The 72,089-nt window shown below is 36.5% G+C and overlaps 1 long non-coding RNA gene and 1 pseudogene across 1 annotated transcript in view; both read left to right on the top strand.

Annotated features, from left to right (window-relative positions):
- Window positions 1–29,476: 29,476 nt before the first annotated feature.
- Window positions 29,477–38,257, top strand: LOC105466764 (E3 ubiquitin-protein ligase TRIM38-like; annotated as a pseudogene).
- A 22,127-nt stretch (window positions 38,258–60,384) lies between these two features.
- Window positions 60,385–72,089, top strand: part of LOC105466718 (uncharacterized) — a 12,579-nt gene continuing 874 nt past the window's right edge. Inside the window, exons 1-3 of the long non-coding RNA XR_978431.3 lie at window positions 60,385–60,488; window positions 65,105–65,274; window positions 71,620–72,089. The exon at window positions 71,620–72,089 is cut by the window's right edge and continues 874 nt beyond it. This is a non-coding gene — a long non-coding RNA (uncharacterized lncRNA). The remainder of the gene's footprint in view (window positions 60,489–65,104; window positions 65,275–71,619) is intronic.

Raw genomic sequence — 72,089 nt, 5'->3', positions numbered from 1 at the left:
TGTAGGTGTGTTTCTTGTTTTCGTAAAACTGGTTTGAGCATAGGAAACTGATGAAACTTAAGAGAACCTACAGGGGAGAACACTCATATTGAGAACTCACTTTAAATTCACCCACGTTAACTGGCACTTAGAAACCATGGACAAATTAAACTGTGGATAAACTAAAGAATGTTTGTGATGTTTATAAGGAACTTCCGATGGCCGAGGATTTGTACAGGCTGTTTTCTATGTACAGAATACTTGTCCATACAACCTCAATCGCCTAACCCTTGGTTATTGTTCAGATGTTGCTATAGATATTTTCCCTAGAAAGCCTTCTACGACTCCAAGACTAGATTAGGTGTCCTGTGCTCCTGTATAGGGATGGTTATTGTATTTATAAGTCTTCTTACTTTCCTGAAGGCAAGAATGGTGTGTGGTCAAGTGCTGTAATCTTACACTTAGCACAACTCTTCCTAATATGAAAGAGCTTCAGGTTTGCTGGAGCCAGAAGTCAAGGGGAGGAATTGGGAAAGAATTAAAGCTGTAAGAAGGGGTCATATTATGAAAGATCTTAAACACCACATTAAGGAGTTTGGTTATAGTTCAAACCTCTACTCAGTATAAAGTAGAGCTCATAAACATCCTAAAATGCAGTAATTATTTACATTGCTAACCTGTCACAGAAGAAGGAAAATCAAGTGATTAAGATATATTTTATACTAGGTGTCAGGAACCCATGGGGTGCCGTTTAATTCTGCTGATATTTCATCTTTCCAGGCACATACTTTGACATATTACAGGACGGGAACCAACTATTGTTCTTATAAAATGGATCCTTAGATGCTGGGAGATATGAGTGTAGTGAGGAAGAGAGCACTCGTTCTGCATGGCGTCGTTCTCCATGTCGTTTTTGTTCTGCACTGCATGTTCCAGGAGCCGAAGGCAGGGGCTGCTTTTTTTTGTTTTTGTTTTTTGTTTTTTTTTTTAAATGTTTCCTTAGCCTTGCCTTTGTCAACACATTAATTTGATCTCATCCACCTGAACTCAGAGGCTCACTGATAAGAAACCCTACTCCTGTGGAATGAGGATGACACTCTCTGTCCTCATGAGATTGAAGAAAATATTACTGAGAAGTTCCCTGTTTTAGACCCTCATGTGAGACTAACGATATGAGTGCCTTCTCAAAACTTAAGACATGTCTCCATTTTAAAGAACAAAGCATTTGTTTGACTTCAAGTATTCTAATACATGATTGGCAAGGAGTATCACTTTGATTTTATTTTAATAGGACCTGTAATTTGGCCTGGTAGCTTTTGTAGGCAGCAATTTATAACCAGCCCTATTTTTTTTTTTTTGAGATGGAGCCTCACTCTGTCACCTAGGCTGGAGTGCAGTGGTGCAATCTTGGCTCACTGCAACCTCTGCCTCCCGGGTTGAAGGGATTCTCCTGCCTCAATCTCCTGAGTAGCTGGGATTAGAGGTGCACACCACCATGCCAGGTTAATTTTTGTATTTTTATTAGAGATGGGGTTTCCCCATGTTGGTCAGTCTGGTCTTGAACTCCTGACCTTGTGATCTGCCCGCCTTGGCCTCCGAAAGTGTTGGGATTACAGGCGTGAGCCACCGTGCCTGGCCAACCAGACCTATGATTTTTAAAGACATATTCTCTTAAAGGCTCCTGCAATTGCGGCTTAGAACCATTGAATTAGCTGTAAGTCTCACATGCCCTTTAAGTGAGAACCTAAAAGAATAATACAGTTGGTAGGAACAAGATCCCATAAAGGGTAAGTGATACTGAACTCCTGCAGGCCTTGACACTCTGACAGGCAAGAGACCTAGAGGAAGCCCAGATGGAAAGCCAGATTTTACCGGTTCCTGGGCAAGAAACAAACGCTGGAATGGCAAAGCCTGAATGAGTCATTTTATACACCACAGGAAATATTAGGGAGGATTAAATAAAGTCCCCCTTAGGTACAGCCTGTAAAGTGACAGTTGAGATCACCTTGCCTATGGCAAGTGTAGAGCTTGCTCTTTATTCTTTGATAGTTTTCAAGAGATGAAATATCATTTACATAAAAAAACAATTTGATTACTGCATCTTGTAAAATGTAAAGACTAAGTTGAGATTAACAAACATAGTATATTGAAAAATATTAATTCATTAAGTCTGCCACTTTAAAATTAACTTTAAAAGTATTTAAAGAGGAGGAAACATGAAGAATACCAGTAAGTAACGAGATCTATGATATATCTTATTAGTAAACTAACTTTTCCTCAAATTAAGGACCTTTGGAAAAAGAATTGATTCTTGAGCACCATTGTTACACATTATTTACAACCAATTCAGTAATGTGTTAAATTGAGATCTAATAGTAAAGGGAACAGATTTGTCTGCTTACAAGCGAAACTTACATCAAAGAAAGACTTCGACACTGGAATGGATTATGCCCATTGCATTCATTTCCTATGGCTACCATAACAAATTGGGATAACCATGGCTTAAAACAACAGGAACTTATTCTCTCACAGTTCTGGAAGCCAGAAAGCCACTTATCCTTTGAAAGCTGTAGGGAAGAGTCCTTCTTTGCCTCTTTCAGCTCTTGATGGCTACTAATGTTCTTTGGCTTGTGGCAGCATAACTCCAATCTCTTCCTCCCTCTTCATATGGCCTTCTCGCTCTGTCTGTGTGTCCTTTTTCTGTTTCTCAGAAAGACACTTCATTGGATTTGGGACCCACTCTAATTTAGTATAATCTCATGTCAATCCTTAACTAATTACATCTGCAAAGACCCTATTTCCAAATAAGCTTACTTTCTGAAGTTCTCAATAGACAAGAAGTTTTGGGGAGACATTATTCAACCCACCACAGTAATTATAAATTAAATCAATCAAAAGATAACTGAGAATCTTTTGGAGTGCTCTAGGCTTTTAGTACTCTAGGTCTCTGCTAAATAAACATTTACCCTATCATACTTAAAGGATCCTAGTGATTGGGGGAAAATATTTCATAGTGTAAAAATTAAAAACAAACATTCCCTAAAGTAATACACTCCCCATCTAAAATTAGATGGGAATTTGTTTCTAAAGAAATCACATATACATATTTTCCTTTCTTCCACTTTTTGCTGAATCTTCACATAAATTTTTAATTTTAGGGAGAATTAGAAGCAGGCATTTGTCGCCTTTTCCTGTATTAAAATAAATACAATAAAAGAGTTACCCAGTGGGAATTTTAGCTGCTTCTTATATCTATGTCGGACTACCTGAATGTTTTCAACACAATTATCAAAGTAGACAAGACTATTTGTACGTTTCATATATACTATGTTTTATTCATTACTACAGTCTGATATCATGTCAACATTTCCTTATGTTGATGTTTGAAAAAATATTTAGAATTCTTTATTGTTAATGTGGTGCACAGTGTTCAAAGCCATAGGTTTAGTTTTCAAGGAGGACTGTTGGTAATTTCAGCATTGTCATTTGTCAATGCCAGTCTGTCCCTGCCATTTGAACCTTTGGGATGCCTGATCTAAGGGTTTGCTTTTTCATTCATGTATAATTTTTATCTCTTCACTTACCTATTGCTCACACTTGTTTTCATTGAACTAGTACTGACCCACATGAATGGTCTTAAAAAATTGATAATTACTCAATTTAAAAAAAAAGCCAAAAAATTAAAAATTCTATTTTGATGGATATTGATAGATTTTTTTTTGTTTGGTAAGAATGTGCATAAGGATGGATCATTATATTGTGTTTCTCAGATTGTCAGAATATTTCTCTTAGATCAGAATTCAGTACATTAATTATTCTTAAGTATTGACTTCCTCAGGCCTCTACCTAAAACAAATTTGTATAAACCCTTCAAACTGCTTTGCTAACTATTCTTATATATATGACAAAAGGAGATGGTAAGCTCTCTGTCTTGCCTAGATTCTGGTGTCTGCACAGAGCCTAGCATCAGCAGAAATTTGTGCCAGGTGCGCATTCTTTTAGTACGTGATGAATGAATGATTCCAGGACTACTGATTAGACATAGTATTTTAGACAGACACTTCAAGATCTCTGATAGCAGCATCCAGATTCCCATCATCAGGGAGAAATCACCACTTGTGGGGGATGTGCATCAGCTGCCTCTAAGGCATCTCAGGCATCAAAGGGCAGTGACAATTTTCAAATCTCTGAGACAGGAAGCCTCTCAGTCAGTTTCCTAAATTGAAGCAGTGAGGAAAAAGCCAATTGCCTGGTCAGAGCCCTGTTTTAGTGGTATGGTTGTTATTAGGATCTACGTCTAGCTTGAGGACAATATTTTGGACTTTCACAAAAAGCACCTAATAATCTGGGTTGGGCGATTTCTGGCCACAGATGAACTTTCTCTTGACATTCTCTCTGCGGGGAGAGACCACTTTGAGGGACATGCAGCCCACTCCTGCTATTGAGGCTTGTCAGGACAGCCCTCTTGTACTCACCAAAAACCTGAACATGACACACAGTCCTTGGTATTTCTAGAGTGTAGCAGATCATGCTATTCCCTGGGTGCAGCCAAAACTTTTTACACATACTGGGGAAAGTGATGATGACTCTTAGATGCTAGCTATGTTCCTAGGAAATGGCATAAAGGTTGGGGCCTTGCTCATCAGGGTATTGTTTGGCGGTAGACGCGTGAGTGTGGGCGTGGCATGATGGGAACCAGGGGCCAGGCAACTTGTCCCACAGCCATTACCAGAGGGGCTCAAGGAAGGTATATTTACAAGGTAAGGCACACTCTTAAAAGCCCTGACCAGGGTATTGGAAGACCTATGACGGCTACTGTTCTGATCCTTCTATTTAGTAGCTGTGATTTTTGACAAGTTATGCTTAAACATTCTGGGTTTCAGGTTTCTGCTCTGAAAGTCAAGTATTTCTGCCCTGGGTTTCTTCTAGGCTTAAGAGATGGGTTCTGCATGTCTGAGATTCTACATTTAGAATATTAAAGCACCTATGTCGCCTCAAAAGAGACGGATTTGCCCACCTGGCAAGAAATAGGTAATTATTTCTTAATGACAGGCTCTCTTGTGTAATAAAAATAGAAACAGGCCTTGTTCAAATTACATTCTCTTGGCAAGAGATTTGCTTGCCTGATCTCTGATAGCAGACTCCAGATCCTAATCAACAGAGACAATTCACCACTTGAAAAGGATCTGTTTCAGCCGCCTTTTTTGCACCACTTGGCGTCCTTTGACCTTCTCCGTCTCTGGAGCCTGTGACTGGTAGTTTTGTTCTAGCCACGACCATGGCAACCAGCTCTGTGTGGGCTTGTAGGACTTCGTGCAACCCAGTTAATATCATCCTCTTGCTGCCTGCTGAGGTTCAGCTGTTGCAGACCCATGGATGTATGGGACTAGTTTATATCCATTCGAGCACAGCATATTAAAGGATTATAAGTAGCAATGACAAAGCTGAATTCTCTAGACATCATGATCTTAAGCCATGGAGAAACAAAGATTCTAACCTCACCATTTCTAATAGCGTAGTATTTTAGCTTTATTTAGTAACATGTTCCCTTGATTACAGCATTTATTTATATATACTTAGAATAATGGCAGGGTCAGCAACCTGATTCCACTTTAAGTTTGTGTACTTGAGGTTAATATTGTTATCTGTTATGTTATTAAAATTAATATGATAATTTTATTTAACTAGTTGTGTTCGTAAATGGTTCCTTTGGGCTTTGTATGCAGTTGGAGGAAGTTGAAATAGCTGAAGACAAGGCTTGGTAGTGACTCTTGAAGCAGGTTGGTGAACACAGTCATCACTGCCACAAGAGACAGCATCAACATGTCGATAAAGAACAAATACAAATCTAGAGAGAGAGAGAAATGATGATAGCAAGGGGACAGATATTTATGAAGAGACAGAAACGAAAATAATGTATTATATTGAAATAAACTTGTGCTTAACATCAAAAAATTAAAAATGATATGACAATTTTTTTTTCTTTAATCTATACTATATGCTGTCTTAGGACAAGGATTATTACTAAACTCATAAAACAGAGTAAATAAAAAATACCTAAAGACTTAGAAAAGACTAGGTGAGGCTCTCTGAGACCAGGTCCCTACCCACTCATGATTCAGCATAATTCAAGAAATACTTAATGAGCTTCTACTTTATGCTACATTATGTTATCTTAGGTAAAAAGAGAATGCAGATTAAAGAAATAATTTCACACCACGAAGAATTTACATGCTGAAGATAAGACAAGCACAAAAATATTTTAAATAGTAAGTCAAGTATGATAAGTGTCAAAAGAGGTACAAATAAAATTCTATTTAACTTCCAAGTAAATTAAATCATTTTTGGTTGGGGATCAAAAAAGACTTCATGATAGACAATTCACACACACACACACACACACACACACACACAAACACACACACATACACATAAATGATAATGGCCAATAAATATGTGGAAACATATTTAGCCTCAATAATAATTGAAAGAATTTGAATTAAAATAAATGCATCAGGAAGAAGCAATAATTCTGTCTATGTCAGTGTTCTATCTCTTTATAACTCCTTCTTAGCTCTTTTTTCTTAAAAGAAAAAAGTGGCTAAACTTATTGGTCAAATCCAAACAAACTGATTAGAATATATTGACAAGTAGGAAGAACGACTATAAAATGGCGTATGATCTGCCAGCTCCTGTAAAATTGTAATATTCTGCTCAGGAAGGTTTTCCTTTATCGCACCACCTAAGAAAGCTTTTCATATCACTTTCGATTATTTTACTTTGAATTACTTTGCTTAAAACCTTGAGATGGTAGGAAATTGCATTTTATATGAGGAGGCTTCAAAAAATTCATGGAAAATTGAATTAAAAAATTAAATTAAATTAAATTAAAATTAAAATATGTATTTTATTTCTCAGCATAAGCTTCATCAAGTTAAAGAGCCATTTACTCCATCCCTAAATAACTGAGTCTTGGGAATTTAACCATGTCAATGTACTCATACACACACACACACACACACACACACACACACACACATATATACATGAATGACTTCTACCTTTGTTTGTATGTATATATAAAAGACTACAGCTCTGACTTCAGAGCTCAAAGACAAGCCTTTCTAAAAACCCAACATTTAGGTTCAGAACTCAAAGAGCAAGCTTTCTAAATAACACAATATATTATTATTATATATTGGCACCTTTTACAGATGTTTTAAAATTAAGAAAGAAAACAAAGGTAGAAACAGCCAAATCAGAATTGTAAGGTGGATGCTTAATGATTTCTTGTCAGAACTCTCATAGAAACAGATAGCATAAATAAAAAATAATCACAACTCCTGGAAATGAAGAAATGCAAAATACACTGGGAAGTCTTAGCAAAAGAATCGAACAGGTAGAAGAAAGAACTTCAGAGCTCAAAGACAAGGCTTTCTAATCCCAAATTATTTATGTATTTATATATACACACACACATATATGTATATGTGTGTATATATACACAAATACATATATATACACATACTGTATATATATGTGTATATACATACATATACATATATATACACATACTGTTAACTAAAAAAAATGGGCACCTTTTACAGATGTTTTAAAATTAGGAAAGAAAACAAAGGTAGAAGGAGCCAAGCCAAATCAGGATTGTAAGGTGGATGCTTAATGATTTCTCATCAGAACTCTCATAACATTGTCCTGGCATGATGAGGGAATGAGCAGGAACACTGTCATGGTGGAGAAAGACTCCTGGTGAAGTTTTCTGGGGTTTTTTTTGGCTAAAACGTTGACTAATTTTCTAAAAACACTTTCATAATAAGCAAATGTTGTTGTCCTTTGGCTCTCTGGAAAGTCAATAAGCAAAATACCTCAAGTATCTGAAAAGCTGTTGCCATTATCTTTGCTCCTGACTGATCTGCTTTTGGTTGGACAGGACTATTTTCATCTCTTTGTAGCCATTGCTTTGATTGTGCTTTGTCTTCAGGATCATACTGGTAAAACCATGTTGCAATTCTTCATCTCCTGTTACAATTATTTGAGGAAATGCTTTAGTATCTTGATCCCACTTGTTTAAAATTTCCATTGCAATGGCAGCTATTGTTGGCAGTTGATCTGGGTGCAATGGTTTTGGCACCTGTTGAGTGGAAAGCTTGTTCAAATTTAATTTTTAGTCAGAATTGTGTAAGCTGAACAATTGAGATGTCTGTAGTGTTGGCTATTGTTTGTGCTGTTAATTGTTGGTCTTCTTCAATTAGCGGACAAATAAGACTAACTTTTTCCTCCCAAATTTAATGTGGATGGTCTAGTGCTGCAGGCTTCATTTTCAACAACATCTTGTTCTATCTTAAAATGGGTCAATTAGTTGGAAAGACCACTGGTAGATGAGAACTTCCAGCTGAACTTTGTAACAGTTTTTACCATACATGAAGTTTCCTGGACAGAATCCAGGAGAGGCGGCAAACAGGGAATGCAGATATAAGCACAGAAGCTGTGGCAGATGGGGAGGTACGAAACTTGAAAGCCCTCCTTGCTTTCTCAGTGGGGAGGCTGGTAGCCTGGGGCAAGTTCTCAACCCTGTTCACTGACTGCCTGGAAATAAACTTGGTGCTGTTATGGGGGCATGGCGGGAGTGAGACTGGCCTTTCTGGCTGTGTGGAAGCTGGGTGAGGCCTGTCACTGGTGGCTTTCCCCAACTTCCCTGGAGCCATGTACAACACAACAAAGGCAGCCATAATCCCCCTGGGAATATAACTCCATTGGCCTGAGAGCCACACCCTAATCTCCCACAGCAGCTGCAGCAAGCCCTGCACAAGGAGAGTCTGAGCTCAGACATGCCTAACCCTCCCCCACCTTATGGTTTTTCTCTACCTACCCTGGCAGCCAAAGACAAAGGACATAATCTCTTGGGAGTTCCATGGCACTGCCCACCATCTGAGAAACCCTAATACTTATCCAGGTAACCCTAGGGCAAGCTTACATCCACCCTATACTATGGCAGCTGATGCTCTCTTGAAAGCCTCACCTCCTGGCTGGAGGTCAACAAACAAAAAACTAGCACACTAAATAAAACTACAACCAATGACCCTCACAGAGTCTACTTCACTCCCCTGCTACCTCCAATGGAGCAGGAGCTAGTATCCATGGCTGAGAGACCTGATTGTATCACAGGACTCTTTGCAGACATTCCCCAGTACCAGACTGGAGCCCCGTAGCTCTTCTGTATGGCTAGATCCAGAAGAGTGATAACAATCACTGCAGCTCAGTTCTCAGGAGGCCCTATCCCTAGGGGAACGGGGAGGACACCACATAAAGGCAGCATCATGTGGAACAAAAGAATCCGAGCAGCAGTCCTTCAGTCCAGGATCTTCCCTCTGGCATAGCCTACTCAAATGAGAAGGAACCAGAAAAACAATTCTGGTGATATGACAAAACAAGGTTCTTTAATGTCCCCCAAAAGATCACACTAGCTCACCACCAATGGATCCAAACCAAGATGAAATCTCTGAAATGCCAGAAAAAGAATTCAGAAAGTCAATTATTAAGCTATTCAAGGAGGCACCAGAGAAAGGTGAATACCAACTTAAAGAAATAAAAAAAAAATTATACAGAATACGCCTGGGAAAATCTCCAGAAAAATAGATAGCATAAATAAAAATAATCACAACTTCTGGAAATGAAGGACACATTTAGAGAAATGCAAAACACACTGGCAATTCTCAGCAAAAGAAACAAACACGTAGAAGAAAGAACTTCAGAGCTCAAAGACAAGGCTGTCTAAATAACCCAATCCAACAAAGACAAAGAAAAAAGAATTAAAAAATGAACAAAGCATCCAGGAAATTTGGGAATACATTAAACGACCAAACCTAAGAATAATTGGCATTCCCAAGGAAGAAGAGAAATCTAAAAGTTTGGAAAACATATTTGAAGAAAACTTCCCTGGTCTCGCTGGAGATCTAGACATCCAAATACAAGAAGCTCAAAGAAAACCTGGGAAATTCATCACAAAAAGACATAGGTAGGCACATAGTCATCAGGTTATCTAAAGTCCAGATGAAGGAAAGACTGTTAAGAGCTATGAGGGAAAGGCATCAGGTAACCTATAAAGGAAAACTTATCAGACTAATGGTAGATTTCTCAGCAGAAACTCTACGAAGTAGAAGGGATTGGGGTCCTGTCTTTAGTCTCCTTAAACCAAACAATTATCAGCCAACAGTTTTGTATCAAGCCAAACTAACTTTCGTAAATGAAGGAAAGATACAGTTTTTTCAGACAAACAGCCACTGAGAGAATTTGCCACTACCAAGCCAACACTGCAAGAACCGCAAAAGTTAGCTCTTGAAACAAATCCTCAGAATACACCAAAATAGAACCTCCTTAAAGCATAAATCTCACAGGACCTATAAAACAATAACACAATAATAAAAAAAACCCACAAGGTATTCAGGCAACAAATAGCATGATGAGTAGAATAGTACCTCACATCTCAATACTAACTTTGAATGTAAATGGCCTAAATGATCCACTTAAAAGATACAGAATTGCAGAATGAGTAAGAATTCACCAACCACATATCTGCTGTCTTCAAGAGACTCACCTGACACATAAGGACTCATATAAACTTAAGGTAAAGGGGTAGAAAAAAATATTCCATGCAAAGGGATACCAAAAGCAAGCAGGAATAGCTATTCTTATATCAGACAAAACAGACTTTAGAGCATCAAAGTTAAAAAAGACAAAGAGGGACATTACATAATGATAAAAGGACTAGCTTAACAGGAAAACATCACAGCTCTAAACATACATGCACCTAACACTGGAGCTTTCAAATGTATAAAACAATTGCTACCAGACCTAAGAAATGAGATAGATAGCAACAAAATAATAATGAGGGACTTAAATATTGCACTGGCGGCACTAGAGAGGTCATCAAGACAGAAAGTTAACAAAGAAAAAATGAGCTTTAAACTATACCCTCGAACAAACGGACTTCACAGATATTTACAGAACATCCTACCCAACGACTGCAGAATATACATTCTATTCATCAGCACATGGAACATTCTCCAAGAAGAACATGTCATAGGCCATGAAACAAGTCTCAGTAAGTTTACCAAAATCGAAATTATAACAAGTACTCTCTCAAACCACAGTAGAATAAAATTGGGAATCAACTCCAAAAGGAATCCTCAAAACCATGCAAATACATGAAAATTAAATAATCTGCTTCCTCTTTTTTTTTTTTTTTTTTTTTTTGAGATGGAGTCTTGCTCTCTCTCCCAGGCTAGAGTGCAGTGGCATGATCTCAGCTCACTGGAACTTCTGCCTCCTGGGTTCAAGCGATTCTCGTGTCTCAGTACTCTGAATAGCTGAGGTTACAGGTGTGCACCACCACTCCTGGCTAATTTTTGTATTTCCTTTAGTAAAGACAGGGTTTCACCATGTTGGCCCGGCTTGTCTTAAACTCCTGACCTCAGGTGATCTGCCCGCCCAGCCTCCCAAAGTGCTGGGATTATAGGCATGAGCCACTGTGCCTGGTCTCAATAACCTGCTTCTGAATGATCATTGTGTCAACAATGAAATCAAGATAGAAACTAAAAAGTTCTTTGAACTGAATGATAATAGTGATACAACCTATCAAAACTGCGGGGATGCAGCAAAAGCAGTGCTAAGAGGAAAGTTCATATCATCAAATGCCTACATCAAACAATCTGAAAGAGCACAGATAGACAATCTAAGGTCACACCTCAAGGAACTAGAGAAACAAGAATAAACCAAACCCAAACCCAGCAGAAGAAAAGAAATAACCAAGATCAGAGCAGAACTAAATGAAATGGAAACAACAGCAAAAAAATAGAGAATGTAAATGAAACAAAATGCTGATTCTTTGAAAAGATAAATAAAATTGATAGAATATTAGTGAGATTAACCAAGAAAAGAAGAGAGAAGACCCAAATAAATTCAATTAGAAATGAAATGAGAGATATTACAACTGACACCACAGAAATGCAAAAGATTATTCAAGGCTACTGTGAACACCTTTACATGCACAAACTAGAAAACCTAGAGGTGATGAATAAATTCCTGGAAATATACTACCCTCCTAGATTAAACCAGGAAGAAATAGACACTCTCAACAGACCAATAACAAGCAGTGAGATTGAAACGGTAGTAAAAAAAACTGCCAACAAAAAATGTTCAGGACCAGACAGATTCACAGCTGAATTCTATCAGACATTCAAAGAAGAATTTGCACCAATCCTACTGACACTGTTCCACAAGATATAGAGAGAATCCTCCCAAAGTCTTTCTATGAACCCTGTATCATCCTAATACCAAAACCAGGAAAGGATATAGTCAAAAAAGAAAACTACAGACCAATATCCCTTATGAACATAGATGCAAAAGTCCTCCAGAAAATACTAGATAACCCAATCCAACAGAATATCAAAAAGATAATGTACCATTATCAAATGGGTTTCATATCAGGGATGCAGGGATAGTTTAACTTATGCAAGTCAAAAAATGTGACACACCACATAAACAGAATTAAAAACAAAAATCACATGATCATCTTAATAGACACAGAAAAAGCATTTGACAAAATCCAGCATCACTTTATGATTAAAACCCTCAGCAAAATAGACATAGAAGTGACATACCTTAAGATAATAAAAGCCATCTATGACAAACTCACAGCCAACATAATACTGAACAGGGAAAAGCTGAGAGCATTCCTGCCGAGGACTGAAACAAGACAAGGATGCTCACTTTCATCACTTTTATTCAACATAGTACTGGAAGTACTAGCCAGAGCAATCGGACAAGGGAAAGAAAGAGCATCCAAATCAGTAAATAGGAAGCCAAATAGTTGCTGTTCACCAATGATGTGACTGTATACCTAGAAATCCCTAAAGACTCATTCAAAAAGCTCCTAGAATTGATAAATGAATTCAGTGAAGTTTCAGGATACAAATTCAGTGTTCACAAATCAGTAGCACTGCTATACACCAACAGCAACCAAGCTGAGAATCAAATCAAAACACAACCCCTTTTACAATAGCTGCAACAGAGAAAAACATATTTAGGAATATATATATAACCAAGGAGATAAAAGTCCTCCACAAAACACTGTTGAAAGAAATCATAGATGACACAAACAAATGGAAGCACATCCCATGGATGGGTAGAATCAGTATTGCAAAAATGACCATGCTGCCAAAAGCAATCTATAAATTCAATGCCGTTCCCATCAAAATACCATCATTCTTCACAGAGTTAGAAAAAACAATCTTAAAATTCATATGGAATGAGAAAATTGTCTGCATAGCGAAAGCAAGACTAAGTAAAAAAAAAAAAAAAAAAATCTGGAGGCATCACATTACCCAACTTCAAACTATATATACCATAAGGCTGTAGTCACCAAAACAGCATGATACTGGTATAGAAATAGGCACATAGCCCAATGAAACAGAATAGAGATCCCAGAATAAAGCTAAATACTTACAGCCAACTGATTTTTGACAAAGCAAACAAAAACACGAAGTAGGGAAAGGACACCCTATTCCACAAATGGTGCTGGGATAATTGGCAAACCACATGCAGAAGAATGAAACTGGATCTTCATCTCTCACCTCATATAAAAATCAACTCGAGGTGGATCAAATACTTAAATCTAAGACCTGAAAGCATAAAAATTCTAGAAGATAACATTGGAGAAACCCTTCTAGACATTGGCTTAGACAAAGTCTTCATGACCAAAAACCCAAAAGCAAATGCAACAAAAACCAAGATAAAGATATGGGACTTATTTAAACTAAAAAGCTTCTGCATAGCAAAAGAAATAATGAGCAGAGTAAACAGACAACTCACAGAGCGGGAGAAAATCTTTGCAAACTATGCATCCAATAAAGGACTAATATCCAGAATCTACAAGAAACTCCAACAAATAGCAAGAAGAAAACAAACAACACCATCAAAAAGTGGGTCAAGGACATGAATAAACAATCCACAAAAGGAGATATACAAATGGCCAATAAATATATGAAAAACTGCTCAACATCACTGATTATCAAGGAAATGCAAATCAAAACCACAGTGCGATACCACCTTACCCCTGCAAGAATGGCCATAATAAAAAAATCCAAAACAATAAGTGTTGGCGTGAATATGGTGAAAAGGGAACAGTTTTACACTGCTGGTAGGGAGTAAACTATTACAACCACTACGGAAAACGGCGTTGAGATTCCTTAAAGAACTAAAAGTATATCTACAATTTGATACAGCAATCCCACTACTGGGTATCTACCTAGAGAAAGGCATTATACAAAAAAGATACTTGCACACACATGTTTGTAGCAGCACAATTTGCAATTGCAAAAATATGGAACAAATACAGAATGAGTGGATAAAGGAAATGTAATATATATATATATATATATATATATATATATATATGTACACACACACACACACACACACACACACCATGGAATACTACTCAGCTATAAAAGGAACAAATTAATGGCATTTGCAGCAACGTTGATGGAACTGAAGACTATTATTCTAAGTGAAGTAACTCAGGAATGGAAAACCAAACATTGTATATTCTCACGCGTAAGAGGGAGCTAAGGTATGGGAACGTAAAGGCATAAGAATGATACAGTGGACTTTGGGGATTCCGGGGGAAAAGGTGGGAGGGAGGTGAGGGATAAAAGACTACACATTAGGTAGAGTGTATACTGCTTGGGTGAAGAGTGCACCACAATCTCAGAAATCACCACAAAATAACTTACTCATGTAAGCAAACACCACCTTTCTCCCAAAACCTATTGAAATAATTTTTTTTTTTTTTTTTAAAGAACAGTGACCTTGAAAAACATTAGTCCATTTGTAAACTGCTGATTTCTTTGGCGACATTGTCCCCATGAATTTTTCATAAAGCATCAATAATTTCACGATTTTCCACCCAAGCTTCATCATAAATTTGGTGTTTGTTCCTGCTTCAATTTTAGCAGAATTCATACTGTTTTGATTGGGACTCTTTTCAAAGTGGTGCCTTTTCCTTATTAGTGCCTCAAGTAGATCTTGTTCAGAGATCTTGTAACAAGTTAGCATGAACATATCTCGGTGCAAAAATTTTTAAATCCATGTATAGTTTTTATATTTATGTTCCCTGAACTTTATATTTTCTAAAGTTTATATAATAAGTATTTATTAGGTTCTTGTTTTTCTTTGAGACGGAGTCCTGCTCTGTCGCCCAGGCTGGAGTGCAGTGGCGCAATCTCAGCTCACGAAACCTCTGCTTCCTGGGTTCAAGTGGTTCTCCTGCCTCAGCCTCCTGAGTAGCTGGGATTACAGGCACCCACCAACACGCCCAACTAATTTTTGTAATTAGTAATTTAGTAGAGACGGAGTTTCACCATGTTGGCCAGGCTGGTCTCAAACTCCTGACTGTAGGTGATCTGCCTGCCTCGGTCTCCCAAAGTGCTGGGATTACAGGCATGAGCCACTGCGCCCGGCCTATGTTAGTTTTAATAAAAGAAAAAAATATTTTTAATAGATCAAAATAATAGGAAAGCTCTTATAAAGGAGGTGGTGTGAAGATCAGTCTTCAGGGACTAAAGAGAGTGAAAATGGAAAATGCAGAGAATTCCAGGTACACCTGGTTTCTCAGAGGAGCCCTGCGTTAATAAGGGTGTTAGTAGAGGAAAAGTGGCCTTGAGTTTCTTAATCAAGTTTATGCATAAGCATTTAAGTTAGCAAATGTTTTCAAAGAGAAGAATAACCTGGTCTGATGTTAATCTGACATAAGTCAGAGAAAGATGACTTTAATTTTGCCTATGTAGAGTTTACATGGTATTTAGAAGTAGAGAGACAATTACTTTTGAGAAAAATTAAGTTATTGTGAAAATATAGTGAGTGCAACCTCTGTGATTGAGAAAAAAAAAATCAGTCTTAGGGAAAAAAATCAGCATTTAAGGAGAAGTTAAAAAAATGATTTGGAGAAGGAAACACAAAAGCATCTCTTTTAAGTACAAGGAATATATTGCATTCCAGAAAATAAAAGAAAACTTAACATGTTGCTGAGAGGTCAAGGCAGATGAATAGTGAGAAAAACTATATTGGATTTGGTGTTTAGGATTTATCCATGATTTTACTAAGTTGGCAGCAGAAGCCAGTTGTAAACTGTTAATACTGTGTAGATGTGAATCAAGGTTAAGAGAGAACTACCTTTTAAGACATTTGATCATCCAGAAGTGTCAGTTTTAAGATAAAGGGACAAGAGCATTAGGTATAAGGAAATAAATCAGTATCAAGGAACATACTGAAGTTGTAAGGAAGAGAAAGGAAAAAACTGGAAAAAAAAAAATCCCAAAGGGGTGTTAGTAGTGAATGGGATTAAAAATGAGTGGAGTGGATTAGTTTTGGCAAAGAAAAAAGTCTTTTCCCCCTCAGCATAGAAAAGTATCCAGTGAAATTTTATAGACATAGTAAAGGATAGCAAAGTTGAGGGATTTTATTACATATGATCCAAATTTGCTTGGTCAGATGGGAAATGAGGACATCTGCTTAGAATAAAGATATTGAGTGAGGTTGGGTATGTAAGGAAAGTGAAAAGGATTTGTAACAACCATTGTGGAAAGATGATGTAGAGCATTATACAAATATGGATGAAATAGTTTCCAAGTAGCAGTGTTACCCATCTGATCTTGAAGAACATGGTTTTGCAGTTCAGGATTGGCAGCTTCTCCAGCAGCACTTGGGATTCTGGGAGCATGATCAAGAAATAAAATGAATAGGTGGCGTGTATGTGGTAATCTATAGTTTATAATATACAGTTACATATTGGGATAAACTGGCAGTTGGAATTAACTAGAATTAGAAATGAACTGAGTGGCAATTATGCTGTACCTTTAGTGGGTACCATCTTAAAATTATTGCCTCAAATGCACAGAGAGGCCAATGACACCATGCCAAGGGTGTGGGATGAGGAGCTTCAGGGTCATAATGAAGGTCAAGGGCACATTCTGCAGCAAGACTGTGAAGCGTGTATGAAGTTAGGATTTTGTGGTCAAAGAGAAGAATCACACTTTGTTTTACCACATATGCTATGGGAAAAAAAAATCCCCAAAACTTTTATTGGGTTATCTCAATTCTTGAAAAAAAAGTAAGATTTATTTTTACCGTTTATTTCTGCAAATATTTTATCATATATTAAATTATTATATTTAGTTAGGTTTATTGATAGTCTTTGAAATGTTAAATAGTTTACATTAATCACCTGATATTTCTGACTTCTCTTTGATCAAATAATTATATCTATAGTTATATCTTTGTCCATGTCCATAGTTATCCTGGCAACTATATCTATTTATCTATTTTTGATTGGTCTTGCACTAAATCTGTACCATTCGTTTACCATAATTGATTTGATTACATATAGAATTCATATTGGAAATATAGTACGCATTCTTTGTTTCGCTAAATAAAAATGCAAAATTCCTTAACATTTTAGGCTGTATTAATCATGCTTGATATGTGTATGTTTATTTTATTTTGGACTTTATTAAATTAAAAAATAACTCTAATGGTTTGTCTTAATTGATTTTTTTATTTTATAGGTAGAAGTCATAGTAAAAATGATGGTTTTTCTCTCTTCTTTTCCAATATTATTTTATTTCTTTTATAACCAATACTTTCGTCATTTATTGTAGATGCAGAATTTTCAAAACAAACGAATAATTTTGAGTTTATGCTTTTATTTAAAGGAAATGTCTTTAAAATGCTGATTCTGTATTTAGAATAGGTGTTCTTTATCTTATCAAATTAAAGAATTTTACAAAGGATGTATTGGGGTTTATTAGGTAACTCTTCCAGCCTAATTCAGCCATTTTGGGAATCCACTCCTTACCACGACCAGAAGGAAGGAGCACGTTATAGACCCAGGCCTGTGTTTACAGATCAAGTTCCTAACTTTCAGTTTGCCCACGCTTGCTTCGGTTTTGTCCATATCATAAATAGCAATCCCTATCTTCTGGTTCCTTTTGGTACCCAGTCCCTTTAGCACAATCTATGGTTGGCTGTTCTCCCTGCTCTGACCAGCTGCCTTTATTTGCTGACTCTGGCAAGTGCCTCTCTTTGGTTGCATGCATTCAAAACTAAACAGAGCTCAGCATCCTCTTTATAATGGCCCTAGGAACCCTCCTTTCAGTTTATGGCTCTCTAGGGCTTCTGGATGGGGCATAGTCGAGTCTCACAATCTGTTCCTAAATCTTTTCAGCATCTGCTATGATTATTACATTTTTTGTTACTTAACTAAAATGTTATTTAAAATGACCTCTTTATATTGGAAAATTTTTGCATTTCTTAGATGACCCAAGCTTAGTTGCAGTGGGTTATTTTATCAAGTATTAATTCTATATATTTTTTAAAAAATATTTTCATACCTATATTCATATATTCATAAGTAAGATAGAGTGTTTTTGCATGACATAACCAGATTTGGGTGGAAAAAACACGTTTGACTCATGATATAATTTCGTAATTTTTTTTCTAGTCTTTGAAATATGTATTACAAGGAAATCATCAATTTGAATGCTTGAAGGGTTTCTTTAAATGGCTCGTCATATTTAATTGACCTCCCCTCCCCAACTGTGTTTGACAGCAGTTCTTGGATGATTTTCACATGGTCACATGAATAGTTCTCTGGTTTTCTAGTTTACTTTTGTCATTTCATATTAAAATTGATCAGAAGCATCACATTTATTTTGATTTTCAAATTTATTGAATTTATGTGTGGTATTGTTTAAATTTTAAATCAGAAAATTTTCTTATTACTCCAGCCAATTTTACTTGTGTTGGTTGATTAAATAATAAAAGAATGTACATTTAAAAAATTTTTAGTAAAAATACTTTAGCTGTACCCTATTATAATTATATTCAGTATTTTCAACTTTTTCTAAATATTTTTTAGAAATATTTTTCTAAATATTTTTTCAATTCAGTTACTTTATTAGGAAATATTTCTTTTTTTGCTAAAAAATAAATATACAATAATTTTATAATTCATTTAATAGCAACTGGTACTATAAAATTTCTCTACTTTGGTTATCTGTTCTTTAGACAATAGTCTGCAAATTAGCACTGTATTTTTTGCAAAAGTTATCACATTAGCTGTACTGTCAATTTTTCTTAAGGTTGACCAAAGATAACCTAGAATCACAGCCTTTTTATGATCACACAAAATGATATTAGGAAATATTTCAAAACATTTACAAGTGTTTTAATTTATAAATAAGTATAAATGAATATATTGTTATCAGAACACTAAAAGTAGAAATTAATATGTCCATATATGGTATTTTGTGTGGCTTAGTAAATGATCATTTCACTAATATTGCCACTGAAAATTATATATATTTCTTGTTTGAAGTTGAAATGTAATACACAGCAATTTTTTATTTTATTAATTATAGTTTCAATTTTTTTTTTTTCTGTTTGTAAGGTTGTCAGTTATGGACAAAACTATAATTACATTTCTGTATATTTCTCCTCTTATTGCTAAAAGATTTTAGTTAATAAATTTTCTGCACTATTTGCCATATATTATTTTCATGTATTTGCCTTACTATTTATCATACTTCTACAATTATACCCTGATTCTATCTTCCATAAGACTTTTGGTCCTATTATTATTGTTGTTGTTGCCAGTTCTGCTTTCCTCTTATTCAAGACCAATTTAGCTTCACATCAACTCTTGTTTGTAGCTTTTGCCTTATCAGAATATTGTTGGATTTGGTTTTTTTAGCCTCCGTGAAATCATGGGACTTTCAGTGTTAGAATTTATAAATGTATAGTCATAACCATTATGTGCTGCCTAATGTGTGACATTTTGCAATAGGTGAGCTCCAAGTGTATGAAAGAAAAAGTGTAATTTATGAGGCAGAAGCGAGTCTGTGGAATCTTCCAAACATGACATGAATTGTCAATGGAAAAATAGGGTCTCACTGATGTCTAAGAAAAATTAAATGTAAATTGTAATAAGGTGTATTTTTATAAGTATGTATGGTATACTTTTAATAAAGTATAAAATAGTAAAGTAGTATTAATTAAAAATACTACATATTTTCTTCTTTGATGGGAATTATCCAAAAATTGTGTAAAATGTTTCAGAATTCCTGGGTTGTAGAACAAAAACCTGTAGCTATACTACAAACAGTGAATATGTCAGTATGTGAAGGTTCGTGTTTTATGCATCACAACTATCACTAATAAAATAAAAGTTTTTTTTTCATCATCTGTGCTGGAGGAAATACTGAATAATCTTTTTCTTCTCTCTGTAGAAAATGATAGTTAAAAAACATTGTTATACCAGAAGAATTCTATATCTACTGAAGAAATTGAATTCATAGTTAACCATCTCCAACAAAGAAAGCTTCAGACCTAGATAGCCTCAACAGCAAATTTTATCAAACAATTTAAAAAGAAATAATGTCAATCATATACACCACCACTTCTAGAAAACATAAAAGAACCAACTCATTTTATGAGGCCAGTATTATCCTGGTTATAAAACCTTACAAAGACATTATAAGAAAAACACAACTACAGACCAGTGTCTTTCATAATCACAGAAACAAAAATCTTCAGCAAAATATTAGCAAATCAAATTTAACAGTATAAAATAATGATAATACAGTATGGCCAATAGGTTTATGTTGAGATACAGGATTGTTTAAACATTTGAAAAATCCATCAATAAAATGTATATCAAAAAAAGAAAAAAGAAAAAATCATAAGATCTTTTTTTAAATGCAGGAAAATATTTGACAAAAGTTAACAACTATTTATGAGAAACCTCCCAGAAAACTAGAAATAGAAACTTACTTCATCTGATAAAAGGCATTTACAAAACACCTACAACTAATAGCATACTTAAAGGTGAGAGATGGATTTCTGTCTTACTAAGATTGGGAACAAGGTAAAGACTCTCACTATTCCTATTTAATATCACAGTAAGTCCTGGGCAGTGCAACAATACAAGAAAAAGAAATAGGTAGCATACAAATTGGAAAGGGAGAAGTAGCATTATCTCTATTTACATATGCTGTGTAATTATCTATGTAATTGTAAGAAATCTACCAAAAAAACCAAAAAAAAACTCCTGTAAGTAGTAAGTGAGTTTGGGAAGGTTGCAGGATGCATGGTCAATATACAAAAATAATTATGTTTCACTATAATGGCAATGAATAATTAAGACTTGAAATAAAAAATACCATTTGCAATAACACCAAGAATACTTAGGTATAAATTTATCAAAATATATACAGATTCTATATGCTCTGGGCTGGGGCAGAGTACATCTGTCAGTGTCTCAGTGAACACATATTACTTAATGGTCTGTCGATCATGAAACAAAGATTTATCATGATAAACTGAAAATTGAAAGGAACTATGAATATGTAACAGGCTGGTTACAAAGATTTGAGAAAAAACATAGCAATAAATTTTTAAAAATTTGTGGTGATAAAGCATCTGCTGATCATGAAGCAACAGAGAAATTCATTGATGAGTTCACTAAGATGATCACTGATGAAAATCTGGCACCAGAACAAGTCTATGATGCTGATAAAACATTACTATTTTGGTGTTATCACTCCAGAAAGACAATAACTACAGCTGATGAGACAGCTCCTATAGGAATTAAGGATTCCAAGGACAGAATAACGCTGCTGGGATGTGCTAATGCAACAGGCATGCCTAAGTGTAAACTTGTTGTGATAGGCAAAAGTTTGTATCTTCGCTGTTCTCAAGAAGTGAATTTTTTACCAGTTCATTATTATGCTAATAAAAAGGTATAGATCACCAGAGATACCTTTTCTGATTGGTTTCATAAACATTTTGTACCAGTGGTGCATGCTCACTGCAGGGAAGTTGGACTAGATGCCAACTGCAAGATTCTGTTAATCCTTAACAAATGTTCTGCTCATCTTTCAGCTGAAACATCATAAAAAATAATGTTTATGCCATGTACTTTCCACCAAATGTGACTTCATTAATTCAGCCCTGTGACCAGAGTATTCTTAGAATAATAAAAGGTAAATATAAAACACTTTCTTGACCAGCATGGTAGCAGCAGTGAACAGAGGCCTGGGTGTGTAAGGTTTTCAAGAGAAGTTTAGCATGAAGGATGCCACACATGCTTTTGCCAATGCTTGGCACAGAGTGATTGTAACTGTATTCGGAAATGATGGGGCACAAGGTAATGACTTTGAAGAATTCCTTAAGTCAAGTGAGAAGAAAAAGTCTTACCTCCTTACATGTGCAAAAAATCTCCCTTCAAAGTCTGTCAGTAAATGGAAAGAAATGAGGTTCTAGTTATTCATTCATTGACGGATGGTCAAGTAGCCAAAATGGCTCTGAATCAAGGTAATCATATTAATGAAGACAAAGAAGATGTTGCTAACACTGCAGAAAAAGTACCTACGTATGGCATGGTGAAAATGGGCTTATTGAAGGACTAGAGCAGCATGCATGTATAACAGAGATCACGTCAGTTTATAAAATCAAAGAGAGGCTTCTAGGACAAAAACTGTTGTTAATGAGACAGAAGACTCTGAAGGAAATGTTTTAAAAAGCCATCCAGCTGAATACCTCCTCATCCCTAGAGGACTCACTTCCTGGTTCCGGATCCTGATATTTCTTCTCACCTAAAAAAATAAAATACAGTGTACAGTAACCTTTTAATCAAAATACGGCATTGTAGGTGGAGACTGGAAGCCTGCCCTTGTTTGTTTTTGCATCACATATTTTATTATTCTTATTGATTAATAGCCAACAGGCATTCTGGTGATAATACTGTGCCGTTTAGTTAACCTGAGCACATTATTTTTTCTCTGAATTAATAGTATGTCAATTTTTTTTGACTGTTAAATGCTTATGTGTGAATATGCACATAAAATGCTTGCTTTTTTACATACATAAAAATAGCATACAAAAAACATACATATAAATAGCATATAAAAATTCAGATTCAGGAATGATGATGATGCCAAACAACCACTGATTGTCCACATGGGTGGCTGAGGTAGATACATGTTTGCTTTCCGATAGTTTGATGTACACAAACTATGTCTCATGCATAAGATTATTTTTAAGTATTGTATAAAATTATTTTCAGGCTATAAGTATAAGATATGTGTGAAACAAATGAATTTAGTGTTTAGACTTGGGCCCCTTCACCAAGATTTCACATTATCTATATGTAAATATTTCAAAATCTGAACAAATTTCAAAATCTGAAACACTTCTGATCCTAAGCATTTTGGATAAGGAATACCCACCCTCTACAGAAAATAAGAAATTATGTATTTTATTTGGCTTTTTCTCTTTTTATCTATTTATTTTATCCCTGACTCTTCTTCTTGTATATATAAATGTAATTTAATATTCTGCAGCTGTTCTTTTATGACTTCATTTTAGCAAAAAACTTTGATAATCGCATTTATTAACAATGATATTTTCCTCTTGATGTCTGTTTTCTCATCTCTGCAAAGGCACGATATCAATTCAACGATCATTATACATCTTTTCAATAGTACTATCTTCATGTCTTTTTTTTTCTTAAATTCAATTGTTAATTCTCTTGAGTTCATATTCAAAATTTTTGTACAAGTTACTTGTTTAATACATTTTTCAAAGCTTTGGTGAAACCTAAGAATGTCTTTCTGTTGTGCAATCAGATGAATAATAAACTTGTTCATATTCAGTCAATAGGAATAATACATTATTCACAGACATTTCTAGGAACAACCTAGTCAAATCTATTACAATAATGCCTAAAATATGAGTTCTGAGAAGAACTTGAAGGCCTGCTCTAAAAAGGGTGTATGTCACTTTTAGCAAATTGATATTGTGATACTTGGTGCTTTTGTTTAGGGAAATTTTTGGTTATTTTCCTATTGTTTGTTACGTCTTAGGTGATTGAGATATCCAGATAAGTGTAGTTTTACTGTAATATTTTCCAAATGTATCCTCTTAGGCCTATACATGACTACTTTGTTGATTTCACTGCATAAAAAGTGGAATCTTTGGCATAGAAACTGAACCTTCTTTCTCACCTCTCTAAAGTTGAAGAGATAATGAATATAGCATTTAATGCTAATTCATTCTGACAGTCTTGGTGAAATCTTGAAGATGAATGTTTCTCAGGGAGCAAGGGTTCTGAGCCCCATGAAACATGCTGGGGCTTCTAGAAGTTCAAATGATATCTCAACATGGCTCAACTAACTGTTCACAAAAAATATTGTTCATCTTCTGGATAAAAATCATGAGTCTCACATTTAAAGTGGAAAAAATTTTATGTAAGGCTCAAAAAAAAAAAAAAAAGAATAACTATCATGAGACAGTTTTACATGGAAAAAGAAAATAGTGAAACTCAAGGTCACTTAGAAAAGATTCTAGTGCCAAGGCAAAGAACGTCACAGACGGTTTCTCCTAAGGGAGTGCCTTCCTATGGAGGCACTTTTTTTCCCTGGGCTATGTTTAGCATATAAAAAAGTTCTAGTTGAATAAAAAGCTGCAGCTGTTCCAGTAACTACTAGTTAATGAGGTCATTAAAGATCAGTGATGTAGTTTGTCTAAGACAAAAATAAATGAAAAATATTAGTGAATAAGGAAAAATAGAGAATAGTTGCATACTGTATAACTTATCAGTTTAACTGATTTTACCTACTGTCATTAATATAAAAAAATTGAAGGCACAAAAGGTAGATAAAGGAAAAAAGGGTAACAAGATCCTGAGCCAGCTCAAGAATTTGGGATGGTGGGAAACATGAATAAAGGTGAGAGCATAGCCTCCCAGGGCTTGTCAAGGAACCCATGTATAGAAATCAAGGAAGATGAAAACATTTTAACTGTATGTATCAATGTATCACTAACCACTCATTTAGCATGATATTTTAATGGGTGTTGGAGTCAGACAAAGCAATATTTGAATCACAGCTCTACAACTTACAATTTCGTATGCTAGGGGTATTGGGAAGAGTAAAACGGAGTCTTTTTCTGTATCAGTCAAGTTTTTTAAATGAATATATTATGAAAATTCAGCCATGAGTGCCTGAAACATCAAGGAAACTCTTACATAACAAGAATATTGGACATAGGGTCATTCCAGAGTTGATTAATTCAGCGACTTCACTGTGCCATCAAATCCTCTGCTTCTTTCCATCTTTCTCCTCTGCCATTCTCATTGTTTGGCTTTTTTTTTCCTTCAAAAACTGACTGTCACCAAGAGGTTCTTGCAGATCTTAGATGCATATGAAGGTGAAAAATGTGCTGAAAAGGAAACGTTTCTTACTAAGCTCATAATATCAGTGAGGAAAACCTTCCCCAGAATCCCCACAACAGATGTCCCCACTGGTCTCATTGTCCAGGACTGTGTCAAATGCCAATCCCTGGCAAGGGGAATGAGATTATCTCAGTGAGCTGGAACTAGTCATGATACTGTCCCCATATCTGGAGCAGAGTCCAGCACCAGAAGGTACATGGTGGGCCAATACTCAAACACATTCTGTTTTTATGGAAGAAGACGGCTTCTCAGACAGGCAACAAAGGGTTTCTATTGGTATGTGATACTCTAGTCAAGTGCTTGACATAATCAGCACGAGATAATTACTAGATATCATTACAACTTTAGAAAACAAATGTTTAATGAATGTTTGGTGTATTATCTAAAAAATTCAAATTTGCTATAAATAATAAGATAAACAGATAAATACAATTTAGTGATATGATCTAAATATTTTCATCTCCCCCTCTCAAATTCATGTGTTGAAATCCTAACCATAAGGTGATGCTATTACAAGGTCAGGTCTTTGGAAGTAACTAGGTCATGGGTGATTAGGACAGAGCCCTCATGAATGGGAACAGGGACCTTATAAAGGAGGCATGCGGGAGTTCAATCACCCCGTGTGCCATGTGAGCTTATAGTGAGGACATGGTCTTCTATGGACTAGGAGGAGTCTCTCACTAGAGGCCAAATCTGCTGGTGACTTGATCTTAGACTTCCCATCGTACAGAACTGTGGGAAATAAATTTCTGTTTTTCATAGACCACCTAATCTATGGCATTCTGTGATAGCAGCTCAAATGGAGTAAAATACTCAGCGTTGATTGTAAGTAAAAATAGCCTCTGAGGCATGCTAGACATAGATTAAATGAAGTAGGTACTCTCTAATGTTCCTTTAGTAAACATCACAGGAATTAATAAAGAGAGCATATGTGTTGAAGATAGGTACAAAGAGGGGAAGAACCAAATAAAGTCATTGAATATTTATGATTTTCAGGTTATATCACTTTGTGCACCTGTTGGTGGCATTCATTCGGGCCCTATATATGCTTTCCCAAAAAAACGGATCAAAGTTATGGCTGCTCAGCTAGTTATTGGTGAGTTTGAGCTATGGCAAGTATACTTGCTCTTGTGTCTTCTGAATAGAAAAAGAGCGTTTACTCCCAGCACCTTGTTATCTGCTAAGCCAACTTGTTCAATCTCAATTATGGCCTTTATAATCACACTGGTTGCTGTGCTGAGGTTGTGGGGAGGCAAGAGGCCGGGAAGAGAGAGAGAAAAAGAGAGAAGACAGGATACATAAACATTGGCCTGACAAAGGACTCATGTAGTGTGGCCATTCTACTCCACTTGAATGATGTCCTAAGTGCTTTAAGTTGATTCAATAAGCTGTGTGATTTGAGTGTCTTAATTTGTTCAGTGAATCTTTCTCGAATAGTTTGTCTAATAGTAATAAACTAAGAGGCTATAATATCATGTCAATTTTCTATTGAGATAATAAGTTTACATAGAGAATAAAAGAGAGATGGAAGGAACATTAGAGAGTACCTACTTCAATTCTAGTATTTTATACCATAGAAATATATAACCATGGAGGGATTTAAAAATTTGTGGTTAATCATGTCTGAAGCATATGTAATATGACAGTAATTTTAACACTTTATTTTAAAACTGATATTAGTTCATTATGAGTACAGAATAAAAGGAGACAAGTTGGAGTTTTAAAAACATTTTAGTTACAATTCATATGATAATTCTGTTCCTTCTATAATATAGGGTATTACTTTCTGATGAGGGTATGCTATCTGATGATTTATCATTTTTTCTGACATCCTTATGTAATGCTTTTACTCCATAAAATCAGAACTGTTTGGTCTGTCTTATATTCAAATTGTGGAAACTTCAGGGAAAGAAATCTGATTTGTAGTTAGAGATGTATTTTGGTCCAGACAGCTCAGTAATTTCATGCATTGCTCTAAACACATAGCAATGATAGATAAATTTTAAAAAAGTTAACCCAAAACTGAACAGATAAATCTTATTATTGACCAATGACAAGAGGGCTGACCTACTGGGCTTTGGATACACAAACCTGTAGGAGTAGCTTTGAACTCTGTTCCCACAGGGTAAAGTGAACAGGTATGAGGGCTTTATACGCTATTTGAATTCTGCAAATAGGTGGACTCTAAGTGCATGAAAGAAGCCTTTGAAAACAATCATGGTTTCTGATAGCTTCTATGGCTACAGATTTTAGTAAGCCATAGACTTAGAGGACTCACAGAGACCCTGTGATCATGAACAAACCAAGATGCCCACATGCTCTGTGTCCAGATCTCACAAATGGCTGTAGGATAGATGACCCAAAATGCCACTACAAGACCTGCTACTGGAGAGACAACCCTTGGGTTGGGTGGAAGAAGCATAGACAAAACACGTATAAGTTCAAAGTTATAGAAATTCTCTGATGCAAGCTAAGCTCATAAACAGAATTCTAAAATTCATGAAGAAACTTAATAATAAGCAAGATAGTAAACAAAATATGTAGTAAGCACATAAACTCATTGTAGATAAAATTAATTTTAAGAAACAAGTTAATAATATGTATATTTAGATGTTCTCTGCAATAGGCCGACTGGTCCAAAACTAGCCACTCAGCTTAAATGACTATAAAATAGGACAAAATATACAAAATTACTGCTTTCAGCCTTGTGATTAAAGGTGTAAGACAGTGATTCCCAGTGGTGGGCAGTATATGATGCAAGCTGTGTGGTGTCCCTGACTTTCTGTTTGGAGGTACTTTCTAATCTACTGTACAAGCATGTGGAACTCAAATAAAGCACAGAGGGTTTGCTGAGTTGAAGTGCAGAGATCAAAGTTTGGGCTAGTGAAACAGCTGGGATGTATGAAGAAAGTTATCAGAGAGGAGAACACAGCAAAAAGAAGGAATTTGTGAAATCTAACTTACACATTCTCAGGGCAAGGCTCCACAGGAATAGGCTATATATATATATATATATATATATATATATATATATGTAGAGAGAGAGAGAGAGAGAGAGAGAGAGAGAGAGAACCTACCAGGGAGCTAAGAACACAGCAATTTCAATAGCTTGCAAAGGGCCGGAAGCTGTTGCAAACTTTAATTTTGACTAACTGGATGGAGGAATATCAGGAGACACTTGGGATTTCAGTAGAACCATCACTTAGGAATAGGGCTAACATATCCCTAGAGTAAAGGCAACTCTAGACCATGCTAACAATGTTTGAAAACAAGCCTTGAAAGGATTGAGCAGAGCTACACGTGAATGAACTGCCTACCAGAACAAAACAAAAGTTAAAGAAGACAACAAAATTCAGACATGCCATGCAGCAAGGCAGTACTCATAATGTCCAGCATACAATAGAAATTACTAGATATGTGAAGAAGAAGAGGAGGAAGAAAAGGAAAAAATCAGTGGTCCATAGCCAGGAGAAAAAATAGTAAAAAAACAGAGATTTAGCATTATGGAAATGATGAAGTTAGCACACAAGGACTACAGAATAGCTATGCAAAATGAATATAATAAGGAAATACAAAGGTAATCTCAGCAGAGAAAATGAAACCATATAAAAGAACCAAATGGAAATCTTTGAATTGAAAAGTACAAAATACAAAATGAAAAATACTATTACTTCTACAGCCGTAAACCTTGGTGTCTGTTTGGTTATAAATAAACAATTACATAATCCCTTCTAAGTGAGCATAGAAATGAAAAGTAAATATGAAAATTTACGGGTTATTCATAACACTAAGTCCTTGGAATCAAGAACAAGAAAACAGACAGAAGTTAAGCTAACTATTCTCTCAGCCCCTCTAACTCTGACCACAGGGCTTTGTGTCTCTGTTTTCATCTACATATGTGCTTCAAACTCTCTCTCTCCCTGTAGCATGATTTTCTCTGCAAACATGGTTGTCCCATATCATCCAAGTTTAAAGACTCAGTTGCAATATAAGCTAAGGAAATTATTTTCTCTCAATTTCAATTCCAAATTCCTATGGAAAAGAATCTAAGTGATTAAACCGAGATCAGATATTTATATCTGTCTTAATTTTCTACAGCTCTGGGGACCAGTTAGTGCTATCTGAACAAACATGACCACCAATGCCACTTTCAAAGATTTTTTTCTGAAAGAAAAAATACTCATTGAGTGAGTCTACCCTACAAGTCAGCATTACATGGACATCAATATACTTTGGTAGTTAGTTCTAAAAAGCAAAATATGCATTTCATGCCTTTTTAAAAATTAGATACAGTAAATACCATATTATCTGTATTGGCAAGCTTTAAACCTTTTATAAAGTACAGGAAATTACCATGTTCTTATAGAAGTTAAAAAAATAAGTTATGCAATAAAATGGAAAATCAATCTTTGTGTATTTTTTTTTATTAAGAAGATAAAGATAATGCTTCCTTTCCTTGGGCATAATAACTATATAAACCACTTAATACATCTTCATGTCAAGTGATCCTGCCTTCTAGGGTCTGATTGTCAAATGTAGATAAAAGCAACAGAAAACTAAGGGTCATAAATTCTAGTCACACAAGGCTGGAGCTATGGACTTTTCTCAAGCTGGTACATTTGTCCACACTTTGTCTGCAGGGCAGACTGCAATCCCTTGCTGTATGGCTTTTGAACCTAATCAGAAGCTAGTAAATACCCTGGGTTACCAAAGAAAGCGTTATTCTAAAGCGTGGGGGAATAAAGGAGACATACTGCTGACTTCCTGATTCTCCTCTTTGTTCTTGTTTCATTGATCTGAAAAAAAAAAATAGAGGATGTCAGAAAAAGTTGAAACCTATTCACGGTTGTGAAACTCTCTAAGAGCAACCTTCAAAAAAGAAATAATAGGAATTAGGGTTTAGAGATAATATGTAGACATTTAAGAAACTAATAAGAAGGGTGGAGGATGGGTATGATGAACAGTGCATACCAGCAGGATTAATTTAAGTAAAGCCCTACTAGTTTAGATGAGAAAAGAACATATTCTTAAGATCTTTGCTGGTTGGAAAGATGGACTGTGCAGAGTAAGAAGAGAATTGACATAATTCAATTGTTTTTATGGGTTCAGATGCCCAGAGGAGTGGAGACTTGGGGCTACAATTTTAAAGGACGGGTGAGATTCAATCATTTTGGCCTCACTATTTTGCCATGCTTACCATCTGAGATCACTTCCCCTTTTAAAATTTTTTTGTTTTGTTTAGCTTTGCTTTGTTTGCATGTTCAGCAATGCTGGGTATTATGGCTTCATTTGGCACTAACAGTGACCCTCAACTGTAAACGGAATGTAACACTGCCCTTTTGTGAATCACTTTGGACTCCCCTTATTTTGCAAATGGAGAGTCTTGACTTCTAATAAAACTTAGGAAATCCTTAGCAAGGGCTTTATTGTCTTATTAAAACTCCAGTAATTAGGGAAATCGGTCAGCCATCATCTCACTTTTGTGTGTGTGCTCTCCCACTATGCCAATTTGTCCATTCACCCATGGATTTGACATGTTCACAGGAATTTCTGCCTAGAGCAGTGAGAAAGTTGAAGCATGGATTCTTATTAGACTGATAAAATTAGACAGGACAAACCACTTAGAAAAATTCATTAGGAAATAACACTGAGTAAGAAAAGAAATGAGTAATTATTCTATAATCGTTCTGTTATTCTATAGCAGACTTTTAAGAAAACAACTGACTTGTTAAGTGTCAAAGCATTTATTTTTGAATAAATTATTCTCTCCACTCAGTGAAACTTACTCATATGTCAATGTAAAAATGGCCATCTTTATAGAACAAAGGATGATATCCAAGTTGCATTATAATCTGCCTGTTACTGTTACAGTGGTTATCATGATAATTTCTATTTCTGTACTTGTACATAATACACGGTTTTCAAAGCATTATCAAATAACACAAATAGCTAACAACAAAGGAAAAGTTTTAAAATTATGATGCATGAAGTTAAATATTTTCAAAAATGTTAATTGATCAAAAAGTGCTTTTTATAAAATTATGATTAAAAATAAGTACACAACCCTAAATACAGCATGATGCTAATTATATATGTGTGTGTATATATATATCTCTATTACTATCTTGTTTTAGTTTTTATATATATCTATTTCTCCACCTATAAATACATCTATATAGTCTAGAAAGTTATACAGTTGACCCTTGTATAACACAGGGGTCAGGAGCACTGGCTCCAGTACAGTAAAAAAATCCACATATAACTTTCGACTTCCCAGAAACTTAACTACTAATAGCCTCCTGTTAGCCAGAAACCTTACCAATGACTTAAACAGTCAATTAACATATATTCTGTATGTCGTATATACGGTGTACTGTGTTCTTTCCATAACATAAGCTTCACAAAAGCTTAAGAAGATTATAAGGAAAAGAAAATATATTTACTATTCATTAAGTGGAAGTGGATCATCATAAAGGTCTTCATCCTTATGGTCTTCAAGTTGAGTAGACTGAGTAAGATGAGGAAAAAGAGGTGCTGCTCTTGCTGTCTCAGGTGTGGCAGAGGAGGAAGAGGTGGAGGAGGTGGAAGGGGAGGCAGGAGAGGCAGGCACACTCAGTGTAACCTTTATTTAAACAACTCCACGTATAAGTGGACCCAAGCAGTTCTAACCTGTGTTGTTCAAGGTTCAACTGTATACCAAATGTTGAAGGTAAACAGTAGAATTTTTATTTTTTTATACTCTTTCTAAATTTTTTATCATCTATTAATATAACCAATGAACATTTATTTTGTTAAAAAATTGTTATTTATAACTTAACTATAATAACTTCTGTACATTTGCTAATACGATGGTTGAAAAGAATGAATCTTAAGAAAGTTGAGTTGAATCCCAGTGGCAATCTATTGCTATGTGAGGATAGCTCAGAACTCTGCCTCCAATGTTTGGCAAAAATAGTCTCCCCTGACTTTTTACAATGACTTGCTCTCAGATTTAAACCAATACAGTATTATCAACTTTGGATTTGGCAAATGTAGAGCTCATTTTCCTAATGGTTGATGACGGCTGTTGGTTTTGAGTCTTAGGAAATAGAAATTTGAAAGTGGCCACTCAGGTTCCAATCAAATTCAGACTTATTACAAAATTCTTATTACCCTGGAAAAATTATGGATAATAACTTTGAGTAAGAAGACCTGGGCTGACGTGCTGGCTCACGCCTGTAATCCCAGCACTTTGGGAGGCTGAGGGGGTGGATCCCTTGAGATCAGGAGTTCAAGACCAGCCTGGCCAACATGGTGAAACCTCATCTCTACTAAAAATACAAAAAAATTAGCCAAGCGTGGTGGTGCACGCCTGAAATCCCAGCTACTCAGGAGGCTGAGACAGGATAATCATTTGAACCCGGGAGGCGGAGTTTGCAGTGAGCCAAAATTGCTAATACATATATATTATTAACCAGGTTTCACCATATTGGCCAGACTGGTCTCGAATTCCTGAACTTGTGATCCACCCGCCTCAGCTTCCCAAAGTGCTGGGATTACAGGCGTGAGCCACTGTTCCCGGCCACTTTTTTTCTGATATACCAAAAAGTTGCTTCTGTCAACCTATGATTTGGCGTTGTAATCCTTATGTAAGATGATAGTAAGATTCATGACAATAAACAGCTCTGTGTAATTCATCATGTTATGGGGTCTAAAGAAATAGTTGGAAGGACATTGTAATTTTTATTTATACAGAGTACACTTTTTTGAGCTCCCATTAGAGAAATTTCTCTGAAATTTCAGAATCAGAAAATATTGGGTCTCCCCTTAGTAAGTGATTTGTTTTTATAGATACCACAAATCCTACAATTTTTCCTGTTTCTGTCTCGGCTTTGGTTTCTTGGAATCTTACCATCTTATTGTTTGCCCCTTCTAGTCATTGTTTTGCATATATTTTGGCATACATTTCCACATGCTGACCTTCTGACTTTTTCTGACTTGACACTGTCACATTGTCACAAGTTCTAGATTTATTTTCCACACACACATATACACACAAATGTTTTGGAGGCGAGGTATACATGCATATGCAGATAAGTATGCCTGAGGCTTTCATTGGGTTTCCACAGTTGTTCCTGCTTTGCTGATGAAGACTCTGAGGACTGATTCATTTAGCCAAGGTCACCTGGCTTGTAAAAATAGCTAGAGTTAGAACAGATTCTAGCTTTTTTCAAAGCAATCACACTACCCCTTTCTGTAGCTACTTTCAAAGGAAGCATCAAAAGAAACCCCTTAACTCCTTAATATGAGTAAGGAGCCTTCTCCATCATGAAATGCACACTAGTGGCTCAACAGACTTAAAATTCTCTAAGTTACCAAAACTTGAAGAATGGGAAATACCAACATTTTGCGGGTTTTACTGTGATTGCATCTATTCAGTATTAGAAAAATCCTAAATTTCATATGTATTTTATAATTATGAAAATAATGACACAATAATTCTTTTAAAAGTCCCTTGAAAATTTTAATTATCCAGAAACATAGTGGTTAAAAGTAAGTTCCTTTCATGATATCAGTCCTGTTCTGTATCAACTATGACTTGCTCTCTGGCAGATTGAAATATAGGGTCTAAGACATGCTTTAGCAGCAAAAAATGTAAAGGAGGCAATGCATAGCTTTCTTTTATTTAGAATGAATATTTGCTTAAGGTAGATAACTTTTCTTTTCCCATTACATTTTGCCTTAACATGTACTAGCATACTTACTGAAAAGATATGTTTCCTATACTATAACCTGCTAAGCATATAAATAATTTGTTGTCAACAATATTAAAACTCTTCTCTGTTGGTAGCAACACATGGGAAGAAGAGAAGGGTGAAGCACTCTAAAATCAAATTAGCAAAGAGAAGGAAAGTGAGCTCACTGCAGAAGGCCATGTGGTAGCCTTTCTACTACTGCAGTGGTAGATGGTCTCATATCTTTCCTACAATGGCAATACACGATGGTTTTTCCTGGAGCTCTTAGGCAACATCCATTGAACACATAGTTTACATTTCAAAAAATAAAGACTTATTTTTTGATGGAGTTTGGGCCATTTCAAACCTTCACAAGGAATTCCTAATTCTTTTTTCTTGTCTTTTCTTTTTTCTTTTTTTTTTTTGAGACGGAGTCTCATTCTGTTGTGCCCAGGCTGGAGTGTATTGGCACGATCTCAGCTCACTGCAACCCCACCTCCCAGGTTCACACGACTCTCGTGCCTTAGCCTCCTGAGTAGTTAGGATTACAGGCGCATGCCACCACACTCAGCTAATTTTTGTATTTTTAGTAGACACGGGGTTTCATCACGTTGACCAGGCTGGTCTTGAACTCCCAACATCAGGTGATCCACCCACCTCGGCCTCCCAAAGGGCTGGGATTATAGGCGTGAGCCACCGTTCCCGACCAGGAATTCATAATTCTTATCACAGAATCCAAATGGCTCAGTTTGAATTCTGAATATCGTACGGGAGTGAGAATGGTTTACAAGCCAGAGGCCATGTATTGAGTTTAGATACCCACTGATAAATTTGTGTTTGAGGAGGTCAGCAAAATATATCAAACTCTGACACTATTGGGTTACTCTGTAGAAACGTTTCCATGAAGTTTAAAGACCAATTTCTAGAAGGTCAGTTGGGGTTGTCCAGCACATAACATTTTCCGTATTTGCATTACTTTGGCTTTGTCACTTGAATATTCGCATGGGAGCCTGTGCTTTGTGGTTTAAGAGTTTTTTAGTTGCTTATTTCTCAACTTAAGCAATAATCCTCTTTTGCTGACAGCTCTTTAGTTACTGTAGAAATGATTGTGTTGTCATAAACACAGCTTTAGGACTTCAGGTGGGAGGGGGAGAATCAGAGGGTGTTCAACAAAAAGCTCATGTTTCCACCCAAACACGCCCACCTAAGTACTTGCAGAAGGCTCAGGGAAAACAGAAGCAGAATTCTTTTCCCTGCTCCACTTTTCAAAGTTCCTTATGTGGAATCAGATGCTTTTAATACATTTCAAAAGAGTCTTCCATTTAACCTCCAAAAATAAACAAACCACAATTCTGCTCCCCATTTCTCCCTCAATTTAATCATTTGTTCCAATTTTCCTACCTTTGAAATCAGATGATTCAGCTCCTCTTTCTGTCTTAACAGTTTGGAATAATTCAAATTTCAGAAGCTCATGCTTGATTCTTCTACTTTCCTTACTTTTATATTGTAATAGTCTTCATCTGTTTTCTATCACTTAATTTCTTTTCTGATTTGGATCTCTTTCCTTTAATTTTCCTTGAGGGTTATTCTCTTTTGTCTGTTTTCTCTTTTGTATAATTCTCACTCTCCATTCATGCTCCAAGCAAATGGACCTTTTCTGCCATGATTTCACACTCCTTTTGAAACTTTCCTCACCCATGTTCCACTTTCTGCTTTTAAGTCAGTAATAAGATATTATTTGAAGCATGGCTCAGATCTCATATTTTAAAAGAATTTCTTTACCTACACTGACTTCTAGCAGACTCTACGTCAGCTATGTCCCTAACTGCTTCTCTGACAGAACTTCGCATGGCTTCCCTTCTCTTCTGTCTGTTTTTTTTATGGCTTCCCAATGCAGTATTGACAAAAGAGAAAGGGCTTTGGGTCCACACCTGTATGGGTTCGAGTCTCAACTCTGTCACAGCTGCATGATCATGAGTAGATTACTTTGCATCTGGATTTCCTTATGTGTAAAATGGTAGTAATTTTACACAAGATTTTAGAAATGATTACAAGAGAGCATTAGAGCATAGACTGTGAGTCATACTGAGTGTTCAGTGTTACACATTTTTTTTTTAGTCTTCAGATAATTTTGGCATTGTTTTGCTGCTAAAGAGATTGCCAGAAGATCAGAGTGGTATGTAGCACATGAACAGTTTCCAAGAGAAAAGACTTACATTGCATGGTCTCTTCTTTGTCTTTTTTTCACCTATCAGGCACACATCTATTTGGCTTTTTTTTTGGTATTAAAATTATGAAATATTCAAACATAAAGTATAACAAAACAATATATGTCTACGATCATCCACATATAGCTTGAACAAATCTTAGCATTCTGTCATAATCATATCAAATGTTCATGTTAAAGAAATAAACTATTTTAGATTTGGTTAAAACCTTCTGTGTCTCTTCCCTAATGTCATTTTTCTCTCTCCCTTTCCAGAGATGGAACCATCCTGAACTTGCTCTTGATCATTCTTATTTATATATTTTTACTTTTACTATACATATGTGTATCTATATAAAACATAAGACTCTATTCTGCATATTTTAAACTACATATGTGTAATATACTGTATATATTTTACAACTTGCCATTTTGTTTAACATTTTTTGTTGGATTTACCACACGTGCCGTATCATGTTGTTCCGTTTTGCGCATTTCTATTGCAGCCCAGTATGCCATTGTATGAATGTGTTGCAGTCATAGTGCAATTGGAAGACTAAGTGGAATGGATGATTCTAATGTAACCCAAGGACAAAATCTGTTTCAACTCCAGTAATGAACTCAGCACAGCGGCTTGCTTCAGTGATACCTTGGGATACCAGGAACAGCTCCACCTGTTCTGTGAAGATGAGGGGCAGCTCATCTGCTGGCACAGTGAGCAGGCACCATAGCACGAAGGGCATACCACAGCTCTTGTTGAAGATGAATGCCGGGGCTACAAGGAAAAGCTCCAGAAAGTTGTGACAAAATTGAGGCAACTTGAAGAGGAGTGTGCAGAGCAGAAGTTGTTCACAGCAATGCACATAACTAAATGGAAAATAAGTACAGAGTTTATTTGGGCCAAGTTTGAGGACTGCAACTCAAAAGCATAGATTTAAGTTGTCCAGATTATACACACTCACTGCATGAATTTAGACAGCAATAATGGAAATTGCAATTTTATGTCTCCTCATGAGAAGACACAAATGCAGAGATAAAAAAATCGAGTTTGACTTTGAGAATCTCCAGAGTTTCCTACATGAGGAGGAGAAGTCTTATCTCTGGAGACAGGAGAAAGAAGAACAATAGACTCTGAGTAGACTGAGGGACCATAGGACCAGTCTGGGCTGAATTCAAGAGCCACATGCTGGAACTGGAGGAAAAATGTCAGAACTCACTCCAAAAATTGCTGCAGAATGTGAATGACACTGTGAGTAGGAGTTGGGTTGTGAAGCTGGAAACATCAGAGGTCTTCTCCTTGGAGCTTCATACTATGTGCAACATTTTTGAGCTTTATTTCCTGTAATGTGAAGAAAATGTTAAGGAGCCATCAAGAGATGGGGTTTTGCCATGTTGCCCAGGCTGGTTTTGAACTCTTGCACTCAAGTGATCCACCTGCCTTAGCCTCCTACAGTACTGGAATTACAGTCAAGGTGACTCTGGATCCAGATACAGCTCATGGTGAACTAATTCTGCCTGAGGATCGGAGACAAGTGACTTGTGGATATCCCCAGGACCATCACAGCACTCCTTCCAGTAGATTCAGTGCCTTCCCCTGTGTCCTGGGTTGTGAGGGCTTCACCTCTCAGGAAGATGTTCCTTCGAAATGGATGTTGGAGAAGGAACCGGGTGGGATTTAGGAGTTTCTATGGAAATGTGCAGAGAGGCACTGGCATGAAGCAAGAACCTCAGTTTGGATTGTGGACCCTCAGACTATGCAAAAAGAAATGCTATGTAGCCCTTACATCTCCCTTAACTTCCCTTCATCTGTGTGAACAGCCGTTGGTTGTGGGAGTGTTTCTGGACTCTGAGGCTGGAGTTGTATCCTTTTACAACATGAGTGCTGGCTACCACATCTTCACCTTCCCAAAGGCTTCCTTCTCTGACACTCACCGGCCCTGTTTCCATATTTGTCAATATTCTCCTTTGTTCCTGCCTCCCTCAGATGGTTAAGGAAAAGAGCAAAGTCTCATTGGTTTAACCAGCACAGAGAATATAATGTAAATCCCATAATGACCTATATATATATATATATATAGAGAGAGAGAGAGAGAGAGAGCATGCAAAATAGCCTGTATCTGGCTTTTTAGAATATGACTAATAAATAGCTCTTGTGAGTTTTTCATTAAAGAATTTAAAGATGAATCTACCAAAGTTCACTACTTAAAGGAAATGTATAAATGTGATTCTTTACATCTATTTTTTGTTTTTTCTCTTGATTTGCAATAGATTAAAAGTGAATAATGTTATCATTTTATGTTGTTTCATGGGTTCAGCAACCTTTCATATATCTTTATTGGGCCAGTAGTAAGTTGAAAGTAAATGTTTGTTAAAATGAAATTTGACTCATACAATAACTCTAGGAGCTAAGAGATATTATCTCTGCTTTTTAAGGTATTATATTCAAAGTAGGCAAAGTTAGTTATAAATGCACAAAAGCCTCAGTTTCGTCTTTTAGTTAGATTCTAAGAATGTAGATACAGCAGTTGAACAACTGGGAAAATGGTGAGAATTTTTCACCATTTTCTTCAGTAGAAGAGTCTGTCCCATTTAGGCATTAGAATTGGATTTAGAGAGACCCTGGGATATGATCGATTGTCATTATGTTGAAAGGAATACTTAGCTTTTTGCTCCAATAGTTTTTTTTTTTTTTTCCCTGTAAGATTTGGACCAAACATAAGTTACTTTCTTAGGGAATTCATGGGGAATGCTTTGAAGATTTTCATCTCTTCAGTGTAAAACATTATTTAACAAGAATTTGGCTTTGATCAATACTCTTTGAATAAGGATAGGGTATTACTCCAGTTCATTTTTTTTTCTTTTATCGGTCCTGGTATTAAATTAGAAATTACACTGAAAATCTCATTTTCTTGGGGAGGGGATTCCTTGGAAAATGTCAAAGTGAGGTTTAACTGTGTATTGTTTAGTTATTCATTTTAAGAGTGGTTTATAAAAGATTTGTAAAAGTTTTTTCATTTTTTCTATTATAAGTGGTAATAAGAGAAAACCTTGATAGTCACAATTATGGCAACAATTATAGTGACACAATTAGACTGGCTGACATTTACTGGCTAATTTAATTCAATTATTATCTTTTTAAATGTATGTGTGATAGCTGCTAAGTATGGCTATGGAAAGGCTACAATTTTTGCTTGGGGTGATAAACAATTTATATAGCAACAAAAAATTATAATTTTAGAAATCTTACTGATCCTTGGACCAGGGAAAGGAATTGTATTTTACGTGAGTACTACCCAAATTATCTTGTCACGTAGCATTGTGCTTTATAAGTAAAATGCCCTTGTTAGTTATTCGTTGAAAGAAAGAGAAGGGAGGAAGGAAAGGAGGGAGGAAGGGCAGGAGGAAAGAAGGAAGGAAAGAAGGAAGGAAGGAAGGGAGGAAGGAAGGAAGAAAGGAAGGAAGGAAGGAAGAAAGGAAGGAAGGAGGGAAGGAAGGAAAATATTATCCTCTCAAGTTTAAAATTGGGTAATAATAATACTCTAATATAATGATTGAAAATACACACTGGCCGGGTGCGGTGGCTCATGTCTATAATCCCAGCACTTTGGGAGGCCTAGGCAGGTGGACCACTTGAGGTCAGGAGTGCATGACCAGCCTCGCCAACATGGTGAAACCCTGTCTCTATTAAACAATACAAGAATTAGCCGGGCGTGGTGGTGCATGCCTGTAATCCGAGCTACTAGGGAGGCTGAGGCAGGAGAATCACTTTAACCTGGGAGTTGGAGGTTGCAGTAAGTCGAGATCACATCACTACATTTTGGTCTGGGCAACAGCAAGACTCCATCTCAAAAAAGAAAAAAAAAAAAAAAAAAAAAGAAAAAAGAAAATACAAGCTTAATTCTTACTGTATGCCAGATATAGTGCTAAGTATTCTACATATACAGGACTACAATTCCTCATCCATGATTCTAAAATTCAAGAAAAGTTTGTTTTAAGCTCAATTAGCAGCAAGACCACACATGACCTGAACTCACTTGGTATCAAAAACTATCCCTAATGGACCTAATATGGTAATGTACTGTATTATCTCTCTAAAAGAGAAATAACTTCACATTCTGAGACACTTCTGTCTATGTGAGTTTGTAGCTGTGTACTAACTCATTTAGTCTTTGCCAAGACCTTATGAGGTTGGCACTATTATTATCTCCATTTTACAGAGAAACAATTGAAACACAGAGGTTGGGAAAGGAATATTTACCAATAATGACTGTTTTAAAGTCTGCAATCCTCTGGTTAGAAAATACCTTGAAAAGACATTTTTAAGAAAGTTTTGATATCTCACCAATCTTCAAGACATCTTTCAGATTCACCAGAGGGAAAAGGGGATTGCCATGACTACTTACACATCAAAACTTCTGGGATTTATTATAATATTTCTGCTACTATTTCTAGAAAGTTCCAAATGTATTATGCTAAAAACTTAGAAATATGTTTTTTTGGGTGGTTCTCACTGCCAAAGTGTAATTATTCCCTCCCATATGGAGCTCCAAAACATAGTAACAGGGAGCATTTTACTGACATCTGGCTTTATTTTTGCTTGTTACGTCTTCCAGACTCCACCCTTGGTGACTTCACATATTATACATTACACATATCTTAGTATACTGTGAGAAGATTCAGAAAAATTGCTGTGACAACTAATTAGTATTTACTTAGCGGATAGTACAACATTAGCATTTACTTAATTCAAGAGTAGTCTTGTTTAATTTAAGGCTACACATCCTATAATTATTATGGGCTTTTAAATTTAGGTACTTACTGAAATTTAAGTTTAAATTGCAATGTACTCATGTTTTCACATCAATTTTAAACATCTTTCTATGTGTAATGAATACCACATTTAACAGTTTTACCCAGTTTTTTTTTTTTTCAGATTTTAAAGTTTGTGGTTAAATAAACATAATCCAGTAATTTATTTCCAATAAACTCTTAGGATTTGTTGCATGATTTGGTGGTCTATGTGCACTGATATGTTTCATAGATGATGGCAGAGCACTCGTAACTATATTGAAGAGAAACTATCAACGCAAACTTATGCTTGTAGTATGGTCCTTGTCAAAGTTGTTGCCTTTGGCATTTTTGCTAATCGTTAATGCAAAAGGATCCTGTTTTTGCCTTCAGAGATCAGTGCAAAGTTAATGCAGACCATCTTACAGGCTGTGGGAGCAGAGGGTGGTTTTAAACTACTGCAGGGGAAGAAGCCAGTTGCCTAGCTGAAGGGTAACACTGTTTACAATGCATGTGGTTGCTGTTGTGATAAGCCTCCGAGGAATGTGGGGAGGAAGGGATAATGCAGGCCAACTCTGATTGCTTTTGGAATGTGGCAATTTGTCCTTGGTTATCGTTGGTATTTAACATGTTTTGATAGAATCGCTTTAGATCTATCTGAAAACTGCCAGTGATCTGAGAAAACCCTATGGCCTACCACAGTTGGTTAGCCAACCCTTTCAGTGTAGACTGCTACTCACTTCCTCCCTGCCTGTCTACACTCATTCTATCAAAGTCACATTGTCACATGTTCATGTTCACATACCTTTCAGGAATGTGAATCTTTATCTTTCTCCTCTTTATCTCTCTCTCTGTCATGAGTGCATGATAGAGGCAGACATACAGGCACACGCAAACATACACACATACACACACACACACACACACACACACACTCTTAGCTTTTCTTCCGAGGCATCCAAGATTCTTCTCTAGTTAGATGACACCTCTTGTATGTTTGTGAAGAACCATAGTTCTATAAAAATATTCTAATTAAATTATTTTTTCAAGGGCCTAACTTGATGGAGAACACAAGGCTATAAAGAAACCGTTCTCTCCGCCTACAAGTGAGAGTTGAAATCTTACAGTATGTGTTAAAACCTGTGATCAAACTACAGGTGAATGACAAGCTTCTTGTGTGGTAAGAGATTATTAATTTAGAATTATCCTAATTAATCAAGGATGGTCATGAGATTTTTTCAGTCAAGAAATCTAGTCAGAATGTAGGAAATATTCTTCATCTGTTTTCTTTAGCTTTGCTTCTGGGGAAAAATGAAGACTATTAATTGTGACCTTACAAAGGACAACTGCATATTTTCCTCGATAAGTTATGTGAAGGCCACTGAGACCTTCCCACTGAAGAAGAAGGAGGCTTAAACAGATAGTACTGAGAACCATTGATTCTCTTTGAAGCCTCAAAGTAAAATCAATTTCAAGTTTTGTTTTGTTCACTGAAGTTAAGAGAACGATCAATTTTAGACTGAGCCAAGAATGAAAACATTAAAATACTAGCTATTGTGTAACTTAACTGGGATGGGAGAGTAGACACAGAATAGTTCCCAGATTTGTCTTAATCCAGTGATTTCTGAACTGTGCGCCAAGGCACCCTGGGGTGCTACAGCAAACTCACGGGAGGGCTGCAGGACGTTTTACATTTTCCAGCAAAAGACAGCGACTCTCGATACCTGTTGGTCACAATGAAGCTTGAGATAGTTTGCAGTTTCCTCATTGATCATGCTATGTTCTTTTTGCTGATATCATATCTTTATAAAGCTGAGTATTTTATTATTTCTAATTAGTTAATAAATATAATTATTAGACATTTCTTTTGGTCTAGGAGTGCTGTGAAAAAATTACTAAAACAATAAGGGTACCATAGACAGAAAAGTTGGGAACTTTTGCTTTTACTCTGTGTGTATATGTGTGTGTATGCAAACACATTTTGTTAGTGGTAATTAATATTTATGTATTTATTCTAATACATAGTTTTATGGAAACATTATTGGTAATTTAGGATATTAGACTGTGTTTTCTTTGAATCTGTAAGTTATGTTTATAGGAAATCATTCTGATTAGATTACAAGAATTTAAATAAGTAATACCATTCACCTGGTGGCAGCTTAGCCAAAGTACATACTATATCCAGTGCTTTGGTTGTAGAGCATTTCTCAGGATCATGGCTCAGAAGTGAGACCATATCTGCATTCCTCTGATTTTCTCACCCAGTTCTTGAGATTAAAAGAAGCTTACCTTTCCCCATTTGAATAGAATGCTCTGTTTTTAGTAAACCCCATTGAGGAACTACTCTGCCTTGGGATCTCATATCTTTATTGCCTCTGTGAAGTAGACAAGAGTTAAGTTAATGGACTAAAACCCAAAGATGAAGAGAGAACTTAGAGGATGAAATTTACGGAGATCACAAAATGGTGTTTACTCAGAAATTTTGTAATTCTTTTCCAAAATTTCTGAGTCCTAGGGCTGGCCAGTGAGTTAACAATTTCACATGTTGTAATCTTTAATTAAAGTATCTTGTTTGCTCCCAGTTTTGCCAGCTCTTCCAATTCCTTTGGTATGCCTAAAAGGGGAAATTTGTAACCTAATTTCTAGTTCTCTCTGTGTTATGGCATTTGGACAGTGGCCATGGTTTGCAGACCTGTCAAAATGATAATAACTTCCATCTCTGGATTAGGAGAATGTTTGGAGCTCAGTGTACACCCACCAGTTTCACATTGCTGTCAGTGAGAATCACCACTAAGTATTTGCTCAGCTCTTCTATCTGCATGGCCCATTACCGGCTTCTCAGCACCCCCTTTGCTTACTCAGTTATGGCTGTCACATGTGATCTGAGCACTGCTGAAAAGCTGCATCCTTTTCTCCATGATGCCTATTAAGTCTGTATCAGTGGGGAGCAGCTTCTGAAAACCTCAAAGTGGGATACTCCCCACAAGCCAGCAATCGCAAGCACCGGTGTAACTGTGTTCTTGCCTTGAGATGGCTAACGTCTGTATCCAGTTGTCATTCCTCAACTCTCCAGAATTCTCTACAAAGACATTTATTGCATTTAAAATATATATATTTTTTCTCCTTGAATTTCCTATACACCAGACTCATGCTACATTTGAGGCATCCCTTTCTGTGATATGATCTTAATTGACAACTTGACAACTAGGGCTAGATGTGACTTATGCAAATAACTTACAGAAGTTACCCAATCCTTCCAAAGTGAATCTTTTTTAAATGAGATTTTGTACAGCTCAAACATATAAAGTAGACAAATGCAAGGGAGCATGAGCCTAAAGCTTCCCTCACTGACAATCCCCCTCATTTTCTTTTCCAAAAATCTCTCTCCTTCACCTAACAAAGCTAGGCCTTAGGGAACACCTTCAAAAGGAATTGATTAACATGATATTGGTCAATTCAGAAAGATAACTCATCTTTTGATTTTCAGGAAAATGTTCCATTTATTAAATGCATACACCATCCCATTCTTAGCAGCTCAAATGGTAATTCAGAATTTGGCATAGAGAAGAGGTTGACAAACCATAACAGTGGGCCAAACCCAGTCTCCGACTTGATTTTGTCAATAAAGTTTTATCAGAACATGCACATTTATTTATGTAACATTTATGGATGCTTTCATGCTACAAAGGCAGAGTTTAGAAGAGACTAGATACCCCACAGAGCCTAAAACATTTATTTTCTGGCAATTCAAACAAAATGTTTGCCAGAAAAATATTCCCTGGGAGCCATGTGTTCAGCATTCTACAAGCAAACAGTTTATGATAACCTACAACTTATGAATCACAAATCAGTAATTTAAGATATACAGATAACTTGTATGGTTTAAATCCAGTTTTTCACTATTTACTCTTTTAGAATACATTGACCTTTAAAGTTGATATTAAACTTTATTTTAATTTTATTCCTTTTTTGATCTGATAAAATTTCCACATTTTCAGTTTACACTTCAAAAACGGTGAAATTTTTCTACTGACATTCTCAATTTAATAAGGATTTTCAGAGTTTGAATGCATTGATATGATGTGAAAGCTACTCTGTACCAAGGAAGGAAATTCTCTCTTCCCCAACTCAGGCTTTGAATAACTTCAGATCATTGTATGAGCAATGTCCTTGCTTTTATCTAATATGAAGAAAGCCAGTGGGCTGATGGCCTCTGAAAAGCTTTCCGAGTTGGCCCAACATGAAATGAGGTCTCCTTAAAGTAAAATAAATGGTACCCCACAAAGCTATTATACAACACATGCCATCAACAGTGTCTTCCCATTTTTAATAATACATCATAGCAGAGAAAGAAGATAGTAGAAGAATCAGCTTTTTCTAGTGAGAAAGATCTGAAAGTGATTTTATTCCTTGTATTTCCCATTTAAAGGAGTTCTCCCCTTGGGCCCTATTCTTTAAGAAATACAAGTAATAATAATCTAAGAAAAGGTGAAATCATTTTTTGGCCTTCAGAGAATAGTGCTTATTTAGTTGACGTAGCAAAATATTTTAAATTGACTAAGGTCTTGAACAAATGTTTGATTTTTTTTGGTGTGGGGGGAGGATGTCAATGATAATTTCCATTCCCTGATCTTCAGCATGTAAAAACTGTCAAGTCATAAAATATTATAAAAACCCAGACTTATCTTTTTTTAACATTGTGTGGCCCAAAAGAAACTATATGGGACAATAAGAAATTAGAAGTCAGGAAAATAAAAGAATGCTGCCAAAATAGAAATAAATATGTTATTTGGTGGATAGGTATTATTAGAGAAAATTTGAGCATTATGTTATTGTTAGTCAGTTATGCTTGTTGAATAAACAACTCTGCATAGTACTCTGTTAGCTATGTTAGGGCAATATTCAGAGGGGTGTGTTTGTGTGTGTGCACGTACATGTATGTGTGAATTAAGAGACATGTAATGTATGTTCACATGTTTGACACACTCAGTGACTATAGCCACAGCCATGATTTTAGGCTATTTGGAGATTTACCTTTATACCACTCAAGAAAATATATCTAGAAAGTAAGAGTGACTTTATTATAACAGTAGCCTGGATGTATTCTAGCATATCATTCCTGTGGTAAGAGAACTTTTCTCAGTTGCACCTGGTGGAAATCTAATGCTAAGAGAAAGTTTATTGCCTCCATATAATATTAAGTTGGTGCAAAAGTAATTGTGGTTTTCCCATCAAAATGGAAAAACTGCAATTACTTTTGCATCAACCTAATAGAAAAGCATAGACATAAAACTGAGTACCTTCTATTTCCCTTCCTCTGTCAACTCTTCTTTCCTCCATGTTGGTTTTATTCTGAAGTACGCTTTTTCCACTTCGTGGCAAAAAATGGCTCTGGTAGCACCAGTCTTTGGTACCAATTATCTAAAAGGAAAATAAGTCCCTCCCACTCCCCCAATCACATCATTTTAGTTTAATACTGAAAATGACTCTAATTGACCTTGTGTAGCCAATTTCTTACCCTTGGACTGATGAATGTGCCTAGGGGTCTGAAGTGGCCCATCACATGCCCACCCCTGTAGGTGTGGAGGACAAGTCCTTTTATTGACAGCAGACTCAAAAAAACAGGAGGAGTTTACAAGATGAAAAGGATTTTGTACTAGAAGAGCAGGGAGGGATGGTGGCATGCAGAAAGCACAGATTATTCCTTCAATTTTTATACTCTAACTACTATTAGAAACAAAATGTTCATGGCACCTCTCGTAAATGACCATGGCACATCAGTTTATCTTGACGTGACAGCCGGGCATAGTTATTTTAGTGAGCTTTAAAACAAGGGCAAGACAGTCCCTGCCCATAAAGGTCATTGGTCAATTCTTAGAACAAATCTCTAGGTAGTTCACATGCTTCTTCAGTGACTTAAAATTGTCAGCGAGGGAAAGAGAATTTAGATAGTAAATGGAATCCAAAAATCCCTGAGATTTAGACTGCAATATTTAAATTGCAGGATGTCTCCTATGTAGCTTTAGTAAATACTGATTTTTTTTTTATGAAGACTGAAGAAATCACTAACTTGACCTCATTTGTTTTTTGTTTTCTCTATACTATCTAAACTGCAAGAATGACTGGGGTATAATTTCTTAATGTTCTTCATGTTTATGGAAGAGATTTTCCTAGAGATGTAATATGTTGGACACTTTTATGTAAATGTCATCTTTTTGAACTGTTTGTACAAGCATGTGGACCAGTTTAGCCTACAATGACTCAAAAAATTTTCAAGATCTTACATATAATTTATACTTATATTGAAATGAGTATAATTTATATTATATAATTTATATCCTCATAAAATTCAGAAATCCAAAAAACTATGCAGATCCGTGCTTCACAGGGAAAGAAGAAAGTGATTAAATTATTTCCAATTTGGTTAAATCAGGAGCCTCCAATTCACTTTAATCATGTATCTATGTAAGTAAAAATATTACACATCTAAATGAGTAAAAACATTATGGCTATGTATCTCAATATAAGCATTTTAAAATTTATGAATTATAGAAATACATTTTAAATATAAGTAAAACTTGATTTCTTTCTTATGTTTTCAGATTAAAAATAAATATAAATATAAACAGATGTTCTTTTTCACCCTTGTAGATGATCACGCATACTCTGTTTTAGACATTACTGATTTGAACAACTATGACATAAGAAAAGAAATAGATGCTATATACTTTCACGTGAATTTTGGCAACATGGTAAATTTACTTTGCTTTGGCAGGAAAATTATAGATTTTGATGGGCTGACTTGGTTTCTGGGCTCAGTGTGGTTACTTCATGGAAATAGCCTTCAAAGACTTGTCAATACAGGACATGACACTATGTGTGTACCTACATGAGTTTGTTCTTTTTTTCTTGGTTTTCCTGATTTTAATCCTGAAATTGGGAATTTTTTAGGAAAATTTTGAGTAACTCACCCTCAGAAATATTTCTGAATACTCCAAATATTAGAAAGCACGTACTAAGGCTTGGTCCTAAGAAGTCTGAAGAAACTGACTTCATTCTCTGTCATGTCGGCAGTCCTCTTCTCTTAGGCGGTTCCCGTTTGAAACTCACTACTGTTGAGTCCTTCAATCAGTTGGCTGCCTATTAGAGTATTTTGGAAACACAGTTTACCTTCCAGATTATGTCACACTTAAAATATAAAACCTAGAATGCCTGAGTAACTTCAAGATTTAAAAACAATGATGATGAGAATTGATATATTTCATCGCAATCATCTTCTATTTTTCCTTAAGTCTTCACTAGAATTAAGTCATTTGGAACACGTGAGAAGTTTTCAAACTTTGGGCTAGGGATAAGAGAGGGCATTTGTACAGACACAGAAAGGACAAAATGTCCCCTCCGAGACTTGGTTTTAGCACATATTGTGTCTTTTAAATCTTCTCACTGCCCAGGTCTGACCTATATGTCACAAATGATTTGAGAGATTAATGCTGAATAAATATCTATTCAAGCTGTAACTTGGCCTGTCTTTCAAGATAAACATCGTTTTTTAAGTTCCTAAATGTTAAAAAAAATCTTCCTTATTCAGAGTTAAGTATGAACATACATTGTCCTTCTGAAGAAATCATTTTCGTGAACTTAAACCTATTGAAAATAGAATACTTTGTGTCTGACTTACTCATAATAGATTTGCCTAGAATTTTTTTCTCTGCTTTAACTAAGGTCTCGATAACACAAATTCTCATAAGATTATAAAATTAGAGAATTAAATAAGTTAGGAATGACCTTGAAGAGTAATTTTATCTGCTCTAGGCAAGAATATACTCAAACCATTTCAGAAAAGGTGAAGATATAGTCTGTTTTTAAATTCCACCACCTCATAATTCCAGCAAATTGGGAGGCCAAGGCAGGAGAATTATCTGAGACCAGAAGTTTGAGATGAGCCTGGGCCGCATAGGGAAACCTCATCTCTACAAAAAAAAAAAAAAAAAAAAAAAGTTTTTATCACCTTATAGTGGGTTAAATGGTGGCCCTCAAAAGGATATGTCCACATCCTAATCCCTGAAATGTGTTACTGTTGCCTTACTCAAAAAAAGAACCTTTTCAGATAAACTTATTAAGGACCTCCAGAAGAGGTCGTTATCCCAGGTTATCTGGGTGGGCCTAAATCCCATGACAAGTGTCCTCATAAGAGACAGAACAGAAAACGGTATAGACACACAGAGAAGAAGGCAATATGAAATAAAAACAACACAACTCCAGTTCTGTCTCCCAGCATCCATTTAACATTCACTAAGTGTACTGGGTAGAATTGGATACTCCAAAAAGACATGTTTAATTCCTAACTCCTAGTCCCTGTAAATGTGACATTATGCTTATGTGGAAATAGGATAGGATTTTACAGATGTCATCAAGTTAAGATGAGGTCGTATTGCATTGGGGTGGGCCTTAATCCAATGACTAATATTTCTTTTTTTTTGAGACTGAGTCTTGCTCTGTCATTCCAAGCTGGAGTGCAGTGGCTCAATCTTGGCTCACTGCAACCTCCGCCTCCTGGGTTCAAGTGATCCTTAAACATCAACCTCCCAAATAGCTGGGATTACAGGCATGTACCACTGTGCCTGGCCCAGTGACTAAAGTTCTTATAAGAAGGAGGAAATTTGGACAGAGAGAGGAGGATGATATGTGAAGATGAGACACACCCAGGAGAGTGCCACATGAAGAGGGAGGCAGAGATTGAGTGGTGCATCCTCAAGCCAGAGAACACCAACGATGGCTGGCAACCAGCAGGAACTAGCAAGATCCATGGAACGTATTCTTCCCCAGAGCCTCTGGAGAGGGCACCGCCCTGTCGACATTGTGATTTTGGACTCCTGGCCTTCTGAACTGCGAGATGATGAAGTTCCGTTGTCTTAACCCACCCAGTTTGTGGTGATTTGTTATGGCAGGCACAGGACACTAACGCAACCTCTCAATTACTTATTTAGGAAAACTTGTTATTTCACAGTTTTGCCCACAAGTAGCTCAGGGTTATTGTCAGTTTTAAAGTTGTCCCAACATGAAAAAGAACAGATAAGCAAAGTGACTTTGTGGAAGAATCTTGGTAAAATGAGATAATATTCTGTTAACAAATGAGTCAACCTCTTTTACTTCCTGCCTCTCCTTTATGTTCTAAGATAGAATGAAGAAAGGGACGTTAGAAAAGAGAAACTTCGTTCTAGCTTCCTTCTTTATTTTTCAACAGTTTTTGTTTGTTTCTTTGCTAAATTTGCCTTCTGTTTTCTAAAAGTTAAGCTAGTTCTTCCTTTATTCTTGTGCTCAAAATTAATCATGGCCTTGCACTTCACATTTCTCTAAAATATTAGTTACCACAAAATGCTATTCACGTCACAAGGATTTCAAACTATGGTGTAAATAAGAATCACTTGGGTATTATTATAAAATGTGAATTGTTTGAGCCCAGCATCCAGGAATAGTTATTCATTGAGTCTAATGTGAGGCTCAGAAATTGGTTTCTTTTTTTTTTTTTCACTATGTTTTTTAAAAAATCAACTCCCTCTATGATTGTAATGCTGGGGGATGGGTCACACTTTGTAAAACACATTTTAGTCCATCCTGGCTCAACTGATGGCAGGAGTGCTAATGAAAAATCAAAGCATCCATGTTTTATGTCTCAATTTGTAATTCATTTTTTCCTCAATTTCATTTCTATGGGAATGAACCTTTCTTCTTCTGTGACTCTGAAAAGCAATGTTTATTTCTAAAGTTTTCAAGGTTCCTTAGCCTTTTGTTCTGTTTGCTTGACAGTTTTATTTGTGTGCTCTTTTAAAGAGTTTAGGGGGAGTGGGTGGAGAATGCCTCTCCCTGTCCCTAGATCTCCTAATGATCTGCACAACTCCCAATTCCTCTATCGCCTCTCCTCTCTCTTGCATTTCCCACAGCTCATTCTTCCAAGCAACCCATGACCATAGTATGTGAAACTCACAAGTAATAACTAAATAAATACTAGGCACTTTTACTATTGTTAGCTCAATTTATGGTAATCAGAAAGTCAGCTATTATATCCAGCATTTTATTTACTTTTTAATTCTCAGTGTTCTAGGAACTGTAGAGATACCTTCTGGCAATAGGCAGAATCAGAGATTCATAACTACTTGCAGTTTCTTGACCCTTATTGGGAATCCTAAACCCCATTTTTGACTTGCAATTTTTAAATGAAGATGAATTTTTTATTTAGATGCGCTAGGATGTATTGTTTCAGCTGGCTAACATCTGGATGCTTTCTCAGCACATGCTGAAGCCGGCATTTCTAGCATTGAGTCGTTTGTTCCAGGAACACGAAGAGCTCGTTATTTACCATTGTTATTTTCTTTGACTCTCGAGAAAAATCAGTGCTACAAAAGTATAAACTTAAAGGGAAAAATGAATTAAAGCTGATAGAGTTCAAAATGTTGATATTCTGATTGTTATCTCCTGGATTCACCCTAAAATAATACTTTCTTTTTTGGAAAAGCATAAAAGAAAGATGAAGTTAGATTAATTTTATTTCTATTTACATAGACTGTATATATTTTAAATTTTCCATTTTTCAAAAACCTCTTGGAGTCATAGAATGCATCACTTGACCTTGAAGAGACCTTGGAGGTTATGGAGTTCTGCCTCCCACGCAGCTCAGAAACATCCTCTGCTCAATCTTTGGCAGGTGGTCCTTCAGGCTGTCTGCTTAATGGCTGCTACTTGCAGAATGCTCTCCCTGGACAAAAACCAGTCCTTCCTTGAGTTAGTTTGAAATCAGGTTATTAAACACCATTAATAAGATGAAAAAAATGGATGCAATTAATCATTCATCCATTTGTTCATTCACTTTTCCACCTGGTTCCAAAGGAGATTTAATGTACTTTATGCTGGAAATGGTAAAGCATGGCGGGCTTTGGAGTCAGACAGACCTGGGCTTGATTCCTGACTCACAAACTTGTTTCGTGACATTAAGTTAGTTGGTTATATTGCTAAGCCAAATTTTCCTCTTCTGTTAATGGAGTTTTTAATAACAGTACCTACTTCATTGAGTGATTGTGAGGATTGAATGCATGTTGGGAAATAATTCATGTTAATCACTATTATGATTTAACAGTTTTTAATAACTTACTGTAGCAGAAAGAAAAAGTGCCAGACCTTAACAATATGCAGGGTCTGTGCGTGGTGGCTCACGCCTGTAATCCTAGCATTTTGGGAGGACAAGATGAGGGATCACTTGAGGCCAAGAGTTTGAGACCCATCTGGACAACATAGCAGGACTCAGACTCTACAAAAACAAAAATATTAACCGGGTGTGTTGGCCTACACCATCATCCTAGCTACTCTGGAGGCTGAGGCAAGAGGATTGCTTTAACCCTGGAATTTGAGGTTATAGTGTGCCATGGCTGCTTCACTGCACTCCAATGTGGTGGAAAGAGCAAGACCCTGTCTCTAAAACAACAACAACAAGACACGCACACAAAATATACAGAGATGGTAGCAAGATTCATTTGCTAATTTGGGTGCCATATTAAATTTTACTTTGTTCATGCAAAGAAAATCTATAACACTAGTCCACCTTTGGTGAGGAAGCAGATTTCAGAGAATGAGCATGCCCAAGAGGTGTGGCCTACGGGATAGACAGGCATTACTGAAGGAAAGCCTGGAGCAGCAGCTTCCTGTAAGAAGAAGAAACAACACAAAAGAGGCCAAGTAACTCCTTCCTCCCCACATTCCTTCACCTTTTGGATTTTATTAAAATACTCATTGATTACTCATATTTATGCTGCAGTGAGGGAAAGAAAATGATAATCCCAGAGTACTAGAGAACATGTGAATATTAAAATTTATCATCATTATTTATTATTATTATTTTGAAACGGAGTCTCCTCGGTCACCCAGGCTGGAATGCAATGGCGCCATCTTGGCTCACTGCAACCTCCACCTCCCGGGTTCAAGACATTCTCCCACATCATCCTCCCGAGTAGCTGGGATTACAGGAACCCATTATGCCCAGCTAATTTTTGTATTTTTGTTGAAATGAGGTTTCACCATGTTGGCCAGGCTGGTCTTGAACTCCTGACCTCAGGTGATTTGCCCACCTTGGCTACCAAAGTGCTGGGATTACAGGTGTGAGCCACCATGCCCGGCCTAATTTATTATTATATATTATATATGATACAGAATAATAAAATGAAACATAATTTATCTATTCATCCAGCAAATATTTATTGAGCTCCCATCTGTTGTAGTTTCTGGAGATGCTCTGGAAAAGAAAAATAAAGGAAAGAAAATCTATTTTTCATAAAGTTTACATTCTAGCAAGAGAGTAACAAGAAATAAATAAATACGTCATAGGTACGTAGTATATGCAGTGGCAGGGGATAGTGATGAAAGGTGGGACAGGACAGAGCTCTTTTTACTGAAGTGAGCAGAAACCTGACAGTTGTAGGAGTGAGCTAGAGAAGATGAAGGGACGTGCATTCCGGGCAGAGGGATAAGGAAGTCCACAAGCCCCAGGGCAGGATTCCACCAGAATGACTGGAGTTGGGCAAGAGGCTAGGAGTATGGAGGAAAGGAGTTCAAAGAGGCAGCCTGAGGCAGCTGAGAAAGATAAGGGAAAATAAGGCTAGGAACAGAAATTGAAGCAGAAAATGATGCATTGTATATGATGAAGAGACATTTTAAAAAGTGAGATGGACTAAAGTCTGTGAGACTTCTCTTAGGGAACTCCCGTGACATAGTATCCAGATGTCAGATGATGAGGGTCAGGCCTGGGTGCCATCAGTGAGAATGAAGACAAGGTAATAATGGATCAGAAACTATTCAGACAAAGAATGAAGGGCTTGGAAAATGGGACCTAGAGGATGAAGGAGAGGACTAGTCCAAAGACTATCCGAAAGTCTCAAGTCTTAGTGATTGGGAGAATTCTGTCATAGTACTACTAACCAAGAGAAGAAAGCTAGGAAGGCAACCAGAATATTGAGCATCAGAGTGGATGTGATTGGCATAAGCTGGTGGCAGCATATTCCTGGGGAAATTTCCAATTAAAAGTTAGGCCTGTTATGTGGAGAAAAGGGAATGCTTATACACTGCTGGTAGAAATGCAAATTAGTTTAACCTCTATGGAAAACAGTAGGAGATTTCTTTAAGAACTAAAAGTAGATCTACTATTCAATTCAGCAACCCCACTACTGAATATCTACCCAAAGGGAAAGAAGTCATTATATAAAAAAGACACCTATATGCATCTGTTTATTGCAGCACAATTGCAAAGGTAGGGAACCAATCTAAGTGCCCACCGACCAACAAGTGGATAAAGAAAACATGCTATATATACTACACGGCATTCTTCTCAGTCATAAAAAAGAACGATAATGTCCTTTACAGTAGCTTGGATGGAACTGGAGGCCATTATTCTAAGTGAAGTAACTCAGGAATGGAAAACCAAATATCGTATGTTCTCACTTACAAGTGGGAGCTAAGCTATGGGTATGTGGAGGCAGACAGAATGATATAATGGACTTTGTAGACTCAGACAGGGGGCAGTGGGAGGGAGGGATGAAAAACTACATATTGGGTGCAATGTACACTACTCCGACTTCACCAATAAACAATTCATCCTCGTAATCAAAAAACGCTTGTACCTCAAAAGCTATTGAAACAAAAAATATATTTTAAAAAGTTAGGGCACCTATTTAAAGATCCTGGCAATGAAAGGAGAGAAGGCACATGGTACCCAGACAAGGCAGTAGAATCACACTTCTCAGGTTGGGGTGGATGCAGTAGAGGGTCATGTAAAGGACTTAGAGGTGCTATTAGAGGTGGATAAATGTATGGCTGGGCACAGTGGCTTACGTCTCTCATCCCTACACTTTGGAAGGCTGAAGTGGTTGGACCACTTGAGGTCAAGAGTTCGAGACTATCCTGGCCAACATGGTGAAACTCTGTCTCTACTAGAAACACAAAAAATTAGCCGGGCATGGTGGTGCAGGCCTGTAGTCTCAGCTACTCCAGAGACTGAGGCATGAGAAACCCTTGAACCTGGGAGTCAGAGGTTGCAGTGAGCTGAGATCACATCATTACATTCCAGTCTGGGCTGGGTGACAGAGCAAGACTCTAACTAAAAAAAAAAAAAAAAAAAAAAAAAAAAAAATTTGTAAGTGCAAATTCTTTTGGAATTTGGCAAAGAATAAAATATAGAATTCTGTAATGTGAATGGGTGGTGCAGTCATTTTAAACAAGGTCAATTTTGCTAAGGGGACCTGGGTTTTTTAGATGAGTTCATTATTTTGAATAGTTGACAAATATTAATCCAAAACCACAAATTCCTTGGTGTTGAATTTCAGGAGCTCAGGGAAGTAGAAATAGTATTTGTTGATAATTAGTTATATTTCCATAAATATGAGTCAGAGAACAAATAATCTTATAACACCAAACTGAAAGGTAGAGGTGGTGAAAGGACTGGAGTAATATAGAGAAGATAAAGGAGATGACAGGCTACACAAGGCTCTGTGAGTTTCTGAGATCCAACTTCATTTACTTCTTTGCTCAACAAATACTTGTTTATCATGTTATGATGTAATGGTCACTGTGCAGGGTTTTAAAGATTCTGAGAAAAAGTAGAGAAATATGGCCCTGCTCTCATGAAGCTTCAGTCTAAAGAGGAGAGCAGATGTTAAACAAATAATTACACAATTAAGACTGAATATGTTAGCACGTGGAGAAGTACAGCCTGAAAAAGGCAATCCCTATGTTCAGTTTCATAACCTTTCTACATAAGAAAGGTTATGGTGAGAGTGAGTTCCTCATGTACATTATCTGAGATTGTAATTTTTTTTAAAGGAAGTTACCAACCCCATCAGTGTTTTACACTTAAGGTAACTATATACGTCATCATTCAAACCAGTTCACTGGTGCTAATCATTATGCCAGATAATGGCACAAAACAGGACCAATGCTCACTCTCTTTAAAGGGGCAATGAGGAGAGGACTCAAAGCAAATAAAATAATGAGAGAGACAATGACAATTTGTTCAGCAAGTAACCAGTAGTTTTCGTATGATGAAGTAAATAAATCAAGGAGTAAAGGAAATAACTATTTAGAGAAGTCTAACAGAATGTAATTAAGACTAGTAGCACAAACCTAAACAGAGGAAAAATTGAGCTAAGTAAAGTACCAGCAACAATTTTCTAACAGCTAAGACAGATTATAAAAATCCTCTCAAGGGAAGGCACTTCAGCTAATGTGAACTGAAATATTAAAAATTAAAATGGAGTACATCCATGATATACAGACCAGAAGAACTATGCCTTCACCATTAAAAGATAATTGAACAAAGACATCTTTTCTATCTCTAATTCTTAATATTCTTGAAAACTTTCAAAGTTTTCATTTTTTTTTATTCTTAAGGCAAAGAGTCCTTCTTTGTGATTGTGGTCTCTCATCTCACTTGAGGTACTTAAAATCCCAAGACCAAGCATTGCACAGCTCAGATCATATCCTGGTTTTAATCTGTTCACTTAGTTTCTGTCTTAAAACAACAACAACAACAACAACAACAACAACAACAACAACAACAGCAGCAGCAGCAGCAGCAACGTCCATGGCTGAAAGGTCCAAGAGTTCTTTCCTAAAAGATTCATTTACAAAAGACACAACTTAAATGAATGTCTTCACTGGGCGCCACAAAGGGCCAATCCAAGATACCCTATCTCCAAGTGTCTACTTTAAAAAGTCAAGGGAAACTGGCTCTATCTGGGATAGGAAAGAGGGCAAGGCAGAATTCTAGCTTCTATAAATATTATATGATTCTTTTAATTTGGAAAGAATCAAAATTCATTTGGCCTAAAATATTTGGATACATGTCTCAATTACTCTGCTGGTGTAAGCCCGACCTCCTCTCTGCTAGCAGAAAGAATTGGCAGACAAAGTGCATGCTGGTGACTCAGTGTGAGGTGCTCTCTCCACCTTGGGGGGACGAAGGGGGAGCAGAGAACACTGAAGCCAGAAACACTGACTTAAAATGGAGCATCTGATCCTTAAAGATCCCCTGGTATTTGTTGTCAGAGATGTCAGCTGGATTTCAGTTCAGATAATTACATTTTGCTTGTCTAATGCCCCTAGCAGTTTCCAGTGGGATCTTCATTTCCCATCAGAAATCGCTCTGTATGTGATGCTGTGCTTAATTAAACAACTGCCGTGTGCTAGCTCACAGGTGCTGTTTGTTTCAGCGGTCACCGAAGTGATCTCTCCCTAGGCCCGTGCCAGCCATACTGCCCGGACTTGAATTCTCTCCAGAGAAGTTTCTCATTCAAGATCCCCAGTAAAGAAAGTAAGTCAATCTTTAAGAAAGCAGAGTTTAGAAGAGAGTGACTACAGCGTGGGTTTTAAGAGGCTGTGCTTTAAGAGGCTGAATTTCGACATGGCTCTTCAATAGGTACTCCAGTGGACCAATTTAATCTGGGCTGTCTAAGTTGTCTCCTTTTTATAGGGATCTTGGGATCGATGTGTCCTGATAGAAAAAGAGAAATGATGGTAAGGTCTATGGCAATTAACTTTCATTTCAAGGATTTGAGAGAAGTTGGATAATTAAACCGTCAGGGAATCCTTACACATGTTTTCTTTGTTTTACATTTTCTCAAAATAGACTCAGCTAAATCATTTAATTCAATGGGAATTAAGGTGGAGAATCCAGATATAAACTACCCAAGGAAAGCACTGTACTGAACCAAAGACTGATGGCACACCTCAGGACTCTTCTATTGTTCTTGTAAATGCGTTTTAACTATAAAGTTTCCACGGGCATGTTATAATCCAACCATAGAAGAAATTATAATTAAAAAAATAAAAATTATTCTCATATTCTTTAACACAAGTAGCATGAATTCTTTATAGGGGATATACAATGAGGAACCCCACTGATGTGATGGACACAACATATTGTTCAACTCTATGTTAAAATGCCAACTTTTTATAAATTCAAATTACAGAGAAGACACTAATTCTGATTGTCAAGAAGGTGGAACATTACAATTTTATAATTTCACCTGTTTTTAGAAATACAATAAATATGGTAAAGAGGCAAAAATCTGGCAAATTATGGAGTTTATTTCTGTACTGGTTCATGCAGACATATTATCCTTTCATGATTTTAATAACAGTATTATAGTGTATATGGAAGACAAGCCTGTAATCATTGGTAATTTGTGTTGTCTTGTTGTAATATGAATATTGACAATTATAGTAAGTTCATATTATATTGAATATTTAAAAAATTAAATGATTTTTTTTATTGAATACACCAGTACATCAGTTGTTTTTACACAGGAGAAATCCTTCTTTCTTCTTATTTGCCAGGGACTACTGAAGGAAAAAGGAAAGAAAATAGAGCTTCTTTCATCTTTATTCTGGGGTTTTCTGCAATTTTTTTTTAAGAGAAAGGTAATGCATGTATTCAACTACAGGTCTAGCTAAAAATACACTCTAATATAAAGTTTTAGAAGAGAAAAAAGAAACATACATTATTTATCTGTTTTATGAACTGAAAGAAAAAAATCAGAAAATAGTAGCAGCAACATGTTCTCTTATCAGCTACCCAAATCCCCACCACCTAGAGATCTCTATTTTTATGCTTTCCAGACAACTCTAGAAGAAAAGTCAAAGTCTGTATTTCCAACATATTGCTGATATGGTGAAGCTCTTTAGTGAAAAACCAAAATCCTACTGTCTGAGAAAAGCATATCAGCAATGTCATAGGTCAGTCTCTCGGAATAAGTTATCACTTTGACACTTGTGATTTACCCACCATGCGAGTTATCTGAAACAATTTTTCACCAAAAGGTGATGTCTTTTCTGGAATATCATTCACATTTCTAAATGCTTATCATCCAGTTTTGCTTATTCTTTCATACATTTATCTCCTTTTAGCCCTAGAGAACCATTAAGATGGCTTATATGGATACAGAAAATAACCCAAGATTAAATGAAAACCAAATTACATGAATAAAGAAAATGGGCTCACAGAATGAGAATAGGAACAAAATCATTAAGTCAGGAATATGCTGCTAGGTAAATGCTTAAGGTTTCTTCCCTGCTGAAAGGGGCTCATGAATTTCATTTACACTTTTAGTAAACAATATAAGGATAAAAGGAATCATTTGCTCAAGAGAAGCCCAATTATTCTTGGTACTGAAACTGACAGTGGCCTCTCCCATGAGCCCTCATAAAGGGGAAACTGCGATTTAATGAGTAATATCCTTGTGGCCTCCTTACATTTTTTTTTTTTTTTTTGAGACGGAGTCTGGCTCTGTCGCCCGGGCTGGAGTGCAGTGGCCGGATCTCAGCTCACTGCAAGCTCCGACCCCCGGGTTTACGCCATTCTCCTGCCTCAGCCTCCCGAGTAGCTGGGACTACAGGCGCCTGCCGCCTCGCCCGGCTAGTTTTTTGTATTTTTTTTAGTAGAGACGGGGTTTCACCGTGTTCGCCAGGATGGTCTCGATCTCCTGACCTCGTGATCCGCCCGTCTCGGCCTCCCAAAGTGCTGGGATTACAGGCTTGAGCCACCGCGCCCGGCCGGCCTCCTTACATTTTATGGAGACAGTGTGGTCCAGTTTATGAGCTACCTAGTAAGATCTAGATTTGAACAGGCTCTGTACTTTCATCACTAGCTCTGTAACCTCAGGAAATTAATTTAACTATGAAGTCCCAGTTTGCGTATTTGTAAAGTGTGTCCACCTCATATGAGGCGAGGATTAAATAAGACAATGCACATGAAATGCCCAGCAAAACCCCTGGCACCTGGTGAGTGCTGGATAAGTGTTAGTTTTTACTAATCTGTGGTTACTTGGGGAGTGCAAAGTCACTTCAGTGTTAGCTCCAATCACTATGCATACAGAGGTAATTGATGTGAAAACAAATAATGTGAAGCAGTGCAAAGTCTTGAATGTATATATTTGAGCTTACCCACGCGTGTGTACACATACACAATGTTAATTTTTGTCTATTCCTTGGCTCTCTATTTTATATATATATAGTAACTTTAACCTAAGCATCTAGTGTATGTTGAAGAAAGTTTAGCATTTATGTTTTACCAACTCCCAGCTTGGTTATGAGAACAAAGTTTTGCAAAAATAGGTGCCTTTGTCAAGTGCTGAGAATGGACTTGAGTTCCTAGAGTCAGCAAAGATGTGGATTAGGAGATAATTCAGACCAGCTAAGTAGACAATAAATGAATCCTATTATTGTTTTTTTTCCCCTTTCTACAAATCATTTCCTCATTTTAAGTAAAGAAGGAAATAGAAGGCTGAGAACTTTGGCTGGACATGGCTTTTTCAAAGCATTTCTCACAAGTGAGAAAAGGAACCGGGGTTGCCAGCTTCTGTAGGAAGAACTAAGCATCCACCACACAGAGATGAAAGAGGTACATTTTCCTAAGTATTTTTCTGTGATTGGAGTTTCAAAGAGGGATGAATTTGAAAGGTCAGCAGTTGATGCTTGTTTTTTCGTGTAGTTCTGACTGGGAAATGGTATGATCAGAGAATGGAACTCTGGCAAGTGAATTCTAAGTCTTCCACAGAAAGAACTTCAATAATAGCAAAAAATGTGGGCAAACGAGATGGTAGATCCATTAAATTTACTGAACGATCAATTTAATATGCCAAAATCTGCCAATCTATTTTTGGTTTTAAGTCCTGAAACAGTATAACATGAGAAATTTTGTTAATATTCTTTGTTTTTTTAGAGCATGAAGTAGCATAAAGATTATTCTGTATATTTCTCTTCTCTTTATCTTGCTTATGCCAGAAGTTTTACTGGACATGTTATTTACTTCAGGCATTTCCTTTAGGCCTTCGTTGCACAGTTTTAATAGTTTTTTGCTTTCAGAGGTTCCTATCCCGATTTCCTTCCTTTTGTATAAAGAAGAGAACATGATAGAGTGAAAAACCACTGTCTTGTGTTAGGGGACCTTAGATTCTTATTCTAGCTGTGCCTCTAGCTGCTGGTATGATATTATTCTCTTCGAATAACTTGTCTTTGATTGTTTCATATTTCTGCTTCTAGACAAACTTAGTGGTTATGCTTCTTAAAGTCTTTTTTTTCAAATCAGCAGAAACATTTTTTGAAGTAAAAATTTTCCTCAGAAACCCAATATGTGAATTAGATGAAATCCTAATCCCCGTGTTGAAATGAGATGTCTTACTGTTCTGAGAGCATCTCCATCCAGCCATAATAACCTAGGGCAATAATCCTTAGGGCAATTTCTCAAGGCATAGTCCATGGAATACCGGTGGCCCCTGATGATCTGTGGGTGGTTCATAGGCGTTTTAGTCATTTTAGACTGAAATGTTTTCTCACATTTCTTAAATTTGAAGTAAAGCAATAATAATGATTTTTTGCAGAAATGTCTTTATGTTCTGAATAATTATGTTTTCAAGGATTGTGTATGTGCTACAAGCTCTTATTCATCAATTTCTTTAAATAACTTATGTTCGCATATTTGTGTATTATTGTTTTTGCTTATCGATAATCCTATTTTTGTTGTTGCTGTGATCATAGTGCTGTTTATATCCCAAATTTGCAAAGTGGCTCAAGGACTCAAAATACAGTTCACCAAAACACTAAAATAATAGTAAAATATTAGTAAAAATGCTGAATACAAAGTAGTTTTTTAAGCACTAAGAATAAAGAAGATTTCAATTTGATTATGCAATATGAATCTTTTGCTGCAGGGACAAGTGGAAATGTAAGTATGATAACTTTATGAGAATAATCAGAAAGCAAAAGCTTGAGTCAGACACAGGTTGATGAACGTTTACAAACCAAGTTTTATTAGAGCCGTGGGCTATTTGAACCTTGTCCTTAGTGTGTTGTGTGTTACAGAACTTTTTCAAATAGTGAAAGGAAACCATAGAAGGTTTTATGTTGTTCTCATAATTATGCAGTAAAATCTGACAGATCAGTTGTTTTCATAATGAGAAAAAAAGTAACAAAGAGTATTGGTATTGTCACCAAAATGAAGACTAAAGATAGATTCAAATTTTTCAGTTCTTATATTAAAACCACATACAAGTTACATTCCAGCCAAAAGGTTTATGAAATCATTCTCAGAATTAGTGACAATATCATACTTGGAAAGAAGGCATAATATACATTTTAAATATTATTTTATCTCATAAGGTCACGGCATGCTCTGAAAGAGAAAGTACTACTATATGTGCATGAAAAGTAGGTATTTAAATTCGATACAATCATTAAAATGCAGATTAAGAATCCTTGTTTGCTCTATATGTGGCATGTGTATGAGGGAGAAATGTTTGATTATCTTTTTTTTTGTTTATCATTAAAACTTCTAGGTACTCAAAAACAATTCTTTTTCTTCAGTTGGCTAACAGCATTTTTCAATCAGTGACTCTCTTGATTCTTCATTTTCTTCCTGACACAGCAGCCAGAGTAATCCTCTTTTTAAAATTTATTTTATTTATTTATTTTTTTGATACAGAGTCTCGCTCTGTCGCCCAGGCTGGAGTGCAGTGGCGAGATCTCGGCTCACTGCAAGCTCCGCCTCCTGGGTTCCCGCCATTCTCCTGCCTCAGCCTCCCAAGTAGCTGGGACTACAGGCGTCCACCACCACGCCCGGCTAATTTTTTGTATTTTTAGTGGAGAGGGGGTTTCATCGTGTTAGCCAGGATGGTCTCAATCTCCTGACCTTGTGACCTGCCCGCCTCAGCCTCCCAAAGTGCTGGGATTACAGGATTGAGCCACTGCGCCCAGCCTCAGAGTAATCCTCTTAAAAGGGGATTCAGATTGTGGCATGCCTGTGCTCAAAACCCATCAGTGGCTCTCATGTCACTCAGAGTAAAAGCCAAAGTCCTTTTTGTGACCCACAAGGCCCTACAGAATCTTCTTCCCACCCTGCTCTGTTTCCTTTCTCGCCACAGCTCCTCTTAGTCTCCCTTTCTCCACTCTGCTCCAGCTGCATGGATTCGTGTCATACTTTTTTTTTTTTTTTTTTTTTTTGAGATGGAGTCTCTCTCTGTCACCCAGGCTGGAGTGCAGTGGCACGATCTTGGCTCCCTGAAAGCTCTGCCTCCCGGGTTCAAGAGATTCTTCTGCCTCAGCCTCCCACGTAGCTGGGACTACAGGCGGGCACCACCACACCTGGCTAATTTTTGTATTTTTTTTTTTTTTTTTTTTTTTTTTTGTAGAGACGGGGTTTCACCATATTGGCCAGGCTTGTCTGGTCTCAAACTCCTGACCTTGTGATCCACCTGCCTCAGTCTCCCAAAGTGCTGGGATTATAGGCGTGAGCCATTGCGCCCTGCGTGTGTCATCCTTAACCTGCTTCCTCCTCATTCAGCACCTCTGGCCTTGTTCTCTGTGACAGTGATCTTCCCCAAATCCGTGTGGTTTCTTCTCCACTTCTTTGCTGGTTTTTAACCAATGTCCTTCAGGCTTCGAGTCAAGTAAAGTTTTTCTTGGCTGCACTATCTAAAAATTGCAAAATCCACCGGCAAAACAGCTCTTCCCTGCTTTGTTTTTATATTTTTTCTTCCCCGCTCAGACTTAGCATTTATCACTATCTAATAGACAACTCATTTTAATTGATCTTGTTGAGTGTCTGTCTCTCACACTAGAATGTAATATGGGAACACAGAGTTTATGTATCCCAGCACCAAAATAAGGCCTAAGACATTGAAGATGTTCAATACGTATTTATTAAACAGATGAATTAACAAATGCTTTCAAAATTCAAAAAGAAAACTTTGTAAGCTGCTTTCTACTTTTATATGCTAGATTCTGTGGGTTCTGGTCTCAAAGCCTTGTCACTATTGTCTTGATTCTGCCAGTCAGTATGTAACGTGGGCTCTACTTATGAATACGTATCACATCACTTTACACACAGAGAAACCTTTACTTCTCCAGAGAGGGAAATAAAAGGTGTTCTAGATATGCTTCAAAGGGCTATCATTTCATATACATTTTAGCTTAATTATTTGATCTTTTCATTTAATATACATTTAATGTACATTTTAGCTTAATTATTTGATCTTTTCAAATTCTGTCTCTGTGAAAATGGTATAATTGATATGAAATCTAAAAAATTAAGCTAAATTTCTAGACAGTACTTAGTAGTGTTCTATGTTAAGCAGAAGTTGAATATGGCTTATTAAACTAAGAGAAAGGAGCAGAGAGGTGGAATAAAAAGTGTAGTTTCCATATGTGGTTAACCTATTTCTCATTTACATTTCAACAGCTGCATGTGTCATTACGATTCTCCACATAAGGTCCAAGCCAAAAATAATGTTATTCCCAGATAGCCAAGTTTTTCTGTACATGAGAAGTAATAAAAAAAAACATCGCAATGATACCACCTAGATCTTTGAGCATAACACATTTTTTAAAAAAAGAGAACCTAAAGTTACTATATTAGCTTACAGTTAGCCAAATTCTACCTTAATAACAGATGTAGATATATTAGTTTTCAGGCTAAAGTGGTAAATTAAGAGTTGCAGGTGTTTTATTCTTTTAAAGTGTATTTTAGTTCTTAATCTAGCTACTCAGTTTCTGTTGTCTTTAATAACATACTTATTGAGTGAAACTCAATGCAGTTGTTTCATTATTTTCCTATTCTTTATTTTAGGCCAAGTGTATTTGATAGCAGTAGTTTGAGTCATTATATATTAAGAGAATAATGAACGTTAGTGAGATATTTTTCTGTTGAATTTCAAGGTAGACCTTTGCACAGTCAGGGTAGCACCAAAAAAGCTACTCTGGCTATTCATAGATGCCTTGTGGGGTGGGAATACCTGGGTAATTTGTGATGATCCAGACCTTGACCTCTAGCCTTCTAAGCTCAGTGGCCTGGTTTTCTAACTCTCTAAAAGTGTTTTTTCCTCTCAGAAAAAGATTTAAACTGCAAGCTGAAAACCCTGATGTGTAAATAGGAATGGCCAATTTATTAACCTGCAGCAGCACATAAAAACACCAAATGCACAATGCATTGTTTACATCTGATCAGTATTTATCTCCTTACAGGGAAGCTACATAAAAAGGAGTTGGCTTGGTGAGTAATGGTGGAGTGAGGCTCATGATTCGAGTGTTTCAAGATGTCAACTAAGGGCGCCTCAACGAAATGCACCTCATGCCCATTGACTTAACAGGTCAAGACCTTAAGGAAACGCAGCATTCCTTTGCATAATGCTTCAGTAAGTACTCACTACTTTTGTCTTTCAAAATCTCTCTTTTTTTCTTTTTTTTCTTTGTGGCTACTATTTTCTTTCTTTACATATGTTATTACATTTAAATATGATTTTTACACTCTTCACTTTAAATCATAATGGTTTAAACTTAACACTTATTGTCCATAGGGCACTATTATTTCTCTCATTTTCAAGTTCTTGTAGGCAGAGGGTGTATATCTATAGTAAATAACATATTTTTGCTATATCCAATTTTTAAAAATATAAGCCAGAAACATTGCTTCTCTATTAATTAACTGATGGGTCTGGTTTATTATCAGGCTAGTATCCTGAAGGGTTTTAGAGATGTTGCCTTCTAGATTGTTTGTCAAAAATAGGTGATTTGTGGGTGTGGGGGTCTTAGATGATCATTCATTTCTATTTTCCTAGAGATGACCTTGCTGCTCTTTTAGAGTTTATTTTTATCTGGAAGTGGGCTGAGAGAAGAGGTAGCTGTATACAGTCACACCCTGCATAATGACATTTTGGTCATCAACAGAGCACATATACAACAGTGGTCCCATCTATTATAAGGGAGCTGAAAAATTCCTATCACCTAGTGACAGCAAAGCCATTGTTGTATCTTAGTGCAACTTATTACTCATGTGTTTGTGGTGACACTGGTGTAAACGAACCTACTATGCTGCCAGTCATATAAAAGGGTAGCCTATACAATTATGTACAGTATGTAATACTTGATAATAAATGCATTTATTACTGGTTTATGTATTTAATATACTACACTTTCATTGTTCTTTTTACTCCTCCTACTTATAAAAAAAATTAACTGTAAAACAGCCTCAGACAGGTCCTTCAGGAAGTATTCCAGAAAAAGGCATAGTTATCATAGGAGATGATAGCACCATGCATGTTATTGGCCCTAAAGACCTTCCAGTGGGACAAGATGTGGAGGTGGAAGACAGTGATATCGATGGTCCTCACCTTGTGTAGACCTAGGCTAATGTATGTGTTTGTGTCTTCCTTTTTAACAAAGCACATTTCAAAAGTAAAAAACAAAACAAAAGAATTAAAAATAGGAAAAAAGCTTATAGAATAAGAATGTATAAAAAGAAATTATTTTTGTACAGCTATACAATGTGTTTGTGTTGCAACCTAAATGGTATTATAAAAGAGTCAAAAAGTTTTAAGAAATTAAAAAGCTTATAAAGTAAAAAGGCTATGGTAAGCTATGGTTAATTTATTAATGAGGAAAGATAAATTTTTAAAAATAAATTTAGTGTAGCTTGAGTGTGCAGAGTTTACAAACTCTGCAGTAGCATACAGCAATGTCCTAGGCCTTCACACTCACTCACCACTCACTCACAGACTCACCCAGAGCAACTTCCAGTCCTGCAAGCTCTGTTCATGGTTCGTGCCCTATATAGGCATAGCATTTTTTATCTTTATACTATATATACATTTTTTGAGATGGAGTCTGGTTCTTGTCGCCCAGGCTGGAGTACAGTGGCACGATCTCGGCTCACTGCAACCTCCGCCTTCTGGGTTCAGGTGATTCTCCTGCCTCAGACTCCCAAGTAGCTGGGATTACAGGTGCCCGCCACCACACCTGGCTAATTTGTTTGTATTTTTAGTAGAGGAAGGGTTTCACTATATTTTCACTGTACCTTTTCTATGTTTAGATGTATTTAGGTGCACAAACACCACTGTGTTACAGTTTCCCACAGTATTCAAAGCAGTACCATGCTGTACAGGTTTGCAGCCTGGGAGCAATCGGCTCTACCATACAGCCTAAGTGTGTAGTCGGCTCTACCATCTAAACATCTAGGTTTGTGCCTGTGCACTCTATGATGAAATCACCAGCAACGCATTTACAGAAAAGCATCACCGTCATTAAGTGATATGAGACTGTACTCTTATGGTGAACATTACTAAAGTAGCTCCAGAAAAATGGCTCCATGCACCCACTTTATGGCTCCCTTTTGACTTACTGAATGCTAACCGGACTCAGCACCCATGCCAATTACTTTATATGTAGGCCCTCTGCCAACTGCCTGGACTTCTTCTAGTCTCAGCCTGTGGAGGGCATATGGTCCTTTGATCTTTAAATAAAAATGGCTTGAAGTTCCAACGTGTGCCCACAAAATATGTGGCACCTTCTCCTGGTCACTTTTTCTTCTAAATTCCTTTTACCATTCAAGTTTCTATTTTTCTTGAGCCTTTCCACTACCAACTGGGGACTCCTTTCTTCTCCAGGTCAATGGAATCCAGCCACTTTTTTATTTCCTCAAATGCCACTCATATACTTTAGTAACAGGTTTATTAGGAATGATTTGTAGGTCATTGGACAGGGTTGGGGGAGCTACATTGAAGAACAGTTATCATCTCCTTAGATGTTTAAGTCGTAGAGCCTAGCCCAACATCAAGAAGAAAAAAATCTTATTTAAAAAAATCTTACAGTAAATACTAAACATTTGGTTCCTAGGATTCCACCAGTCATTCCTTCTTCCAGGCACTGCTCTCAGACTGCTCTTTTTCCTTAGGTCCTAGGCCCCTGCCCTTGTGCTCTGTCTGGGCTGGCTTCTCCCCAACTCTCTCCCACTGCACTCCTCTGTCCTCTCTATTCCTGCCTGTAATACCTTCCCTCTTGGGCCGCTGTTGGAAACCCAAATTTATGTTAGGATGTAAAATTTAATTAATTTCTCAATTGTCAACTACCCTATCCATGTGCCAAGGGTTTTCTTTTTACAACCAAAGTCAGCAGTCAAGTTGATTTGCTTATAAAAGATAATTCTCTTTCAGAATAATTCTCCTATCAGCTTTTATTTTTTGTGCCCTTCATGTGCCCCAAATCATGACTACAGGTATGTTAAACCCAAAACTGGAGATGTTCAACCATGGTGCTTGTTAATCCATCCCGATGTGCCTTGATTCCTAGGCTTGTGGATATCTGGGACTCCTAATTGAATGAGTAAATTTGCCCAGCCTTCTTAATAAACACATGCAAAAACATTCACACTTTTTTTTTTTCTCTTTGCTTTACAGAACAGTCTGTAGCATATTGTTCTTGAAAGGCTTACTTGATATACTCTTACTTATTTCTATAAGATCCATATAGGGTTTTTGATATGTTTGTAAAGATGGTTGAAAACCAGAAAACAGCCCTAAACGGCTGTTTGTTCCTATTCTTTAAAGCCTCTGGTTATTTTTTGACCTAATTTTCTGCCAAGAAATAAAATAATTTGAATAATAAAAAAAGTCTTAAGTACACAATGATCACCGTCTTTAAATAGTGGGGCCAAAGATCTAGAAACACTATTTATGTTTCTGAGCTAAGGGGAAAATAAAGAAAAAAAGAATTATTTTTCTCCTGGTTTTTTATGGCATGAAAACTGAAAAAAGAAAATGTTGTTCTCTAAAGCTGGATAGTACTTGCTAGCAAAGCATGCATTTCATTACTGGTGGGAGTTTCATAGTGTTCAGCAGAAGGTTGCTGGTTATCCAGTGGAGTATACATGGGCTCTATTCTCAAATTGCTGGACAGCTTAATTGTGAACCTCAGGGAGGTAAGGGGTTAGGATACCATGATGTGATTGCGGAAATAGACACCATCAGAGCTTGAACATATTATACAACGAAATAATATGATTCCTAGGAAAAGATCTAGGGAAAAATTAAGTTTTTATTTTGGGCCAGAATAATCGCACATTCAAAGGAAACCTCCCTGCATTCATTCAGATGTTGGTCTCTGGGAGCCACTTAGATAAAAAGGGGGTTGGAACAGAAAAAGTAATTTCAACATTGGCAACCAAAAACTGTTAATTTTTGTTGTTGGGTTTTGGCTATAATTTTGCGGGGTAGGGGGGGCCGTTGAGGGCCCTCTGTAATGAGTCAGATTATAAAACTTTTAGAGAAAATGTTTGCAAAGTACTTAGAAAAATTGAGTTATTATTTTCCAAGAGATTTTCTTGCACATTTCAGTCATGCACATTTGGTTCATTGACATACCCTGGGTTAGATCACAAACCGTTTTTATTAAAAACTAATTTTCAGGCTTTTATCAATCCAGCATCTAGAACATTGTGCATTTGAACTTGTATTTTTCCATAGGTAGATAACCCAATTATAATAATGATATAGAAAATTTATGACCTTCTCCTTTGCTACTCATAATTTATTTTACCTGCTCAGAGTAAATTGTTGAGAATCAGAGAATCACAACCATCGTTGAGAGTGGCCGGAAAGTATTTTCCAATCCCATTGCTATGTGGGTATGGGATGCATCGGAATGTAAATTGTCATCCATTTTAAAATCATCTAGCCAACACGCCAAATTCTACAAAGGCATTATTAGAATGCAAAAATTATAAATACTTAAAACAGAAAAATAAGAAGAGGGCTTTTTTGGCATCTATTTCTTTGTTGTTCACTTAAGTCATTTTTCTTATTGTCAGCTGAAGTCCCCTTTCTTTATTTCTGTCTAAAAGTGAGTTATTAGTAAGATAAAAAAGTAAAAACTGGGACATAAACCATATTCAGGTATAAAATATTCCAATAAGAAAGTAAAAGTTTACTACTCCCTAGAAGTAAAAGATGGCCAGGGTTGTTGAATTATGGAATGTTAAGTGTCCCCAGGTGACTTTGCAACAGTCAAGAAGGGTGAATGCGCGACTCTGGCTCATCTTCACAAGAAACATTTTGTTCAATATTTGTTCATATCAAATACGCTTCATTCTGCAAAATTAAGTTCATTTGGAGGGATTAGTCGCAGTTAGTCGTGATGCTTAGAAGAAAACTAAACTGTCAAAAGCAGCTGTGGTCTCAGTTTTATTATCATTTGAATAGTTTTCTAAACACATAAAAGCCCTAACATCTTAAAACTAAAGTTAAATCCTAATGCCTGTTATTATTGAAGAGATGACTTCCATTGCATACCTTGGGTATCTGTGAGTCCTTTACATTTCATAAAATTAGCAGCTCATAATGATGAGCTGGAAATATTCTATTTAGTCTTTACAACTGTAGAAAAGTGAATTCATAAACTTAGCACTGTGGAGATCTGTGCTTGTGGGAGAGAAAAGATCATTTACTCAGTTGGCATGCATCAAATGCTATACCACATTGGTAAATAATTATTTTAACTCTAAACATCTCTGTTTGTTGTCTGTGATTAATTCATTCTATACATGTGTATCTATTCTCCCCCTCTATCTCTCTATCATTGTCTGTATCTATATGTGTCAACACATATATGTGTAGCTTATGCGTGTATCCACACATAAAGATGTATACATATATGCCTATATATACATGTGTGTATGTGTTCCTTTCCTTCTTTAACATTTAACATATTTCACCAGCTTAAAAGAGACTATTGCGTACCACTAAGAAAATTATGTGATCCATTCACTGAAATTATTTTTAATAGTGTGAGGCACAGAAGTTGTCCAATTTATTATGAGCACGATTGATTGATTCATACCCCAAATGGATACTGTGCAGAATATTATAGGCTTCACTGTCTCCCCTTGGGCTATGATTTATAACTTTCTGACAAGTTTATTTAAATCTGTGAAAAAATGATTGAATGATTTCAGCCTATATTTAAGTATTATTGGAGGTAATAAATCATACTTTGAAAGACTTATGGTACTAGAGAATTGCTCTTCACAAGTTGACAGAATTCACTTTTAAGTGGCTTCATCCAGCACTGTGGTGGTCCTTGTAGATAAAGGAACTAATCTGTACTCACTCATGGAGTTTCATAGTGTATAATTGGACCACTGGCCTTCATATCTCAACACACAGTTACCAGAGACTTTTTTTTTTCTTTATTTAGCGTGGCTCTTGGAATGTCACCTGCTTTTCCTTACCTTCCATTTAGGAAGAAAATGGGGTGTCTATCTGACATCTCTATTTGAGTGCCTTAGAATTATGGGAAGCAGGCCACGAAGTTAAAAAAAAATGTGCTTCATAGTCGTGTAAATGAAGTGTGCATTTCTATGAATAGAAAGTGGGAAAACTTCGGAGAGAAACAGAACGAAAGCATACTTAGAAAGCGAAGAGATTTTCCAATATCGATGAGGGATTTAAATGATGACCAATACTAAGAGATTTCATGGTTTTTGGAGAGTAAGAGAAGTACAGGAATTAATGGGCAGAACACAGCCGTCAGAATGTGCACTGCAGTAATGCCTTGTATCAATATCTATATTGTTTTATATCATAATTGAATAACGACAACATAATGCTAGAAATTGGAAATGAGTTGAAAGAAAAGCTCAAAGCGTACGTAATTCTGGCAAGCAGAATTACCTTAAAATAATTTCTGCTTTTTTCTTTTTACACTTTCAGTGTGTCCAGTACTCAGCCGATGCATTCCTTTCAGTTTTAATCCGAAAGTAACTGCTCTGAACAAGTCGGGATAGAATGGCCGTTGTGGAGAATAAACATAGCCGGTAACTGCCCCAGTCCTCTCCCCATGATTCCAAGGAAAGACTGATTTATGGCTTCATCTCTGCTGTTGGACAGAGGCCTCAGCCCATTGGAAATCTCCAGAGCCGTGGGAGAGGGGCGAGGTTGTGGTCCACCACAGTTGTGGAGTTTCAAGGCCTCGTTCTCTTTCAGCCAAGTCCAAATGGTAACAGTGTGTTACGGCCTGACTTACTGACTCTAGCTGGGCTAGGAAACTATAGATTCTAAATGGCATCTCTGTGATTTAAGACTGTATACATAATCAGGCTTTCTTTTTTAAAATTTGCCAGTTACATGTGAATGTTTCATGGAAAATAAGTCAATTGTAGCGTTCCCCGTTTTTAAAAAAA

Source organism: Macaca nemestrina, chromosome 3 (genome assembly GCF_043159975.1).
Source record: "Macaca nemestrina isolate mMacNem1 chromosome 3, mMacNem.hap1, whole genome shotgun sequence".
NCBI lineage: Eukaryota > Metazoa > Chordata > Mammalia > Primates > Cercopithecidae > Macaca > Macaca nemestrina.
This window is presented reverse-complemented; position numbering and strand designations above follow the sequence as displayed.